General features: G+C 45.7%; 1 protein-coding gene and 1 pseudogene across 1 annotated transcript; both read right to left on the bottom strand.

Moving 5' to 3' along the window:
• Positions 1–39225: 39225 nt before the first annotated feature.
• Positions 39226–39364, bottom strand: LOC125517754 (annotated as a pseudogene).
• A 4091-nt stretch (positions 39365–43455) lies between these two features.
• Positions 43456–47593, bottom strand: LOC125517599 (glycosyltransferase family 92 protein Os08g0121900-like). Its single transcript, XM_048682808.1, has one exon. It carries the CDS (start codon positions 47433–47435, stop codon positions 45693–45695), a length of 1743 nt encoding a protein of 580 aa, XP_048538765.1. The 5' UTR covers positions 47436–47593; the 3' UTR covers positions 43456–45692.
• Between the last annotated feature and the right edge of the window lie 24496 nt (positions 47594–72089).

Genomic DNA, 72089 nt, shown 5'->3' with positions numbered 1-72089 from the left:
AATTAGGAAAGACCAAGATTGAAAGAATAAATTCAAATTTCTTTGAATTTAATTCAAAAGGTTTGAACTAGGATAGGTTTTAGGAGTGCCCAAAAATGTTGAGAATTTTGGTATAGCTCCGGAAAAAAGATAAAAGAATTACCGACAAAGTTTGAGAGTCGAAAATCGGAAGAAGGAAAGGTCAAGGATTTAACATGCAAGTGGGTTGCGGATAATTCCAAATTAATGGAATACTTTAAAATAGCTTTCTAAATATTGGGAGGGTATGTTTTAAAGAGAAACCACCATGTGAGTTCCCTCGATTTAAATAGATCAACGATCTATGCAATTTATTTAGTTGAGTTTTAAAACGGGTTGCATGATGACATGATGCAATGCACATGATGCAAAGATGAATGCAACAGACGAAACAAATCACACAATGAATCTCGGAAACCCTGGAAGGCATCTGAAGCTCCGGTCTTGGGGCGTCACAACACTCCACCACTACGAGAGGATCTCGTCCCGAGATCTAGAATGTCACCGGAGGGAAAAATGGAAGAGAAAGAGAAGAGGTAAAACTAAGTTGCTTCTTTGACAACCGAGTGAAACCAAAGAACCTTGGAAGGTTGAACAAATTGAAAGAAAGAATGCAACGGAGATGAACAAAGTTGATAACTCTCCGTTAGAAAAGAGGAACAAGGGAGAACCAATTTGGGCAACATTCTAGTTGAAAAGAGATGCAAGACTTGATAGGATGAGAAGGACTTGAGCAAAGGACACAACACTCCGGATAAATGGATAAGCACGAAGAGAACATAGTCCTCACAATTCGAGATGATGAGTGAGGAGAGCAACATCACGAAGCCTCCGGAAGAAAGAATAGAAGATAGATCGTCGGAATAAGAGAACGGAGAAGGAATGGCAACTTGTGCCACAATTGATCTTGGAAAGCACCCTTCCAAGAAATATACAACGAAGTTGTTGGAAAACCAACAACGAAACGAATAAACTTATAGTCGGCTTATGGAAAACATCTCAAAACTATGAGGTGAAATTCTGCCACTAACAAAAAATAATAGATTGGATTGATATGAACAAGGAGACGAGAAACTTATTTCGCCGGGAGGATAGATGAAGAACTTGGATCATAGATAATCACCACAAAGAGCTACATTCCCAATGGAAGGCTTTAGGTGAAAACTATACCAAGATAACTCCATGGAAGAAAGTGATGGGTTTAACTACCTCATTCTTGTGAATGAAGAATGATATATTACCACCTCAAAAGATAAGAGAGAACAATTGCACTCCGGATTGCAAGATGAATAAAAATTGAGCTCCTCTGAAAAGAATCTCAATGAACACTTCGAGAAGGAATTAAATCCTTGATGAACCATCATGTAGAGCCTCCATGAAGAAGTCCGGTAAAAGAATGATCAAACGAAAGGGAAAGTTGAAAAGGACTCCAGGAGAAGCCTTGCAGTGATAAGAAGAAGCTTTGAAATGATATAACCAAGAAAACTTGGCACTCCGGAAGGAAATATGAATAATTGAGATCAAGAATTTTGATGAACCTCCAGAATAAGGGATTGAATTCACTTGATGAAACAAGAATAAGAATTACATTATGCTTATCCTTCACCAATTAAATTGATGACAAGCAACGGATTGCATACAACTTAATCTCGTAGAAAGGATTAAGATAGATATGGAGCGAACTTGAGAAGGTCTTCAACGAACCACCAGTAGGATTGGAAAGAACGAGTGAATTGATATAATAACATATAAAGAAGGATCTTGAACGAACCACTGTAAGAATTGGAACTGAACGTAGCAAAGGCACAATTCACCGGGAAGAATTGGAAAACGACTGAAGATACTTGAGGGAATAAAAATATATGAGAACAAAGAGATCACAATCTGATTAGAGTATATTTGAATGATGCACCGGTAAGATTTGGAGAACAATAGCTGAAAGCTGAGAATGAATAATCCCGAAATGATGGCCTTCGGAGAATCAAACTGAAAAGACTCTTGAATTGCTCCGGATGGGTGAAAAGGATTCTCGCAATCGCAAACAATTATGAGAGGATGGTAAACAATCTAGAACCATGAATCTTGACAGATGGATAAGATTGAGGAGAAACTCTTCTTCGGTCTTCAAGTGTTGAGAATGACAAAGAGAAACACCACCCTGAACAGTTGCGATACTCCGTGATGACGAATAGAAAGGTTGAACCAACGATGAAAAGAATATGGAGGATCTTGGAGAAGGCATTTGGCTGATGGTAATTCATTCTTACGTCAATCTTTGAATGAATTTGACAATAACTCCGGAAAGCATTAGAAGAGTCAGGTAAGATCCTAGAAAAAGACCTGTGGGTTAGGGTCCACTGAAAGATACACCGTTGAACGATTTAAAAGAAAGATTGCACCGGTTGAATTAAATGGCTTGAATGAGATACCAATCTCGAAAGAGCTTGAACGAAAGCAGAGTGGAAACATGAGTCTTCAAGATATCTTGAACACTCCGGAACAATTGAATAGCGAGAAATGGATGATTAAGAGGTGTACCGGCATGAGAAAGCATTTTAAACGAGGAGAGGATATGCTCTACAAAGCTTGAATTGGATCCACCGGAGAAGAAAGAGAACGAAGAATGATGAACTTGTAGCTTCCTTAGCATCTTCATGAGAATCACTGGATAAGAACATAGACGGAAAAGAATGGAGAGACTTCTCATCAATAACATGATAGTTGATTAAGAAATCTGAGTCCTTGAATAAAAAGGGTGGGAGGGCAGGAAAACAAAAGCAATTTGGAATGGATGAAATGAACACCGTTGAGAAGGCTTGAGTTGATCTTGCGGATGTTGAAAATGATCGGATCCACTTGAAGAGAAACACGTCGGTTGAAAAAGAATTGGCATGACCATCTCGGTGATCGAAAAGGATTAGTATCCACATAGAAGTATGAGAACACCACTTAGGAAAGGTATGGAATGAACACTTGACATTGAAGCAACTCGAATACCACAACTCAAAACAAAACAAAGGATTGGCTTGCAAAATAAGCCAGAACAAACATATGATAGAGATTTCGTCCGAAGTTTTCGTGGTGGGGCCCACACGGGCTCGATCGTACAACACCATCATGTACAAGGCAGTGCACATGACATACGAAGTGTCCCCGAGTCAGCATACCCAAGGACTCTATAAGACACAACGAGACCACTGTAAAACCAACCGTGGATAGGCGGACCACTAGACGTCGAACCCCAATTTCATATCATACATCTGTCGGAAAGATATCCTAGGAGCTACTTGAATTCCCACTTATAAACTCCCGAAACTTTCCGGTTATGCAATCAGGTGTTGGGGACACAGGGGAAGCATAATATCTCACCCAAAACTAGCAAATCCTACATCCAGCTGTATCCATCCTTCAACACATAACCAAGAAACCTTCGGAAATCATTTACCTCAACCTTCAAAAATCATCCGTTATACGAGTTACGGCAATACTCCCTAAATGTCAGGAGGCACCAAGAACAATGTTCTCGTCACAAAACCATCAGAACGATTCCAAGATACCCGCGTGATCCTAAAAAATATTTTTAGTGAAATTTGAGAAGAGAAGAGTCAAAACTCTACGTCAGGAGGCCTCACCAGAGCGACGAAGGGACCGAGGAGTAAAAGAATCCTACTCTCCGATATATATAATCCTAAAAGACTCAATTTTTTTTCTAGACTCAACAACACCAACGATTCGATCAAGCAGGGGGCTCCTAAGTTGGGGAAGGCTCTGATACCAACTTGTAACACCCACGATGCGGCTATATCTCCCACGTGTCGGAGCACGACTTAGAGGCATAACCGCATTGTAGGCAATGTCGCAAGAGGGGTAATCTTTACACATCCCATGTACTGAATAAGAAAAGAGGTACATAGTTGGCTTACAATCGCCACGTCACACAATAGCATAAATATATCATTACAATCATCCAGATACAATCAAGGTCTGACTACGAAACCAAAATAAGGACAACCCCAAATGCATAATGTCCCCAATCGCCCCAACTGGGCTCCACAACTGATCGTCTGGAAAGGAAATGTAGTATCGTCCTGAGTCCTCATCGAGCTCCCACTTGAGTTTAGTCGCATCTCCTGGAACGGTATCATCGGTCCCTGCATCTGGTTTTTGAAGTAATTTGTGAGTCACGGGGACTCAGCAATCTCACACCCTCGCGATTAATACTATTTAAGCTTATGGGTAGGTAAAAGGTATGAGAGGTGGAGCTGCAGCAAGCACTAGCATATATGATGGCTAACTTACGCAAATGAGAGCGAGAAGAGAAAGCAAGGCACGGTCGTGAACTAGAAGTGATCAAGAAGTGATCCTAAAACTACTTACGTTCAAGCATAACTCCAACACCGTGTTCACTTCCCGGACCCTGCCGAGAAGAGACCATCACGGCTACACACGTGGTTGATGCATTTTAATTAAGTTAAGTGTCAAGTTTTCTACAACCGGACATTAACAAATTCCCATCTTCCCATAACCGCGGGCACGGCTTTCGAAAGTTCAAAACCCTGCAGGGGTGTCCCAACTTAGCCCATCACAAGCTCTCACAGTCAACGAAGGATATTCCTTCTCCCAGGAAGACCCGATCAGACTCGTAATCCCGGTTACAAGACATCTCGACAATGGTAAAACAAGACCAGCAAAGACACTCGAATGTGCCGACAAATCCCGATAGGAGCTGCACATATCTCGTTCTCAGGGCACACCGGATTGTCCAAGGTTCTGGTAGGCCAGCCCAGAGTTGCCCCTGGTGGCCACCGGCAGCTGACAGGTTGGACCAACACTCAAAGGAGCACTGGCCCGGGGGGGGGGGGGTTAAAATAAAGATGACCCTCAGACTCTGAAAACCCAAGGGAAAAAAGCTAGGTGGCAAATGGTAAAACCAAGGTTGGGCCTTGCTGGAGGAGTTTTATTCAAAGCGAACTGTCAAGGGGTTCCCATTGTAACCCAACCGCGTAAGGAACGCAAAATCAAGGAACATAACACCGGTATGACGGAAACTAGGGCAGCAAGAGTGGAACAAAACACCAGGCATAAGGCCAAGCCTTCCACCCTTTACCAAGTGTATAGATGCATTAATATAAATAAGAGATATTGTGATATCCCAACAATAAACATGTTCCAACAAGGAACAAACTCCAATCTTCACCTGCAACTAGCAACGCTATAAGAGGGGCTGAGCAAAGCGGTAACATAGCCAAACAACGGTTTGCTAGGACAAGGTGGGTTAGAGGTTTGACATGGAAATATGGTAGGCATGGTAAAGCATGTGGTAGGTATCGTAGCATAGGCATAGCAATAGAGCGAGCAACTAGCAAGCAAAGATAGAAGTGCTTTCGAGGATATGGTCATCTTGCCTGAGATTCCGCAAGGAAGAAGAACGAGTCCATGAAGAAGACAAACGGACGTAGTCGAACGGATCCTCACAAACGCGACGTTATCGGAACTAACCCGAAGAAGCACACCGGAAAGAAGCAAACAACATAGTAAACAACTACCACATAGACATGGCATGATGCACAAACAATTATGATGCATGTCCGGTTTAATGAAGCATGGCATGGCAAAGTGCACAAACAACACTACAAGTTAAGTGGAGCTCAATATGCAAGGAGTTGCATATTGATGGAACACCACATCAATTATTTAGTTCTCTCGTTTATGTACTCAACAATATTAAATGTTGGTTAACATGGCAAGAGGTGGAGCATAACAAAACTATACTATCTAAACAATTTAAATGGGGCCGGATATAACAAACAACAAATCCGGTAAATCCCCATATGCAATTATCAATTTGGTGCAACAACAATTTTAAACACCTAAATGTTATTATCATGATGCGAATGACATGTGCAAGTTTTATGCAGTATTTATGAAAATGTTGACATGGTAAGATATGAGGCATTTGTCATCGTGGCGGAAACGAAAGGGTGCCACGGTGACGAATCCGAAAATGATGCCACGGCAACATATCGGTTATCTGGTAGCCCACGGGGATACCGGTGCAAAAGGAAGTTGGTGTGAGTGTGACATGCAAGATGATGGGTGCTCCCGAATACCGGGTTCCCACATGTCGACGGCAAGGCAACGAGGAGCTCGCAAAGAACAACTCGGACACGGTGCAACCACGAGCATCTCATACATCACTCAACATTCGTTCACGACCGTCGTCTCGGTGGTTATACCTTCCAAGGGAGCATTCTCGAGCGGTTCGAGTTCGTAGAGGAAGTAGTTGTTCTCGTGACGGTAGTGGAAGTAGGGGGTACACGAGGACGGTAGAGGTACTCGCGACGGTAGTGGTACACGTTTTCGTAGAAACACTTGACGAATCCGAGTCACTTGGGGTCAACGGTAGTCGTTCACGTTTCGAGGAGGAAGTAGAGGTTCTCGCGATCTCGGCGACGGTAGTTGTTCACGGCGCTTGTGACTCGCGGTTTTTCGGGCAACGGTAGTCATACGCGTCCATAGATGTTCGGGGTCGCGACATGGAACTTGATGTCCACGGGGTCTTCGAGGGTCGACGGTAGTGGTACTCGGGTCGTCGACGACAGTAGTTGTTCTATGCATCGGGCATCAAGGTACTTGTCGTTCTTAGCGATTCCGAAGACGGCGGTAGTGGTACACTTTCGAAAAGGGACTTGACACATCAAAGGTCTTCGGTGTCACGGTACTTGTCGGTCCGGGTCTTGACGCATCCAAAATGGTCGTCGGTGGTGGAACTTGGCGCTGTTGTGGTGGACGTTCGGGCACCGTACGTTGTGGTACTTGGCGTTCCAAAGGGTACTTGGTCTTCGGTCGGAGGTACTTGACGGTTTTTTTGCTACCCGGGTCTTCGGCGACGGTCATGGCAAAGAGGCGATGGTAGTTGGAGAAGCAGGGAGCAGCAGCTCGAGTCGCGGCAGCAGCAACTGTCACGGGCGGAGGTCAGGGCCGGAGCAGAGCAAGGTTCCCGCGGGCAGCCAAGAGGCCGTCCCTCGCGAGGTGGCGCAGGGCTGCGATGGTGTTGGTGTTCTGTGGCGGGGCATCCCGGCGACCTGGAGGTAGGGACGATTCCGGGGATGCAGGGCCTCGCCGGAACTGGGGAAGACGACAATGAACAGCACAGGGCGGCGGTAGGAGACTGGCCGGAGTGGCGACGTGGTCCTCGCGGAGCTCGCGGTAGGAGACTGGCCGGGGTGGCCTGGCCATGGCCTTGCGGGCGAAGGGCGCAGGTGGAGATGGCCATTCGGTGGTGGCGCGGGAGGAAGGAGAGGCCAGCGTCGAGGATGTCCGGGAGCAGGGCATGGTGATGGCCCCTGGGGCACCGACGGCAGCGCCGGTCGTCGAACAGCGAGGCGAGATCGCGGCATAAGGATGGTTCAGGCGCGGCGGCGTGGTCCGTACGTTGATGGAAGCAGAGGCGAAGCGAGGTAGGGGCGTAGGAGTTGGGTGCTTGAGGGGCTTCGCTGCGGGATCGGGATCACTCTCCTGCGCGTGGGCGGCGGCGCGAGATGAGGAGAGGGAGACGAGCGAGAGGAGTAGGAACGAGCGTCGGGCGTGGGCTTCTGGAGACGCTAGGAGGAGGGATGAATGGAGAGATGGAGAGGGAGTGGTCGGGCCTAGGGTTAGGTTAGGTTAGGTGGGCTTTGGCCTTGGGCCGGCCCAGTAGAGAGGGAGGGGCTACCCTAGAGAGGCCGGCGGCTGGATGTAACACCCCGAATGTAATTTACCTTATTTGTATTCCAACTCTTGCCGTTTCCGGCACTAAGTTATGTCATTTCCTCGTTGTCGAGTTTTTGCCTTCGTGTGCTTTTGTCTTTGTCATGCTTCTCATATCATGTCATCATGTGCATTGCATTTGCATACGTGTTCGTCTCATGCATCCGAGCATTTTCCCTGTTGTCCGTTTTGCATTCCGGCGCTCCTATGTCCTCCGGTGTCCCTTTCTACCTCTTTTCGTGTGTGTGTGTGTTAAACTTTTTCGGATTGGACCGAGACTTGTCATGCGGCCTTGGTTTACTACCGGTAGACCGCTTGTCAAATTTCGTGCCATTTGGACTTCGTTTGATACTCCAACGCTTAACCGAGGGACCGAAAAGGCCTCGTGTGTGTTGCAGCCCAACACCCCTCCAAAGTGGCCCAAAACCCACCCTAGGCCGTTCGATCATGATCGTGTGGCCGCAAACCGCACCTCTCTTGGAGCTTCCTAGCTCCCTCTACCTCTATAAATAGACCTCCCCTGAAAATTTCGGATCTCTCCCTCCTCAAAACTCTAGAAATCCGCTCTCCGCGCGCCGGACGTGTCCGCTAGCGCCGGACACATTGCCGCCACCGCCCGCGCCAATCAGCCCCCGCCACGTGGCGCACCAGCGCGCGCCGCCGCCGCGGCCCGGGAAGCCCGATTCGGGCCCCCGAGCCCGTTCCCCCGCGCCGCCGCCCTACGCCTCGTCTCCGCCGCCTGGGGAGCCGCCGCCCGACTCCGCTCCTCACCGCGCCACCTCTCCCTCCACCGCGCCGCCACCTGCGCCGGCCGGAGCTGCTCACCGGCCGAGGCGCCTCCCGCCATCTCGCCGGCACCGCCAAGTCCTTCGTCGCCCGCGCCACCTCGCCGTCCCTCCTCGCCGGCGACGACCCTCTCCGGCGCCCCCCTCCAAGTCCGGCGACGTCCCACCTTCGAACTCCGGCGAATTGCTACAGTAACCATCAGATCCGATCTGGATCTAGATCTCTCGGTTGACTTTTCGTCCCAAACCCTAAATATTTTGCAATCTTTGACGCATCATAACTTCCTCATCGTGGCTCCGATTCGTACGTGTAGCATATCAAAATGTTCGTCTCGACGAGTACATCATTTCACCTCATTGCGTCATTTTCTTTTGAGCTCATCTTGATGCCCGAAATGCTATTGGAAGAGGGCTATGTGGTGATAGTTTCAGATCTGTTTCAGCAAATGCACTTTTGTCATTTTGCCACGATTAATGTGTGCATGCTATGATCATGAGCTCTACATGTGTTTTGATGTATGCCATGCCATCTTTATAGGGGTGTATGCCATGTATTTTTGTGATCTTCGTGGTGACTAGCACAAGCATGCAAAGTAGCTTACTCAATGATGCTGATTTCAGGGACTTAGAATTTCACTAAGTCCTTGCCCTGTCCTTATTTTTATGCCATATGTTCATGTTGTTTCCTAGTGATCCGTGTCTCTTCTGAGCATGATCAGTTAGGATGTTTTGTAGATATTGTTGAGCTCTATCCATACATGTCTTTGTTTGCAATTATGGAGCACCCTAGCTTGAGTCAATCGAGCTCTACTTTTGCTATAAAATGTTCCTGGCAAATTGTTAACATGTTTTGCAATTTTGCTAAGCTTGTTGTTGATCCGTGCATGCTATGGTGTTGTTCTTGCCATGTATAGCTTCTATGCCATGTCTACTTGCTGGGTGTATGCTTATATTATCATGTAATGCCTCGTAGTGAGTGCATCGAGGTCGTAAACATGTCCACTCGTTGACTGTTTTGCCATGCTCCAGTTTTTCACTAAGTCTGAATCTGTTTATGTTTTTGCTATGTTCACATGCTTGCAATTGTATTTTCTGATCCCTTTTGGCTTATGGTCACTAAGGGACTTTTGTTATATGCTTTGAGTAGCTTCATGCCATGTCTTGATTTGCCATGATATGTTCCTGTAGCATGTAGTTATCATGCTCTAAACATTGCTTCCTGATGTTAAATTCCTGATATGCTGTTAATTTCACCAAGTCTGAAACCTGTTATCTTTTGCACTTTTGCCATGCTTGTTTGAACCTGTTAATGAGTGATTTAGCCGTAGCTCAGTGTTCATATTTTGTCAAGAATCATGAGTGGATCCCTGCCATGTATTTTGTTTCTATCTTTGAGTGTTGTAGCATATTTATCTTGATGCATTTAGATGGCTACTTGCTGATTATCGCAGACCGGTGCCATATTTGTTTTGCTTGCCATTTTCAAACCATGCATCCGATTCCGGTGATCTTTATATCGATTTCGACCGAAATCATCTCCTCTATCTAGTGGCACTCTTGGATTTCCAAGTTGAGGCCAGGTTCAATCATTCCTTTCCAAATCATTCATATGCATTACATACCGCATCCCGCATATCATACCATGTTTGCATCATGTTGTTTGTGCATTGCACGTGGTTGATTGTGTTCCTTTTGCTTGTTGTTCTTGCTTGGGTAGAGCCGGGAGACGAGTACGTGATCGAGGAGCCCATTGAGTACGCTTACGAGGATCAAGTCAACTCTGAGAACTTTGCAGGCAAGATGACTATACCCTCGAAATCACTTCTATCTTTGCTTGCTAGATACTCGCTCTTTTGCTATGCCTATGCTACGATACTTACCACTTGCTTATCATGCCTCCCATATTGCCATGTCAAACATCTAACCCACCATGTCCTAGCAAACCGTTGTTTGACTATGTTACCGCTTTGCTCAGCCCCTCTTATAGCGTTGCTAGTTGCAGGTGAAGATTGGAGATCGTTCCTTGTTGGAACTTGTTTATTGTTGGGATATCACCATATTATCTTGTTTATCTTAATGCACCTATATACTTGGTAAAGGATGGAAGGCTCGGCCTTATGCCTGGTGCTCTGTTCCACTCTTGCCGCCCTAGTTTTCCGTCATACCGGTGTTATGTTCCTCGATTTTGCGTTCCTTATGCGGTTGGGTTATAATGGGAACCCCTTGACAGTTCGCCTTGAATAAAACTCCTCCAGCAATGCCCAACCTTGGTTTTACCATTTGCCACCTAGCCTCTTTTTCCCTTGGGTTTCTGGAGCCCGAGGGTCATCTTTATTTAAACCCCCCCTGGGCCAGTGCTCCTCTGAGTGTTGGTCCGACCAAGTAGACTACGGGGCAACTTGAGGGTTGGTTTTACTCGTAGGATGTTTCATCTGAGTGTGCCCTGAGAACGAGATATGTGCAGCTCCTATCGGGATTTGTCGGCACATTCGGGCGGTGTTGCTGGACTTGTTTTACCACTGTCGAGATGTCTTGTAACCGGGATGCCGAGTCTGATCAGATTGTCTTGGGAGAAGGAATATCCTTCGTTGGCCGTGAGAGCTTGTGATGGGCTAAGTTGGGACTCCCCTGCAGGGATTTGAATTTTCGAAAGCCGTGCCCGCGGTTATGGGCAGATGGGAATTTGTTAATGTCCGGTTGTACATAACCTGAAACTTAACTTATTTAAAATGCATCAACTGCGTGTGTAACCGTGATGGTCTCTTCTCGGCGGAGTCCGGGAAGTGAACACGGTGTTGGAGTAATGCTTGACGTAGGTTGTTCTAGGATCACTTTTTGATCATAGTTGTTCGACCGTGCCTGTGCCTTCTCTTCTCGCTCTCATTTGCATATGTTGGCCACCATTTATGCTAGTCGCTTGCTGCAGCTCCACATCATACCTTTACCTTACCCCTAAGCTTAAATAGTCTTGATCGCGAGGGTGTGAGATTGCTGAGTCCCCATGACTCACAGATTCCTTCCAAAACCAGATGCAGGGACCGATGATACCATTCCAGGTGATTCGACAGAGCTCAAGTGGGAGTTCGATGAGGACTCAGGACGATACTACGTGTCTTTCCCAGATAATCAGTAGTGGTGCCCAGTTGGGGCGATCGGGGACTTTGTCGCATTTGGAGGTGGATCTTTATTTTGGTTCCGTAGTCGGACCTTGAGTGTATTGGATGAATGTAATGACTTATTTATGTATTTGTGTGACGTGGCGAGTGTAAGCCAACTATGTACCTTTCCCCTTTATTTATTTACATGGGTTGTTGTGAAGATTACCTCACTTGCGACATTGCTTTCAATGCGGTTATGCCTCTAAGTCATGCTTCGACACGTGGGAGATATAGCCGCATCGAGGGCGTTATACTGGACCTTAGGCGGACTTCTGCTAGGAGGCCCAAGTGGCCAGAGGCCTGGTTGGGCTCCTCTCTCCTTCCCTCTTCTCTTTACCATGAAGAGAAAAGAAAAAAAAGATAGAAGAAAAAAATAAAAAGAGGGTTAGTGAACGAATTTGAGCAAGAGGTTAAATTTCTTGGACTCACACAAAAATGTGTTGATCGAAGAAATTAGGAAAGACCAAGATTGAAAGAATAAATTCAAATTTCTTTGAATTTAATTCAAAAGGTTTGAACTAGGATAGGTTTTAGGAGTGCCCAAAAATGTTGAGAATTTTGGTAGAGCTCCGGAAAAAAGGTAAAATAATTACCGACAAAGTTTGAGAGTCGAAAATCGGAAGAAGGAAAGGTCAAGGATTTAACATGCAAGTGGGTTGCGGATAATTCCAAATTAATGGAATACTTTAAAATAGCTTTCTAAATATTGGGAGGGTATGTTTTAAAGAGAAACCACCATGTGAGTTCTCTCGATTTAAATAGATCAACGATCTATGCAATTTATTTAGTTGAGTTTTAAAACGGGTTGCATGATGACATGATGCAATGCACATGATGCAAATATGAATGCAACAGACGAAACAAATCACACAACGAATCTCGGAAACCCTGGAAGGCATCTGAAGCTCCGGTCTTGGGGCGTCACAAATGGGTAGTTTGATGCAGTGCTAAAACATTAGATGCTATGATGAATTTAATATTGAACCCCAATAACACGCTGACGTTCCCTCGGGAAGGTCAGAACTATCATTCTCCCGGCTAGGTAGGAACGAATGAACGTTTTTGTTTAGTAAAAAAACATTCGCAACGAACACTTCAAAATCGTCATGTGAGAACAGATAAATTTGTCATGTTGCCCTATAATGATTTACCACGTTGTATACAAAAATTGTTAAGAAAATGCCATGTAATTGCCATGCGTTCTTAGGAATTTGTCATGGTTGTAACATGGAGAATTGCCGCCTAAAAAAATGAACTTCGCCATGGTGTCTGAAGGGAATTGACATGCCACATCAACGAAAACCGATAAAAATTTGCCATGCTCTAAAAACCAAAATTGTCATCCCAAAATATGTTCACTCGGATTGTCATCCTGAGCAAATCATTTAGTGTCGTCAGCTCGTAGTTCGCTCGTAGTTCGCTCAAGGGGTGCGTAGGAGAGAATGCTTTAGAATTCGTGCACGAGATGCGATGTGGGAAGGAGTTTGCTCGAAAACGCTAAGCACTTAGCTTTAATACGTTGTCGGCAAAGGAGTTGGGCCTTTTGTAATTTACTTTTAGTAGTGGTCAACACTTTGGCAGATTGCTTTCATCCTCTCAAAAAGAGAAAGCAGGTGTGCTTGCCTAGATTGTAAGGTGGTACCTAAAGAGAGTGTTGTCCCTCAGCATAAGCTTGTGGTGGTTGACTACTGCTTTCGGATCCGAGTACAGCGGGATAAGCATGCCAAAGTCGTTAGAACGAAGTGGCGGAATCTCAAGGGGGAGGTAGCTCAGGCGTTCAAGGAGAGGGTCAGTAAGGAGGGGCCTTGGGAGGAAGGAGGTGATGCAGACAATATATAGATGAAGATAGCGACTTGCATTCGTAAAGTGGCCTCAGTGGAGTTTGGAGTGTTCAGGAAAGTAGATGCGAAGCTAAAAATACCTTATGATGGAACAATGATGTCCAGAAAGCTATTAAGGAAAAAAATATTGTTTCAGGCGCCTTTACTATGATAGGAATAAAGATGATACAACCCTCGTAAAATCTATGAAGAATTTTATTTCAGCTGATACAGATAGTTATTTGGCCATGAAGTCCGACCGAGGAAAGGAAAATGGTGTCATGGATGATTTAGCACGTGAGGTACAAGAGCAAGCTATGCATGATCTAAATGGTGGAATCAAGGATCCCATACCAGAAGCTATTAAACCTACCTTTCGTACACCTCCTGGCCGGTTAAAAATCGGATCAGTAGAAATACGTATTCTGTGAGATTATTGTTAGGAGTAGACCTCATCGTAGAAGGAAAGTACTAGTTGTCTATCTAGGAGTATTACATAGTCGCTTTTGAGTACAGGCTGGTTTCCTAGGTGATTAAGGTGTCCGGTACTTAATTAAAGATATACTCCCTCCGTACACTAATACAAAAATATTTAGATCACTATTTTAGTAATTTAAACATTTTTATATTAGTTTACAAAGGAAATACATTTGATTAGTTTAAACATGAGAGAGAGAGTTCATATCTAATAGGTTTATTTGCTAGTCGGTTGAGAAACGGAAGGTTCATGTCGCCTATAAAAGAGGCTGGCTACGGCCATTGTAAGAGAGTTGATTTTGTTATAATAAAACGACCAGAAAACACCCATGTCGGGGTGACCAAATACCATGCATGGTTTTCAGTTTTTCCCATCTAGGATTTGTGTGTGTTGGTGCAAGCTAGGGGAGTATCTGTGAGAAAGGCTGGGAACGTCGTGCCTTTGCTAGGGCCGACGGCTTTATGTTTATAAGCAGGATCGCGACCTCCCTGATAGCGTACAAGTTGTTGGGATTACAAACTTGGAGAACAAGGGATAGACTAAGAGATAGATATCTAGTTTAACAGGAAAATAAACCATAACAGATTCCTAGTCTATCCTATACTAGAAGCTTCGGTTGTTAATCCCGCGCATACGATGAGGGCTGTCACGTTGTTTAACACCCTTCCTTAATCACAACTTTGCAAGTTGAGATTACGCTTGAACTCTTCAAGATTTCTTGTGGGTAAAGCCTTGATGAAGCCATCTGCAACCTGGTCCTTTGAATGCACAAAACAAATTTCCAATTGTTTGTTAGCAACACGTTCTCTTACAAAATGGAAATCTATCTCAATGTGTTTTGTCCTTGCATGAAAGACCGGATTAGCAGACAAATAGGTGGCACCAAGATTGTCACACCATAAACAAGGAGCCTGAATGTGTTTTATACCAAGTTCTCTTAACATGAACTGAACCCAGATGATCTCTGCTGTGGCATTTGCCAGTGCCTTATATTCAGCCTCTGTACTCGACCTTGATACAGTTGCCTGTTTCCTTGCACACCATGATATAAGGTTGGGTCCAAAAAATACTGCAAACCCACCAGTAGAGCGTCTGTCATCTAGACAGCCTGCCCAGTCTGAGTCAGAAAAAGCACTGACAAGTGTAGATGAGGACTTGCTGAATGTGAGACCAAGATTCATAGTATGCTTTACATATCTCACAATACGCTTTGCAGTAGTCCAATGAACTGTGGTAGGTGCATGAAGAAACTGGCATACTTTGTTAACGGCAAAGGAAATATCAGGTCTTGTCAGAGTAAGATATTGAAGTGCTCCTACTAAACTTCTATACCTGGTACTGTCTTCTTGATTCAAAAGATCTCCTTCTGTAAGAGACAATTTTTCTGTGCTAGACAAGGGAGTTGGAATAGGCTTACACCCTTGCAAACCAACCCTCCTTACCAAATCATTAGCATATTTTTCTTGGGAGAGATGAAGACCATCCTCAAGTTTTCTTACTTCAATTCCTAGGAAGAAGTGCAAGTCACCCAAATCCTTGAGAGCAAACTCAGCACTCAGATCCTTCAACAATCCTGCCACTGCCTCATCAGATGAACTAGTGACAATAATATCATCAACATAGATAAGCACAAATATAGATGTATTTGCCTTTGTATAAATAAATAGTGAGGTATCTGATTTTGATGGAACAAAGCCAAGTGCCTGTAACTTTTGACTGAGACGTGAGTACCATGCTCGGGGTGCCTGCTTCAGTCCATAAAGAGCTTTATCAAGTTTACAAACATGAAAAGGTGAGTTTTTATCGACGAACCCGGGAGGTTGTTTCATGTATACTTCATCTTCTAGAACACCATGAAGGAACGCGTTCTGTACATCTAGTTGTCTGAGACTCCAGCCCCTGGAAACAGCAATAGATAGCACAAGATGAATAGTAGCAGCCTTGACAACATGGCTAAAGGTATCTTCATAGTCGACGCCATATCGCTGTTTGTAACCCTTAGCCACAAGTCTGGCCTTATACCGATCAATGGTTCCATCAGTCTTCCTTTTAATTCTGTAGACCCACTTATAGTCAATTAAATTTTTACCTCGTGGTGGGGGAACCAAATGCCACGTTTTGTTCCTCTGAAATGCCACATGTTCTTCTTCCATAGCTTTCCTCCACCGTGCATCTCCTAGGGCCTCATCCAGGGTGCGTGGTTCACCTGTGTAGCATGCAAGACCAAACTTGGTTTTATAATTTATAGGTTGAATCACTCCCTTTTGTAGACACGTGCGTGGAAGGCGTGGAGAAGAAACGGGCACAGAAGATCCAGGCGAATCTGCATCAGCCGATCCCGAGGCGGATTCTTCTGGTGTTGCAGCCGCATCGGTTTCGGTGGGATTTTCTGCGGCTGCTGTAGATGACGGAGCGGGCGCTGGAGGCACAGAAGATATCGCACCAGCTCCTATGGCCGCGACAGAATCGGCCTTGGATCACGCGCCTGGGCCCCTGACCGAATCAGCGCCGAGTCCTGTGCTGATTTGCTGGCGGCGAGCGTAGCAGTGAGGCCCACTCGCTGGCCAGCGGCCCCCGGCCTGCCGCGTGGGGGAGCCAGGTTGGCGCGGGCCTGGCGGAGCGTCTGGGACGGTCAGTGGCGACCACGTGGCGGCTGCGGAGTCGTCGCTGCGGCCCCTGGTAGGTGCGCATGCGGGCGACACGTTTTCTGGGTTGCCGCCGCCCTGCTGCCGCACGGATCCCGGGGCGGATCCGCTGCCAAACTGCTGCTGCGCCGATCCCGAGGAGGATATGTCCCCCCAGGGTTTGTGTAACACCCCGGATGTAACTTTCCCAATTTATACTCCAACTCTTGCCGTTTCCGGCGTTAAGTTATTTTATTTTCCCGGGTTCGGGTCTTTGTCTCTGTGTGTTGTTGTCGTTGTCATGCATCTCATATCATGTCATCACGTGCATTGCATTTGCATACGTGTTCATCTCATGCATTTGAGCATTTTCCCCGTTGTCCGTTTTGCATTCCGACGCTTCGTTCTCCTCCGGTGGTCATTTCTACCTTTCTTTCATGTGTGGGGATTAAACATTTCCGGATTGGACCGAGACTTGCCAAGCGGTCTTGGTTTACTACCGGTAGATTGCCTGTCAAGTTTCGTATCATTTGGACTTCGTTTGATACTCCAACGGTTAACCGAGGGACCGAAAAGGCCTCGTGTGTGTTGCAGCCCAACACCCCTTCAATTTAGCCCAAAACCCACCTAAACCCTCTCCATCATCTAGAGCGTTCGATCACGATCGCGTGGCCGAAAACCGCACCTCATTTGGACTCTCCTAGCTCCCTCTACCTATAAATATAGCCTCCTCCCTGAAAATTTCGGATCAAGTCGACCATAACCCTAGCTCCCCGCTCCTCTCCACGCGCCGGACGTGTCCGCCGGTGCCGGACAACGTCCGCCGCCGCTCGCGCCCTCTCAGCGATCGCCACGTGGCGCGCCGCCGCCTCCCACCGCGGCCCTCCCGGCCCGAGTCCCCGCGCCGCTTCGGCCGCCTCCCCGCCGCCCGAGCGCTGCCTCCGCCTCGTCGCCGGGACCCCGCCACCACCGTGCGCCGCCACCTCGCCGGCGCTGCGTCCCGCCGCCCGCCGCCGTCAACGCCGGCCGACTCCGGCGCCGCAGGCCGCCGCCCCGCCACTCGCCGCCTCGGCGCCGTCTGCCGCCTCCCGGAGCCAGATCCGGCCGCCCCCGCCGGAGTCCGGCCGCTCCCCGGCCTCCCTCGCCGTGTTCGGACCTCGCCGTCGCCGGAGAAGACGGATCCGGCCTCGACCCATCGGAGTTGACTTTTTCTGCGAGGTGGTTTTTTTCTTCTAAGTCCCAGAAATCCCAGATCCATGTGCTCATGTTCATAGCCTCGACGCCACCCAGTACTGGGGCGGGAGTTCGGGAGTATCGCCATAACTTGTATAACGGATGCTTTTCGAAGGTTGAGGTAGATGTTTTCCGAAGGTTTCTTGGTTATGTGTTGAAGGATGGATACAACTGGATGTAGGATTTGCTAGTTTGGGTGAGATATTATGCTTCCCCTGTATCCCCAACACCTGATTGCATAACCGGAAAGGTTCGGGAGTTTCATAGGTGGGAATTCTAGTAGCTCTAGTTCTTCTTCCACGGATATTGGTTTGAGATTGGGATTTCTTACCGATTATTCGTTCTTGATCCGTACCTTGTTGATTTATTTCTCTACCTTAATTCTAAGTGGCTTCTCAATTTATGGATATGTGACCATTTCAAGAGGAATGCATTCGTTCATTTTGTTCGGATGTGAAGACTATATGTTGCAATTTTCATTCCGTTGGATTCAGCTTCAATATTTATCTGTTAATGTGCTAATGGTGGTCAACCTCTTCAGGATGGCTCCTCCAACGCGCATGACTCCGAATCCTAATCCGCCACCACCTCCACCTCCTCCAGAGGCATGGCAAGCTGTGATGGCCGCAACCAATGCAAACACACAGTTGATCATGCAAATTCTCCAAGAGCGCAATCAAGGCAACCAAGGGAACCAAGGCAACAATCAGAATCACTTTGCTTCACTCAACCAGTTCCTTGCTAACGGGCCAAAGACTTTCAGCAATTGTGTTGAGGCAACCGATGCTGACGATTGGCTAGTGGATCTGTGCAAGCATTTCGAGTGCAGTAACGTCAGGCATGAGGACTTTGTTAAGTTCGCTTCCTTCCAACTCAAAGATCAAGCTGCAGATTGGTTCCAGCAATACAAGGATTCCAGAGGTGGACGTGTTATCACCTGGGATGAATTCCGTCGAGATTTCCGAGCTCATCATATCCCTTAGAGCATGGTTGAAAGAAAGCGTGAGGAATTCCGCAACCTGAAGCAAGGCTCTTTGTCTGTCTATGACTACAACAAGTTGTTTCAGAAGCTCGCCCGCTTTGCCAAGCAGGACGTCCCTGATGAGAAGAGCATGATATACCAGTTCAGGGGTGGTCTCAGAGAAGAAATTCAGCTAGCTCTTGTTCTCTTTGAGCCCTTGAGGTACGATGAGTTCTACAACATGGCATTGAAGCAAGAGGCCGCTCAATTGAGGTGTGATGCTTCCAAGAAGCGAGTCAGAGATGTTACTCCTTCTTCCTCTACTCAAGTGGCCAAGCAGCAGAAGTATTGGCTTCCTCCTCCTCCGTTCCGTCAGCCGTATCAGCAGAAGAGCAAAGGTGGCAGTGGATCTTCCCACCCACCCAACCCTGGCTTTCAGAACAAGACTTCGTCTCAAGCTCCAAGATCGAGTGCTCTGTATCACCGTCCGCTTTCAGAGGTCACATGCAACAAGTGCCAACAGAAGGGTCACTATGCCAACAAGTGTTTCAACCAGAGGCGTCTTCCTCCTCCTCCTGTCAGATCGGCAAGTACAGCTGTGGTCAAGCATAACCCCAAGCACGCCAAGGTCAATTTGATGAATGCAGCCCAGGCAGAGGACTCGTCAGATGTGATCATGGGTAACCTTCCTATTAACGATGTTCCTGCAAAAGTTCTTTTTGACACTGGTGCATCGCATTGTTTCATCTTGAAGCCTTTTGCATCTAAGCATGAGTTGACTTCCCAAGTTATGCATAAACCGTTAGCAGTTGTCTCTCCGGGTAAATGTTTGCTCGCTAACCACGAAATTCCGGATATTTCTATCATGATGGGTGATTTCAAGTTTCTGGCTTCTCTAATGGTTCTTGGTAACTCGGATATTGATTTTATTCTCGGAATGGATTGGCTTTCTAAGCACAAGGCTCAGCTTGATTGTGCTGCCAGGGAGATTCAATTGACTCATTCGTCTGAGGATGTAATTGTCTTTGCCGCTCGGGATAATACCATCCGTCTGTTTTCTCTCAATGAGAAGGGTGAACTGGATGCTATCTCGCAAATTCCAGTCGTTTGCGAATATCAAGACGTCTTTCCAGAAGAGCTTCCAGGAATGCCTCCGCACCGGCCAGTTGAATTCGTTATTGATCTTGAGCCTGGCACGGAACCTGTGTGCAAACGTCCTTACAATATCGGACCTGAAGAGTTGAAGGAGCTGAAGAAGAAACTCGATATTCAAGAGAAAATGGGTCTCATCCGGCCTAGTTCTTCTCCGTGGGGTTGTGGTGTTCTTTTTGTGAAGAAGAAGGATGGAACGGACCGACTTTGTGTTGATTACCGTCCATTGAACAAGAAGACCATCAAGAACAAATATCCACTTCCTAACATCAATGAGCTGTTCGAACAACTCAAAGGTGCTCAAGTATTCTCCAAGCTTGATCTCCGTATGGGTTATCATCAGATTCGAATCCGTGAGCAAGATATTTCCAAGACGGCTTTCAAGACAAGCTATGGTTCATATGAATACACTGTCATGTCTTTTGGTCTCGTCAACGCTCCTCCGACGTTCTCTCGTATGATGAACTTCATCTTCAACGTCTACACCAATGACTTCGTTTTGGTCTATCTCGACGACATTCTGGTTTTCTCGAAGAACAAGGAAGATCATGCCAAGCACTTGCGTTTGGTACTCGATAAGCTCAGGGAACATCAGTTCTACGCCAAGTTCTCCAAGTGCGAATTTTGGCTCGATAAGGTTCTTTATCTTGGTCATATCATCTCTGCCAAGGGCATTGCCGTGAATCCTGAGAAGGTGTCTGCAATTGTGAATTGGGAACCTCCTCAGAACGTGAAGCAACTCCGTAGCTTCCTCGGTCTCGCAAGCTATTGCCGAAGATTCATTGAAAACTTTTCTAAGATCGCGAAGCCTCTCTCTAATCTTCTCTAGAAGCACGTCAAGTACGTTTGGTCTTCGGAGTGTGACATTGCTTTCAACACTTTGAAAGAGAAATTGATCACTGCTCCAGTTCTGACTCCGCCTGATGAATCAAAGCCGTACGAGGTCTTTTGTGATGCCTCTCTCCAAGGTCTTGGCGCAGTATTGATGCAAGAGAAGAAAGTTGTTGCTTATACCTCTCGCCAGTTGAAGCCTAATGAGAAGAACTACCACACTCATGATCTCGAGTTGGCGGCAGTTGTGCATGCTCTTTTGACTTGGAGACATCTTCTATTGGGAAGAAAAGTGGACATTTTCACTGATCACAAGAGTCTCAAGTACATCTTCACTCAGCCTAATCTCAACCTCAGGCAAACTCAATGGGTCGAAATGATTCAAGAGTATAATCCGAGTATCGAGTATACTCCAGGCAAGGCCAATGTGATTGCTGACGCATTGAGCAGGAAAGCTTATTGTAACAGTCTGATTCTCAAGCCTCATCAACCCGAGCTTTGTGAAGCTTTCCGCAAACTTAATCTGCAAGTTGTTCCTCAAGGTTTCCTCGCCAACCTTCAAGTCTCTCCTACCTTCGAAGACCAGATTCGCCAAGCCCAGCTTCTTGATGCTATGGTGAAAAAGGTGAAGATTGGGATTGCCAAGAGTCAACCCAAGTACAAGTGCTACCGCCTTGATGACAAGGATACTCTCTTCTTCGAGGATCGTATTGTTGTACCCAAAGGTGAACTTCATAAAGTGATCATGAACGAGGCTCACAATTCTCTCCTGTCCATTCACCTTGGGAGCACGAAGATGTATCAGGACCTCAAGCAAGCTTATTGGTGGACTCGAATGAAGCGCGAGATTGCTCAATTCGTGAATGAATGTGATGTCTGCAGAAGAGTGAAGGCAGAACACCAAAGGCCAGCTGGTCTCCTCCAACCTCTTGCCATTCCAGAATGGAAGTTTGACCACATTAAAATGGACTTCGTGACTGGGTTTCCAAAGTCCAAGCATGGCAATGATGCTATATTCGTTGTCATCGACAAACTCACTAAAGTGGCTCACTTTCTGCCTATCAAAGAGTCAATCACTGCAGCTTAATTGGCGGAACTCTATACCTCTCGGATTGTCTCTCTGCACGGTATTCCACAAGTGATCTCTTCAGACCGTGGAAGCATCTTTACGTCCAAGTTTTGGGATTCTTTTCAGAAGGCCATGGGCACTAACATCCGCTTCAGCACAACTTTCCATCCTCAAACTAGTGGTCAAGTCAAGCGTGTCAACCAGATTCTTGAAGATATGCTCAGGGCTTGTGTGATCTCCTTCGGCATGAAGTGGGAGGATTGTCTTCCTTATGCCGAATTCTCCTACAACAACAGTTTTCAAGCAAGTTCGGGCAAGGCCCCATTTGAAATTCTGTATGGCAGGAAGTGTCGTACCCCTCTCAACTGGTCTGAAACCGGCGAACGTCAGCTTTTGGGTAATGACTTAATCACAGAGGCAGAGGAAATGTGCAAAGTCATTCGTGATAACCTCAAAGCAGCCCAATCCCGCCAGAAGAGCTACTATGATAGTAAGCACCGTGATTTGGCTTTCGAGATCGGAGATCATGTTTACCTCCGCGTCTCTCCTATGAAAGGTACTCGTCGCTTCGGTATCAAAGGGAAGCTTGCCCCTAGATACGTGGGACCTTTCAAGATTGTCAACAAGAGAGGCGACCTTGCCTATCAACTCAAGCTTCCTTCAAACTTTGCAAATGTTCATGATGTGGTCCATGTCTCTCAGCTCCGAAAGTGCTTCAAGACTCCTGACCGCACCGTCAACTTCGAGGACATTGAGCTCTAAGAAGATCTCTCTTATCGTGAGCACCCAGTTGCTATTCTTGAAGAAACTGAACGCAAGACTCGCAATAAGTCAATCAAATTCCTCAAAGTCAAGTGGTCACACCATTCCGACCGTGAAGCTACCTGGGAACGCAAGGATCACCTCCGTTCTGAGTACCCGGCATTCTTTTAGTCCTAGATCTCGGGACGAGATCCTTTCGTAGTGGTGGAGGGTTGTAACACCCCAGATGTAACTTTCCCAATTTGTACTCAAACTCTTGCCGTTTCCGGCGTTAAGTTATTTTATTTTCTCGGGTTCGGGTCTTTGTCTCCGTGTGTTGTTGTCATTGTCATGCATCTCATATCATGTCATCACGTGCATTGCATTTGCATACGTGTTCATCTCATGCATTCGAGCATTTTCCCCGTTGTCCGTTTTGCATTCCGGCGCTTCGTTCTCCTCCGGTGGTCATTTCTACCTTTCTTTCGTGTGTGGGGATTAAACATTTCCGGATTGGACCGAGACTTGCCAAGCAGTCTTGGTTTACTACCGGTAGACCGCCTGTCAAGTTTCGTATCATTTGGACTTCGTTTGATACTCCAACGGTTAACCGAGGGACCGAAAAGGTCTCGTGTGTGTTGCAGCCCAACACCCCTCCAATTTGCCCCAAAACCCACCTAAACCCTCTCCATCATCTAGAGCGTTCGATCACGATCGCGTGGCCGAAAACCGCACCTCATTTGAACTCTCCTAGCTCCCTCTACCTATAAATATAGCCTCCTCCCCGAAAATTTCGGATCAAGTCGACCCTAACCCTAGCTCCCCGCTCCTCTCCGCGCGCCGGACATGTCCGCCAGCGCCGGACAACGTCCGCCGCCGCCCGCGCCCTCTCAGCGATCGCCACGTGGCACGCCGCCGCTTCCCACCGCGCCGGCCCGCGGGGCCCGACCGCGGCCCTCCCGGCCCGAGTCCCCGCGCCGCTTCACCCGCCTCCCCGCCGCCCGAGCGCCGCCCGCGCTGCGCCGCCTCCGCCTCGTCGCCGGGACCCCGACGCCACCGTGCGCCGCCACCTCTCTGGCGCTGCGTCCCCCCGCCCGCCGCCGTCAACGCCGGCCGACTCCGGTGCCGCAAGCCGCCGCCCCGCCACTCGCCGCCTCGGCGCCGTCTGCCGCCTCCCGGAGCCAGATCCGGCCGCTCCTCGGCCTCCCTCGCCGCGTTCGGACCTCGCCTCGCCGGAGAAGACGGATCCGGCCTCGACCCGTCGGAGTTGACTTTTTCCGCGAGGTGGTTTTTTTCTTCTAAGTCCCAGAAATCCCAGATCCATGTGCTCATGTTCATAGCCTCGTAACTCCTCATCCGTAACTCCGTTTTGGGCATATAGCATATTAAAATGTTCATCTTAGAGAGTACATCATTTCATTCCATTGCATCATTTTCATTTGAGTTCATGTTGATGCCCGAAATGCTGTTAGAAGAGGGCTACTTGAGATATTTGTCAGATCTGCTACTCCATTTAGATATTTGTCATTTTTGCCATGATTATTATGTGCATGATATGCCCTGATGCTCTACATATGTTTTGTTAAGGGTTTTGCCATCTTTCCAGAGGTGCAACCCATGTATTTTTTGTGATGTGTATGGTGACTAGCACAAGCTTGCAAGTGGTGCACTTGGTAATTCTGATTTCAGGGACTTAGCATCTCCACTAAGTCCCTGATCTGTTTATCTCATGTGGCCATATGTTCATGTTGTTTCCTTGAGATACGTGCCTCTTTTGAGGATGATCAGTAAGGATGTTTTGTTAATATTTTAGTGCTCTATCCATCCATGTCTTTGTTTGCAATTATGGAGCACCCTAGCTTGAGTCAATCGAGCTCTACTTTTGCTACTTTGTGAATCTGGGCAGATTGTCAACTTGTTTGCAATTTTGCCGATGATGTTGTAGTTGATCCATGCATGCTATGCTATTGTTCTTGCCATATCTAGCTTGCATTTTGTGTATATTTGATGGGTGTATGCTTATCTTGTCATGACTTGCACCGTAGTGAGTGCATCGAGCTCGTAAACATGCCTACTTGAGATATGTTTCAGCATGCTCCAGTTTGCACTAAGTCTGTGATCTGATTATGTTTTTGCTATGTTCACATGCTTGCAATTGTATTTTCTGATCCCTTTTGGCTCAAGGTCACTAAGGGACTTTTGTTAAGCTCTTTGAGTAGCTCCATGCCATGCTTTACTTTGTCATGTTTGGGTCCTGTAGCATGTAGTTTTGTTGCTCCGAAGAGTGCTACCTGATCTGAAATTTTCTAGACAAGTGTTAATTTCACTAAGTCTGAGATCTGTTTGCCATATGCATTTTTGCCATGCTTGTTTGAACCTATTAATGGATGAATTGGCCGCAGCTCAGTGCTAGACTTTTGTTAAGAATCTTGAATGCATCCCGGCCATGTATTTTGTTGTCTTGTTTGGGTGCTGTAGCATGTTCATCTCATTGCATTTAGATGGCTACTTGCTGTAAATCGCAGACCAGTGTCATATTTGAATCGCTTGCCATTTCCAAACCGTAACTCCGATTCTGGCGTTCTTTATATCGTTTTCAAGCAATTTCATCTCATATTTCCAGTGGCACACTTGGATTTCCAAGCTGAGGCCAGGTTCTTGCATTTCCTGTCATGTCTTGCATATGCATCCCGCATCGCATCCCGCATAGCATACCATCCTTGCATCATATTGTTGAGTCTTGCACGTGGTTGATTGTGTCCTTGTTGCTTGTTTGTCTTGTTTGGGTAGAGCCGGGAGACGATTTCGCTAACGAGGAGCCCGTTGAATTTGCTTTCGAGGATCCAGTCAACTCTGACAACTGTGCAGGCAAGATGATCATACCCTCGAAATCACTACTATCTTTGCTATGCTAGATTGCTCGCTCTTTTGCTATGCCAATGCTACGATGCCTATCACTTGCTTTCAAGCCTCCCAAATTTCCAATTTCAAACCTCTAACCCACCATTGTCCTATTAAACTGTTGATTGGCTATGTTACCGCTTTGCTCAGCCCCTCTTATAGCGTTGCTAGTTGCAGGTGAAGATTGGAGGCCGTTCCTTGTTGGAACATTTATTTACTTGTTGGGATATCATTATATTATCATGTTATCTTAATGCATCTATATACTTGGTAAAGGGTGGAAGGCTCGGCCTCTCACCTAGTGTTTTGTTCCACTCTTGCCGCCCTAGTTTCCGTCATATCGGTATTATGTTCCTGAATTTTGCGTTCCTTACGCGGTTGGGTTATAATGGGAACCCCTTGATAGTTCGCCTTGATTAAAGCTTTTCCAGCAATGCCCAACCTTGGTTTTACCATTTGCCACCTAGCCCTTTTTCCCTTGGGGTTTCCGGAGCCCGAGGGTCATCTTATTTTAACCCCCCCCCCCCCGGGCCAGTGCTCCTCTGAGTGTTGGTCCACCTCGTCAGCCGCCGGTGGCCACCAGGGGCAACTCTAGGCTGGCCTACCGGAAGTTTGGACAATCTGTGTGTGCCCTGAGAACGAGATATGTGCAGCTCCTATCGGGATTTGTCGGCACATTCGGGCGGTGTTGCTGGTCTTGTTTTAACCTGTCGAAGTGTCTTGAAGAACCGAGATAGAGTCTGATCGGAACGTCTTGGGAGGAGGTCTATTCCTTTGTTGACTATGAGAGCTTGTCATGGGCTAAGTTGGGACTCCCCTGCAGGGATTTGAACTTTCGAAAGCCGTGCCCGCGGTTATGGGCAGACGGGAATTTGTTAATGTCCGGTTGTAGATAACTTGAACCTTAACTTATTTAAAATGAATCAACCGAGTGTGTTACCGTGATGGCCTCTTCTCGGCGGAGTCCGGGAAGTGGACACGGTGTTGGAGTAATGTTTGCGCAGGTTGCTCTCTAGTTTCTCGCTCGCGCTTTGCCTCCTCTTCTCGCTCTCTTTTGCGAATAAGTTAGTCACCATATTTTTCTAGTCGCTTGCTGCAGCTCCACATATTTACCTTGCCTTACCTATAAGCTTAAATAGTCTTGATCGCGAGGGTGTGAGATTGCTGAGTCCCTGTGGCTCACAGATTACTATTACACCAGATGCAGGGCCCGATGATTCTGCTCCAGGAGACGCGCTTGAGCTCAAGTGGGAGTTCGACGAAGACTCTCAACGTTACTATGTTTCCTTTCCTGATGATCAGTAGTGGTGCCCAGTTGGGGGTGATCGGGACCGTGTCGCATGTTGGGTTATCTTTTATTTTGGTGCCGTAGTCGGGCCATGAGTGTTTGGATGATGTAATGTTATTTATGTACCTTGATTGACGTGGCGAGTGTAAGCCAACTATGTTATCTCCCCTTTATTATTTATATTACATGGGATGTTGTGAAGATTGCCTTACTTGCGACATATGCCTTCAATGCGATTATGCCTCTAAGTCGTGCCTCGACACGTGGGAGATATAGTCGCATCGAGGGTGTTACAGTTTGACACATAAAATGTCGTCTGTTTGGATTGATTTCTGCATCATTTTCGACAATTTCTTCACTATTTTCTTCATCTGCTGTTGTATCTGCATCATCATAGGACTCATGCACCGGGTTATGAGGATTAGTCAATGTATGATCATCACAATTATTCCCCCCCCCTTGATCAATACCAGAGAGATGCGATGGAAGAAGGAGAATTTCTTTCCTAAGAAGTGCACCGACATTGGGATGAAGATCAGCAAAAGGAAATTTGGTTTCATCAAACACGACATCGCGTGAGATGTAGACACGGCCGGTGGAGACATCAAGGCACTTGACTCCTTTGTGGTGTGCACTGTATCCGATGAAAACACATTGTTTAGATCGATACATGAGCTTGCGGTTGTTGTATGGTCTAAGATTAGGCCAACAAGCGCAGTCAAACACACGAAGAGAATTGTAGTCTGGCTTGACATGGAGGAGTCTTTCAGTGGGGGTGTCATTATTAATGACACGACTAGGCAACATGTTTATAAGGTGAACTGCCGTAAGGAACGCTTCGTCCCAAAACTTAAGCGGCATGGATGCTCTTGCCAGAAGAGCGAGGCCAACTTCTACGATGTGCCTGTGTTTGCGTTCGGCTGACCTATTTTGTTGATGGGCATGTGGACACGACACATGATGAGAGATGCCAAGGTTTTGGAAAAATGAGTTTAGCTTCTCATATTCGCCTCCCCAATCAGATTGGAGGGCGATGATTTTGGTGTCAAATTTTCGTTCAACGAGAGCTTGGAAGTTAAGAAAAACTGGAAACACGTCGGATCTTTTCTTGAGAAGATAGATCCAAGAGAATTTGCTAAAATCATCGATGAAACTCGCGTAATATGTATGTCTACCAACAGAAGTAGAGGCAGGTCCCCAAACATCAGAAAAAATGAGTTGTAGTGGTTTGGTAGAAATACTAGTAGAAATTGGATACGGTAACTGATGACTTTTAGCTTTCTGACATGAATCACAAATTGTTTCGACATCACGCTCTCCAACATATGAGAGTTTATTCTTCCTAAGCAAACGTTCAACTAAAGGAAAAGTTTCATGCCCTAATTGATCGTGCCACCGTGTTGAAGATAGCTTGGTGGCACTAAAAACTTGTTTATTGAATCTTCTAATCTCCGGAATCAAAGGGTAGAGCCCACGAATGCATCTACCTCGATAGAGCACTTTCTTCGTTGCTTGATCCTTGATCAAAAAATAAAAGGGGTGAAACTCAAGGAAGACATGATTATCGATAGCAATACAATGAACGGAGAGAAGATTTTTGTTAGCACTAGGAACATGTAAAATTTTCCGAAGATGAATTTTCCTATGAGGGGTATTAATGATCGTGTGACCAACGTGACGAATCTCCATACCTTCTCCACTGGCAGTGTGGATGTGGTCCTTGCCGCGGTACTTCTCATGCATGGTCACCTTCTTGAGTTCACCGGTGATGTGGTTGGTTGCACCGCTGTCCACTGTAGCGACCAGACCTCAAACAGTCTGATCTCTGTGCTCCGGTGTCATCCCTGGATCAGTAATGCTGACACCACACAGTACTCGGAGGATTTATAGCATATTAGCAATCACACACTTATTACATCGAGTGTCTCATAAGAGAACTTATTACAATAAATATGGCTTAAGGCCATCTAATAACGATAACAGCGGAAGGCTTGGAAGATAAGTGAGTCCATCAACTCCAACGGCATCACTGAGTATAGAACCACGACCTAAAACTCCTTAATCGTCGTCTGAAAAGTCTGCAACATTAACGTTGCAGCCTGAAAACGGGTCAGCACATGGAATATGCTGGCAAGGTAACACATAGAGAGTAATGGAATGGAACAGCTATACTATATGCATATTTGGCTGGTGCAAAGCTATATGGTTACAGTTTTGCGTAAAGCCAATTTTTCCCTACTTTAAAGGAATAAATTATTTAACTATCATGGTAGTTGTTAAACATTGAGAATGGTTGACAGCATCCTCAATCCCAATTAAGCATCATCATTAAACATAACCCAACAAAATTAATTTAGAGTAACATGTTGAGATTCACATGAAAATCCAAGTACTAGATACTCAAGATGTCCATAACCGGGGACACGGCTAACCATGATTAGTTTGTTACACTCTGCAGAGGTTTGTGCACTTTTCCCCACAAGACTCGATCGTCTCCGTTTGGTTTCTCGCACTACAGGGTGTTTGAGAAGACGGATGACCGAGACATAGTCTTTCAGAAGCGCTAGCACCTTACGATCGGGTAGACCGTACTACCTACATCCCCTACATCTGCTAGTCTACCACTGTAAGAGTTCGCACAACTTAGTCAACTATGCTAGAGCCCATAATAGCTTATGGCTGCACACGGAAGTTTCTAGTATGAATAGTCTCATGATCCCTTTGAGCCTGGGTGGCGGTCCAAAAGAAAACAGGCAAGTCCTGGAATACCCAGGTGCCTCAATCCACCCAGATGTATGTTTAAGTTGCCACCTTAGATAAACCATTAATTAACAATCTCACATCTGTCATGGATATCACTCACCCAATCCACGTCTACTAGCATAGCATGGCATAATAAGCAAACGTAGAAGTAACTCCCAAAGGTTTGATAATAACAGGTAATAGGTACTACCTCAACTACTTCCCATCCCACAATTTAATTAGATCATAATCATGCAATGTGTGAGGATTGATCTAATGCAATAAAACTGGGTAGTAGAAAAGGTATGATCAAAGTGTTACTTGCCTTACTGATGATCCGCGAAACCTAATGATTCGAAGTAACAGGTGGCGCACTCCGGGTATTCTATCGCAGACAAACAAACAAGCATACAATAAGTACTCATCTAATGCACAGGTAAAACTCAAATAAAAGATCTAACTAGAAGGTTCAACTTAAGAACTCCGGTTGGCAAAAAGAATCAAATCGAACGAAGCAATGAAAATCAAACGGCGAAAGAAAACAACTTCGTTCTAGTAATCTGGATCTAGGGAAAATTTTATAGTAGCAAAATCTTGTTTAAGTTGGTTAAACGGATAGAGGGTTTCGAGACGAATCACTAGGCGCTTGAATCGCCTGATTCCGATAAACGAGCGAAAAGTTATACTAAAACGAAAATCGGATCAGGAATCGCGATCAGAAAAATCACGGATTTAATCCGAGAAAAAGAAAAACGACGAACGCCGATTTTTTCTCTTTTTTCGGCACGGAAATCGAGGCGCGACGAACCTCGGCGGCGGAATCCGGCGGCGGCGGCAGCGGCGGCGGCGGCGGCGCTGGCTAGGGTTTCCCTCGGGGTGGGCTGCCCCGGCTTATAAAGGCCTCCCGGGTCGGTGTCCAGGTCGGACACGGCCCGTTAAGTCGGTTCGTTTTTTTTAAATTATTCCGCTCGGAAGAAAAATAAAAAGAAATACTAAACGGACTCCAAAAATTTCGAAATAAATTTTCACGGACTTCTAAAATCAAGCCGCACAAGGTGAACATTTATTTGGGACCTAAATGAAATTTTGAAAAATGCACTTTTTTCCTAAATTCAAATAAAAACAGAAAAACTCCGAAATAAAAATCTTATTTGATTTTATTATTAAATCCTCAATATTTCTTTATTCTGGGAAAGTCATTTTATTCCCTCTCTCATATTTTTGTATTAGAAATAATTGACGATAAAATAATTAAAATCAAATGATCCTATTCTCAAAATTTGAGAAAACTCAAATATGAAAATAACGAAATCCCCAACTCTCTCCGTGGGTCATTGAGTTGCATAGAATTTCTAGGATCAACCAAAAAGCAAAATAAAATATGATATGCATTGATGATCTAATGTATAACATTCCAAATTGAAAATTTGGGATGTTACAAACCTACCCCCCTTAAGATGAATCTCGCCCTCGAGATTCGGGTTGGCTAGAAAATAGGTGAGGGTGGTCTTTGAGCAAATCTTCCTCTCGCTCCCAGGTGGCTTCATCCTCCGTGTGGTGGCTCCACTGAACTTTGCAAAACTTGATAACCTCGTTGCGAGTAACTCGGCCGGCAAATTCGAGGATCTTAATTGGTTTCTCCTCGTAGGTCAAATCATTATCCAACTGAATAGTTTCCAAATGCACTGTATCTCTCAACGGTATGTCAGCCATCTCCGCGTGACACTTCTTCAACTGGGAAACGTGGAACACATCATGTACTCCTGACAATCCTTCGGGAAATTCCAACTTGTAGGCCACTTCTCGCATACGCTCCAAAACTCGATATGGTCCTACAAATCGTGGCGCTAACTTCCCTTTAACTCCAAAACGCTTTGTTCCCCGAAGCGGTGATACTCGAAGATAAGCTCTATCTCTAACTTCGTAAACTGTCTCCTTGCGTTTAGAATCCGCATAACTCTTCTATCTGGACTGGGCTACCTTGAGCCTTTTGCGAATCAACTTCACCTTCTGTTCAGACTCTTTAATCAAGTCAGGTCCAAACAACTGGCGGTCTCCAACTTCGTCCCATGACAACGGTGTCCTACACCTCCTTCCGTACAAAGCTTCGAAAGGGGCCATCTTCAAACTGGTTTGGTAACTGTTGTTGTAAGAGAACTCTGCATATGGCAAATTATCGTCCCTACTAGATTCGTAATCTAGCGCACAAGCTCTCAGCATATCCTCCAAAATCTGATTGACTCTCTCGGTCTGTTCATCTGTCTGTGGATGAAAAGCTGTACTGAATTCTAGCCTGGTACCCAAAGTTTCATGTAACTGCTTCCAGAACTTTGAGGTAAACTGGGTTCCTCTATCTGATACGATACTCCTCGGAACTCCATGCAGACATACGATCCTGGTCATGTATATCTTTGCCAACTTAGCACTGGTGTAAGTGGTCTTTACTGGGATGAAATGAGCTACTTTCGTCAATCGATCAACTACAACCCAAATCGAGTCATAGCCTGAACGAGTCCTAGGCAATCCCATGATAAAATCCATGCCTAGCTTATCCCACTTCCATTTGGGTATCGGCAATGGTTGTAACAATCCTGCTGGCTTCTGATGCTCTGCCTTTACTCTCTGACATACATCACAAACTGCTACATACTCCGCAATATCCTTCTTCATTCAGGTCCACCAGAAAATATCCTTCAAATCCAGATACATCTTGGTATTTTCTGGGTGAATTGAATACGTTGAGTCGTGTGCCTCTTGCAAAATCAACTTCCTGATCTCCGGGTCATTGGGCACGTAAACACGGTCTTCAAACCATAGGGTGTCGTGCTCATCCTCAGGAAATCCTTTAGCTTTTCCTTTGCTCAGTTTCTCCTTTATAGCGGCAATCTCTTTGTCAGCTTTCTGAGCTTCCCTGATTCTATCCATCAAAGTTGACTGAATCTCCAATGCTGCTACATAACCTCTCGGAACTATTTCCAAACATAGTTCACGAAGATTTTCTGCTAACTCCTTGGTATTTCTCCCATCATTAACGTGTTGACATGGCTCTTACGGCTTAATGCGTCAGCTACTACATTAGCCTTTCCAGGATGATAATGCAATTTCATATCATAATCCTTGATAAGCTCCAACCATCTCCTTTGTCTAAGATTTAACTCCGTCTGGGTGAAAATGTACTTCAAACTCTTATGATCCGTGTACACCTCACAATGATTTCCAATGAGAAAATGTCTCCATGTCTTCAATGCATGCACTACGGCTGCTAACTCCAAATCATGCGTAGCATAATTCAACTCATGAGGCTTCAGTTGTCTTGAGGCATATGAAACAACTCTCCCTTCCTGCATAAGCACTGCTCCAAGTCCTCGACGTGAAGCGTCACAATACACCTCATAATCCTTGGTCTGGTCTGGCAAGATCAATACTGGTGAGGTAACTAAGCGTTTCTTCGACTCCTGGAAACTAGCCTCACATTCCTCTGTCCATATGAACTTGGTATCCTTCTTCAACAACTCAGTCATAGGCTTCGCAATCTTTGAGAAATTCTCAATAAATCTCCGGTAGTATCCTGCGAGTCCAAGAAAACTCCGGATCTCTCCAACTGTTGTTGGGGCTTCCCACTTGGTCACAGTTTCAACTTTAGCGGGATCTACTGCTATACCTTCTCCAGATATAACATGTCCGAGGAATCCTACTTCCTTCAACCAAAACTCACATTTGCTGAACTTGGCATATAATTGATGTTCTCTAAGCTTTCCAAGTACCAAACGCAAATGCTCCTTATGTTCCTCTTCATTCTTCGAATAAACCAGGATATCATCAATGAACACTACGACGAACTTATCCAAAAACTCCATAAACACTTTGTTCATCATGTTCATAAAATAGGCAGGTGCGTTAGTCAGACCAAATGACATAACGGTATACTCGTACAACCCATATCTGGTGGTAAAAGCTGTCTTTGGAATATCCTGTTCTCGAATCTTCAACTGGTGGTATCCTGATCGCAGATCGATCTTGGAAAATACCTTAACTCCTTGCAATCGATCAAACAGATCGTTGATCATTGGTAGTGGGTACTTGTTCTTGATAGTTACTTCATTCAATCCTCGATAATCAACAACCATCCTTAACGATCCATCTTTCTTCTCCACTAGAAGTACTGGCGATCCCCAAGGCGAAGAACTTGGGCGAATATATCCTTTATCCAGTAATTCCTTAATCTGCTTCTTAATTTCCACCAAATCCTTTGCTGGCATCCTATATGGTCTCTTTGATATTGGCCCTGTGCCTGGCAATAGCTCAATCAAAAACTCAATATCTCTATCCGGTGGCATGCCTGGCAACTCCTCTGGAAATACATCAGGGAAATCCCTTACCACTGGTACTTCCTCCTGCACAACTCCTGTTAAGCAATTTACTTGAGTCCTCTTTGGCACATGCCGGGATACATACTTGATCCTTCTCCCTTCTGGTGTGGTAAGCAAAATTGACTTACTAGCACATTCAATATTCCCTCCATACTTTGATAACCAATCCATGCCTAATATCACATCCAATCCTTGAGATTCCAATACTATTAGGTCTGAGGGAAAAACATAGTTACCAATCCTTAATGGTAACTGATCACACCATAGACTAGCCACATACTCTGCTCCGGGCGAGGTTACTAACATGGGTGACCTAAGGGCTTGGGTTGGTAGGTTATACTTATCCACAAATCCCCTTGAGATGTATGAATGCGATGCGCCAGTATCAAAAAGAACGAGTGCAGTAAATGACTTAACCAAAAACTTACCTATTACTGCATCGGGCTGAGCTTCAACCTCCTCCACGCTAACGTGGTTCACCTGTCCCCTGTTAAAAGGGTTCGGCTTCTTTCCAGAACTTCCATTGCTATTTCCATTTTGCAATTCAGGACATTCATTTGCATAATGTCCTGTCTTCGAACACTTAAAGCAAGTGACTTGGTTTAAGTCCTTCTTGGCTGGGGTTGATGGGTTGGTGCGATTCTGGCCGTTGCTTCCTCCATTGCCATTACCATTCTTGATGCCATTGTGATTGTGCGAGCTACCTCCTCCATGGGTATGCTGAAAATGTCCTCCCGGTCTAGGGGTAAAACGTGGCTTCTGCTGAGCTCCTGAATTGTACTTTCCTTGTCCATACTTCCTTTTGCGATTCTCAATTTGCTGTTGCTTCCCTTCAATCATAAGAGCACGATCTACCAACTCCTGGTAGTTGTTGAAGGTTGCTACCATCAACTGCATGCTCAACTCATCATTCAGTCCTTCCAAAAACTTCTCCTGCTTAGCTGCATCCGTAGCGACGTCATCTAGGGCATAACGTGCTAGCTTACTAAATTCCTCCACGTACTGGCCAACTGTCCTTCCTCCTTGGCGCAAGTTCCGAAACTCACGCTTCTTCATGGCCATAGCTCCTGCTGAAACATGGGCAGTATGAAAAGCCTGCTGAAACTGGTCCCATATGACAGTGTCTACAGGGGAAGTGGCTGTGAAATTCTCCCACCATGATGCTGCGGGTCCTTCTAGCTGATGTGCGGCAAACTTCACCTTCTCCGCATCTGTGCATCCTGCTGTGGTCAACTCCCTAGCTGTCTTGCGGAGCCAATCATCTGCTACTATTGGCTCGGTGCTACTGGAAAACACCGGCGGATTCAGCCTAAGAAAACGGGCTAAGTGGTCAACAAGTGGTGGTGGTGGTGGGTTGTTGTTGTTCCCCTGGTTCTGATTCTGGACTAGCAACTGCATCAATGTGTTCTGCTGCTGGATCAACTGGGTGAGCTCCAGTGGAAAGGCAAATCCAGGGTCACGTCTCGGAGGCATCTGAGGGTTTAGAAAAGATGAGATATAAGAATAGAGGGGGGTCTAAAGAGAAAACACTACCCATATGCACATGAGGCAAAAGCAAACAATTCACTTCAATCAATCAAACAAGGACATATAATCGATCTACCAATCGCAAAAGTGCTCGGACTACTATATTTACATGGTGGACTACTACTACTAATGAGGTGATCTACTAGAAATATTCTTCGGTTGCAGACTCCATGATATCTACTCCAGCTTCATCAACATAGTCATCATCGCTACTATCCGCTTCTGAGTCGGTGCCGTCGATGATGATGTAGTCTTCTGGGCTAATCTCCTTGGGTTCTTCGCCTTCATCTACTGGCGTAGGGCCTCCCATAAATATTCCAATCTTCTTGATTAGGTCGTCATTCTTCTCCACCAATACTTCAATTTCTTCTTCATAATCTTCACGTGTAGCCTTGAGTTCTTCCTCCAGTTCCTTAATTCTAGTCTTTGCCTTCTTCAGGTCTATCATGTCGGCGCACATCTGGTTCTCCTGTCGTCGAATGTGCTGGTTTAGCTCCTGGATAAAAGCTGCAATTGATCTATCCTTCCTGGTGCTGATCATCTCCTAGTGTTCATCTCGGTGCCCACAAATCTGGTAGATAGTATCCTTGAGATCCTTGCGGTAGACTTCTCCAATGCGTCCCATGGCGATGTGAGCTGCCATGCTCTTTCCTAGACTCCAAGTTGGTGCATCAAAAGAAAACTCTATGGGCTCAGTGACTGGCATGAACGTCCTTCCTGGAACTTGAACTTGAATCATCTAGCGCTCTTCTTCAGGTAAAGTGGCGTTGTAGGTTCCGGTGAAACTTGGTACTCCTATGTTCAGGTATCTAGTGACTTCCTTCAAGTGTCGTCCAAAGGGTGTATCTTCATCTGGTTGTGTGAACTTGTTCCTTGCATCTGCCATCCTAAAGAGTAGAAAAGATGAGAGGTCAGAAGAGAAGAGAGTGAATAGTGATCTATGTCTCTAACTTAGTGGTCATGTCCTACAGTCAGCGTGTGCTCTGATACCATCTCTGTAGCGACCAGACCTCAAACAGTCTGATCTCTGTGCTCCGGTGTCATCCCTGGATCAGTAATGCTGACACCACACAGTACTCGGAGGATTTATAGCAGAGTAGCAATCACACACTTATTACATCGAGTGTCTCATAAGAGAACTTATTACAATAAATATGGCTTAAGGCCATCTAATAACGATAACAGCGGAAGGCTTGGAAGATAAGTGAGTCCATCAACTCCAACGGCATCACTGAGTATAGAACCACGACCTAAAACTCCTTAATCGTCATCTGAAAAGTCTGCAACATTAACGTTGCAGCCCGAAAACGGGTCAGCACATGGAATATGCTGGCAAGGTAACACATAGAGAGTAATGAAATGGAACAGCTATACTATATGCATATTTGGCTGATGGAAAGCTCTATGGTTACAGTTTTGCATAAAGCCAATTTTTCCCTACTTCAAAGGAATAAATTATTTAACTATCATGGTAGTTGTTAAACATTGAGAATGGTTGACAGCATCCTCAATCCCAATTAAGGATCATCATTAAACATAACCCAACAAAATTAATTTAGAGTAACATGTTGAGATTCACATGAAAATCCAAGTACTAGATACTCAAGATGTCCATAACCGGGGACATGGCTAACCATGATTAGTTTGTTACACTCTGCAGAGGTTTGCACACTTTTCCCCACAAGACTCGATCGCCTCCGTTTGGTTTCTCGCACTACAGGGTGTTTGAGAAGACGGATGACCGAGACATAGTCTTTCAGAAGCGCTAGCACCTTACGATCGGGTAGACCGTACTACCTACATCCCTACATCTGCTAGTCTACCATTGTAAGAGTTCGCACAACTTAGTCAACTATGCTAGAGCCCATAATAGCTTGTGGCTGCACACGGAAGTTTCTAGTATGAATAGTCTCATGATCCCTTTGAGCCTGGGTGGCGGTCCAAAAGAAAACAGGCAAGTCCTGAAATACCCAGGTGCCTCAATCCACCCAGATATGTATTTAAGTTGCCACCTTAGATAAACCATTAATTAACAATCTCACATCTGTCATGGATATCACTCACCCAATCCACGTCTACTAGCATAGCATGGCATAATAAGCAAACGTAGAAGTAACTCCCAAAGGTTTGATAATAACAGGTAATAGGTACTACCTCAACTACTTCCCATCCCACAATTTAATTAGATCATAATCATGCAATGTGTGAGGATTGATCTAATGCAATAAAACTGGGTAGTAAAAAAGGTATGATCAAAGTGTTACTTGCCTTGCTGATGATCCGCGAAACCCAACGATTCGAAGTAACAGGCGACGCACTCCGGGTATTCTATCGCAGACAAACAAACAAGCATACAATAAGTACTCATCTAATGCACAGGTAAAACTCAAATAAAAGATCTAACCAGAAGGTTCAACTTAAGAACTCCGGTTGGCAAAAAGAATCAAATCGAACGAAGCAACGAAAATCAAACGGCGAAAGAAAACAACTTCGTTCTAGTAATCTGGATCTAGGGCAAATTTTACAGTAGCAAAATCTTGTTTAAGTTGGTTAAACGGATAGAGGGTTTCGAGACGAATCCCTAGGCGCTTGAATCGCCTGATTCCGATAAACGAGTGAAAAATTATACTAAAACGAAAATCGGATCAGGAATCGCGATAAGAAAAATCACGGATTTAATCCGAGAAAAAGAAAAACGACGAACGCCGAATTTTTTTTCTCTTTTTTTTCCGGCACGGAGATCGAGGCGTGACGAACCTCGGCGGCGGAATCCGGCGGCGGCGGCGGCGCTGGCTAGGGTTTCCCTTGGGGTGGGCTGCCTCGGCTTATAAAGGCCTCCCGGGTCGGTGTCCAGGTCGGACACGGCCCGTTAAGTCGGTTCGTTTTTTTTAAATTATTCCGCTCGGAAGAAAAATAAAAAGAAATACTAAACGGACTCCAAAAATTCCAAAATAAATTTTCACGGGCTTCTAAAATCAAGCCGCACAAGGTGAACATTTATTTGGGACCTAAACGAAATTTTGAAAAACGCACTTTTTTCCTAAATTCAAATAAAACACCGAAAAACTCCGAAATAAAAATCTTATTTGATTTTATTATTAAATCCTCAATATTTCTTTATTTTGGGAAAGTCATTTTATTCCCTCTCTCATATTTTTGTATTAGAAATAATTGACGATAAAATAATTAAAATCAAATGATCCTATTCTTAAAATTTGAGAAAACTCAAATATGAAAATAACGAAATCCCCAACTCTCTCCGTGGGTCATTGAGTTGCATAGAATTTCTAGGATCAACCAAAAAGCAAAATAAAATACGATATGCATTGATGATCTAATGTATAACATTCCAAATTAAAATTTTGGGATGTTACATCCACATACCAGTTTGTGTCCACTCCATATGAGCCATCAGCAGCCCCGGCCACCTTCTCATCTGAGGATGAGTCACCGTCATCATCATACCTGTACCAGCAGCCTTTCGCTGTGTGGCCAGGTTTACCACAGATCTGGCAACATGTGGCGTCGGGACGCTTGTTGGAGGAGTTACGGCGGTCGCCCCTATTGTTGGTGTAGGAGGGCCGGTCACCATTGCCGCGAGAGTCGTCGCGGTCACCGCGATCACCGCGGTCGCTACAGGTGTTGTTGTTGTTGTTCCCCTTGCCGTGGGTTGGCCCGCGGTAGCGTGAGCCCCCACCTCGGCCGCGCATGGCGGCGTTGGCGGAGGACTTGAAGCCGCCACCACCTGAGTTTGTGCCCTGGAACAGTGCCACCCTTTGATCGAAGTTGCCCATCTGAGCATACAGTTCATCAAGGGTGACAGGCTGAGTGCGGGCGTCGAGGGCGGAGATGAGGGGTTGATACTCCATGTCGAGGCCGGCCGTGATGTAGGAGATGAGCTCGTCGTCGTCGAGTGGCTTGCCTGCAGCAGCAAGCTCGTCGGCGAGGGAGCGCATGTGCGCGAAGAAGGCCGCTACCGACTGGTTCCCCTTCTGTGCGTTCGCAAGTGCGACGCGGATGTTGTTGATGCGGGACAGTGACTGAGACAAAAACATGTTCGCCAGCACTGTCCAGAGCTCGTGTGCATGGCAGATCGAGGTCACCTGCACGAGTACCTCCTTGGAAAGATTGTTCAGAAGATAACCAAGTACCTGCTGATCTTCCCGGAACCAGATCGGATGAAGGGGGTTTGGTGTGGTCGTCTCCTTCCCATCCTTGTCCTTGGTGACGACGGTCTTGGCTGGTTCCGGCGTGGTGCCGTCAACATAGCCATAGACGCCCGCGCCTCTGAGCTGCGGAGTGATTTGTGTGCACCAGAGGATGAAGTTTGTGCGGGTGAGCTTCTCGGTAATTTGGCCGGTGAGGGTGGAGTTGGATGAGCTGGAGGATGCCATGGCGGAAGCTAGTGCAATGGAGGGCTAGGGCTAGATGAATGGAAGAGTTAGGCTCTGATTACCATGTGAGAAAGGCTGGGAACGTCGTGCCTTTGCCAAGGCCACGGCTTCATGTTTATAAGCAGGGTCACGACCTCCCTAATAGCCTACAAGTTGTTGGGATTACAAACTTGGAGAACAAGGGATAGACTAAGAGATAGATATCTAGTTTAACATGAAAATAAACCATAACAGATTCCTAGTCTATCCTTCGCTAGAAGCTTCGGATGTTAATCCCTTGGCGCATACGATGAGGGCTGTCACGTTGTTTAACAACATCATCTCCTGGAATTTGCCCATGGAACCTATACAGTTCACTCTTGTCGGACGCCGGTGATCTAACTTGATACCGGGCTGCGGGATTTGGCAGCTTCGACTTTCTCAACTTTTGTGGAGAAAGAGTTGCACTAGTTGAAAGAATTAACCTGCTATTGGATGTACCATGAAAGGTCGGGCCAACGAATGACTCGTCATCTAGTCGAGTCTCTATCAACAGAAAACATAGACAACTACAAGATGGCAAAGAAGGACGCGAAGCGAGCTGTGAGTGAAGCAAGGGGTTGGGCGTATGAGGACCTTTACCGGTGCTTAGACACGAAGAAAGGCGAAAGGGACATATATAAGGTGGCCAAGATCTAAGAGGGGAAGACGAGGGATGTTGACCAAGTCAAATGCATCAAAGACGGAACATGCCAGCTCCCGATGAAGGACGAGGAGACTAAGCATAGATGGCGGGAGTACTTCAACAAGCTGTTCAATGGGGAGAATGAGAGCTCTACCATTTAACTAGATGACTCCTTCGATGATACCAGCAAGCATTTTGTGCAGTGAATCAAGGACTCTGAGATCCAGAAGGCTTTAAAAAGTATGAAAGGAGGCAAGACGATGTGCCCTGATTGTATCCCCATTGAAGTGTGGATAGACCTCAGAGGCATAGCGATAATATGGCTAACTAAGCTTTTCAACCTCATTTTTCGGGCAAACAAGATGCCAAAATAATGGAGACGGAGTATATTGGTACCAATCTTCAAGAACAAGGGGATGTTCAGAGTTGTACTAATCATCATGGAATTAAGCTGATGAGCCATACAATGAAGCTATGAGGGAGAGAGTCATTGAGCACTGCTTAAGAAGAATGACAAGAATGACCAAAAATTAGTTTGGTTTCATGCCTGGAGGTCAACCATGTAAGCCATTTTCTTGGTATGACAACTTATGGAGTACAAGGAGCAAAAGGAGGACCTCCATATGGTGTTCATTGACTTAGAGAAGGCCTAAGATAAGATACCGCAGAATTTCATGTGGTGGACCTTGGAGAAACACAAAATCCCAATAAATTACATTACCCTCATCAAGGATATGCACAGTAATATTGTGACAAGTGTTCGAACAAGTGATGGCGACACTGATGAATTTTCGATTAAAATAGGACTGCACCAAAGGTCAGCTTTGAGCCCTTATCTTTTTTGCTTTGGTGATGGATGAGGTCACAAGGAATATACAAGGAAATATACCATGGTGTATGCTCTTTGCGGATGATGTGGTGCTAGTCGATGATAGTCGGACGGGGTTAATAGGAAGTTAGAGCTATGGAGACAAACCTTGGAATCGAAAGGTTTTAGACTTAGTAGAATTAAAACCGAGTAAATGAGGTGCAGTTTTGGTACTACTAGGCACGAGGAGGAGGAGGTTAGCCTTGATGCGCAGGTGGTGCCTCAGAAGGACACCTTTCGATATTTGAGGTCAATGATGCAGAAGGATGGAGATATCGATGAAGATGTGAACCATCGAATCAAAGCCGGATGGATGAAGTGGCGCCAAGCTACTGGCGTTCTCTGTAAAAAGAGTGTCACAATAGCTAAAAAACAGGTTCTATAGGACGGTGATTTGACACACAATATTGTAGGACGTTGAGTGTTAGCCAACTAAAAGGCGGCATGTTTAACAGTTAGGTGTAGTGGATATGTGTATGTTGAAATGGATGTGTAGCCAGACAAGGAAGGACCGGGTCCAAAATGATGCTATACGGGATAGTGTTGTGGTAGCACCAATAGACCAGAATGCTACCTCGGTACAGTTTGATCATATGGGTGGCTTTCTGCGTGCGAGGGTTGCTGTTGATGTTTCCAAACCCCTTAGGTGGTGGATCATAATTGACTCAGCAAGAAGGAAGAAGCAAGATTTATATGACATACAGTATGAGAACGTACCTCACTTTTGCTTCATCTGTGGCCGGCTTGGGCACTCTGAAATTGTATTGCCCAGCTCCAGGACAGCGTGACAAGAACGGAGATCTGCCGTTTGGACCGAAGTTGAGGGCACCTGATGATAGAAAGAGGGCATCCTCGGGTGAGAACTCAAGCAAGGAACAGTTTTCAGCAAACAGCAGCAAGAAAGAATCTAAGAACTCGAGCAATGCTGCAGCAGCAAGGTCTTCTGCTACTATTAACCCCCAAAGGAGGAAGGAGTGCAGAAAGATCAAAACTTGTTGAGCTTGAGCAACATTATTATAACCAATCATGTGATTGTAAATCAGGATCAAGAAGCTCTGACTTGTACAGAGTATCGACAAATCAGAAACAAATGGATGGCAAATTGGCATGATACGAGGCCAACAAGTCATAGGCTATACCAATGTTCTAAATCCGAAACAGGCAGCCATGCATGCCCACCTTGTGCTCCGCCTGGTAACTGATTACCCAGGTAATTGCTTGGTTTTTCAGTTTATCCTGTTAATTACTCATTTTTTGCTATCTTACTTGCTGAGTAAACCGAGTTTTAGAAGATTGTTGCCTGTTATATTCCAGCAAAAGAGAAAGCTTACGTTAGGGGCATGGCCAATCTTGACTGTCGTCCTCATTTTGCAGCATCCTCACCTGAATCAACTGAACAGAAATAGCTTTCTGGCAAGCTGCATACAAACAGCCTCGGATAAAACATTAGCATAATGTGCCTAATTGCATCACACAACACAACATAGAAATACCTTTCTGGCAATAATAAAGCTTGACTGTTTGTAATCCTGCATTCTCATGGTCGAAGGATATGTACCAGTCAAATGACTCATGAAAGGATAATAAAATTTCGACTTCAGAATTTGGAATTGCATTTAGCTAGGAAATTTTGTTCCCCTTACGAACTTTCTTATATATACAACCATTGCTATCACCGCAGAATATGTTCAGCTATTTTATGAAATGCAGATGATTGCTAAAACTAAGAGGCTAATTAAAAGAAGATGTTCAGCCATTTTTCAAACATGTTTCCAGCTAATTCAAACAAGTCGAAACTGGAACATAACCATATAAGCCAAACCTTAACTGCGTCATTAAAGATAAGTTCCAAGTAAAGTCATAGAAAACCAGGATTCATTTCCTAAAGGGAAGTGCAGACCAACATCTCACCAAAATCACGACATCACGAGAAATGAACTAGTTTCAGAACAGAAGACAAACAACCAAGGATCAACCAATAGATATTTAAGAAATGAACCTTAGTTAACAAATAAGATTTGAAATCATTTGGGTGAAGATTTCATGAATTATTGGTCCAGCCCACACAAACCAAAAAGAAAATAAAACTAAAAGGCTTCATATAGTGCTTTATTGATTGATCGGGGCTTATCCCGTGTAGCGCATACATTTTTCTGTTACAGCCGTTGTTGCCAAGGAAAGAATAAAGAGGTAAGAAAAGCAACAGTGAAAAGTAAATAAGCTAGAGGTAGACGGTGAGTGAATGCAAGCCGTCCGATCTTCTCCATCGTCAATCCCCAGCCATTCATTATCTGAACCGGTACAGTTAACTGAAGACTAGAACACCTTGCAAGTTCAGTCTGACAATGCCCCCTTGCGAGCGCGATCTTGCCTTCAAGAAGCTGAAGGTTGACGACACCATCCTTCGACTGTCTTCCTGAAAAAGGCTGAGAATGTATGCTTCATGAAATCCACGGCTTCCCAAGTTGCATCATCCAGTGGAAAATTCTCCCGTTGTACAAGCCATTGGACAACCGGTAGATTGTTGCGAGGGATCTGTTGGGTCTGAAGTACGATAACAGGTTCAGTTCTGGTACACCGTTCAGGATCACCTAGAGGTAAATCAGCACAGGGAACTACATTGGGTCCAATTTGTTCCTTCAGCTAGCTGATGTGGAACACTGGGTGGATACCCACGCTTGCAGCTGCAGGTGATATGCCACATTGCCCACATGATACAGTACTCGAAATGGTCCGTAAAACTTCCTTTGCAGCTTGATGTGAGAACGAAGGCCGAAAGCATTCAGACGATATGTCTGAAGCTTCAAGTAAACCATGTCACCTACTGCAAGAGTCCTTCCAACTCGCTTGCGATCTGCATATTTCTTCATGAGTTGCTGGGCAATTAAGAGATTGTGCTTCAGTGTTGACAGCAGTTGTTGTCTGTGCCTCACTGTCAGTAGTGCCTACCGTTGAGAACTCACTGATTTGTGGCTGTGGATATCCATATAAGGCCTCGAAAGGAGTCTCTTGGAGAGAAGAATGAAAAGAACTGTTGTACCAGTATTCAGCCATGGGTAAATGCTGAACCCGTTTCTTCGGATCAGTAGAAACCAGGCAGCAAGGTAATTTTCAATACACTCGTTCACATGTTCAACTTGCAAGGTCAGTTTGACAATGTCGCATTCTCCATTGGAGATGCATTTTGATGTATGAGTTCCATATCAAGAAAGACTTTCCAAAGATGTTTCCAGCTAATTAAAACAAGTCAAAACTGGAACAAAACCATATAAGCCAAAGCTTAACTGCATCATAAACCAAGATTCATTTTTTATAGAAAAGCCAACAAAGTGTAGACCAGCATCTCAATCCAATAGTTTCAGAATAGAAGCCATACAACCATAAGGATCAGCCAATAGATACTTAAGAAATGTACCTCAATCAACAAACAAGATTTGAAATCATTTGTGTGAAGCTTTCACTGATTAGTAATCCAGCCCACACAGGTCCAAAAATAAAATAAAATAAAGAGGCTTCATGTCGTGCTCCAGCTAAGCATTACAAATTCAACTGATCTAAGCCCAACTGTTAAGCCAAAATCATTCAAGGAAAAAAAGTCATCCAATTTTAGCAAAAGAACCGATATTAAAGCACCGTGTCACGTGCTGAGTATCAAGGCAAATTGAACATAAATCTGTTCTTAACAGTTCAAGATGGAAAAAGAAGGACAGCAAGAGCTTGAATAGCGAAAACAAACTGCTAACTATCGATAGGGAAAATGCTCTCAGGTTATTATTATACTCCCTCTTCTAGTTCTGGAAAAGTTGTTGGTTTAGGCATGGGTTTAATTAACTTTTTCCAAACTTTGACTCACTATATTTCATAATATTTTTGGATTGGATATGTGAAAACAATGTGTAGGTTTATCTCATAAAGTATTTTCAAAACAATATTGTCTTGAAGAGCTTTACAGTAATAATGTATAGTTAAAATAAAGGTTATCTCTCATAAAGTATTTTAAATAAGTACTGTATAATTTTGAAGAGTTTTATAGTTAACGAAAATAAGAAGTAAAAGTTGCATTTTGGGGGCTTTTTCAGAACTAGACTAGAGGGAGTATGTTCATCATTGAGCAACACACACGTACTGTGGTGCTTCCCCATCAACCTAAAGCCTATTTAAAAGGTGTATACCATCCAATTTAAGAGATAATTTCTAATTCTGGAAAACTTAGTGGTTTTGATTTACGTTTTGTTAGTGTAAATAAACAGAAATTACTATGTAAAAGAGGGGGAGGGGTGGTAGATCTTACCCGTGTGTGTTACCTGATCTGACTGGAGCTAATGAGGGTTCCCAAATCCGACACCGAACCATCTTGCAGTCAACAGCTTAAGGATATTGTCTTTAACCTCGCAGTATTTTTGGGCCCAGCCTTCTGGTTCGACGTCATTAACTCCTAAGCCAGGAGCCCGGTCCTTTGAGTCGAGGTTGATCGGATCTTTCCAATCTGCCACGTAAGCGGACACACGCCTCTTGAACTTGACTTTGAACTCCGGCCAAGCTTGGTATTTGTAGTGGTTAACACGTGCGAACGCAGTCCAGATGCTTTTGAAAGCAGGCTTGAGCTTAAAATGATGGACCACATTCATGAAGGATGGTTCCACGGCGTCGAGACGGACCAAGGATTTGTGCCGCTGCGGGCTCTTCAACCGGCAAGTGTAGCCCTGGCAGACCCCCTCCGGTGGATGTGCTGTTTGGCCCGAGGGGGCAAAATCATAACAAGCAAGGTATATTTGGCCAACGCTATCATCAACAGAAATAACGGGCTCTAGCAAAGATTTTGATGGCTTCTCTAATCCTGCCCAGCTTGTTGAGAAGATGAATTCATCGACATCTATGACAGCCATCCATTGGCACGAAGCTTGCTGTGTGGCCGCGCAATGAGACAGACCAGCTTCTTGGACCTTGGTCCAAGGCCATGGCACGGTTGTGATGTTGAGCCCGGAGGATATGAGCTGCGCCACTAGGCCTGCCAAGTTGTCCTCGCTGCCATTATCATAGATAAAGAACTGATCCACCCCAATCGCACTATGGTAGAGTGCCCACTCCCTGAGAAACTTGGAGATGTTGCGTCCCATTGTGCAGGCGCAAATTGAACTCTTTTGAGGAGTCACCAAAGAAGATTCAGCTTGCTGTCGACGAAAGGTTGCAACGGAGGGCATGGGATCCTCGCCGGTGACCCCTAGTGTGACAAGAACCTTGGTGCTTCCTCCTGACTTGACAGGTGTCGGCGGCGAGGGGCAGCGAGTAACTTGCTGTACTGAGGTGATTGCCGGTGTAGTTGCCAGCATGGTATCGGCGCCGTCGCTGTAGCGATACAGGCACTGAAGGCCTTGGCGGCGGCTGATTCCCTTAGCGAAGACGAGCAAGTCGCCTCCGTCCAGAAGAGCCGAGTCAAACACTATCGGGTCGCTGCTCCAGTTAAGCAATGCGCGGCCCGGAGAAGGAGAAGGGGAATCTGGAGCAGCTGCGGCGACCGAGGAGGTGGAGGAGTGGAGTAAGAGCGGCGCTTGGAGCTGCTGGAAGCTCTGCGCTGGGTCGGGAAGGCGGCAGACGTATGCGTGAAGTCCGGACGCCGGCAGCCTCCCGAGCGGTCTCGCCGGGGAGGAAGCCCCGCCCTGGAAGGCGCAGATGGCGTCGCCGGTAGGCTCAGCGTCGTCCAGGATCAGGACCTCCTGGTCGGGAAGGAGGACCGCATCCGCGTCCTGCTGCGGCGGCGATTGGCTGGCGCGGAGGCGGAGGGGCAGAAGGCGCCGCGCGAGGCTGTCATCGCTGAGGCGGAAGGGCGAGTGTTGGGATTGCGGGGACGGCGACGGAGAAAAGTCGGCAGCGAACGGGAAGGGCGGGGGCGCCGGACTGTCGGCGACGAGCGGGAAGGGGGCGCCGAGGCCGAGGGGCAGCGAGAAGACCGGGCGGCCCGAGTAGGCGTTGTGGCCTCCGCTTCCGGCTAACAGCAGGAGAGCTCCGACTGAGACGCCGCCGACGATGCGGCGCAGCCGGCTGCAGCGGCGGTGTCGCGGCATATTGGATTCGGCGGGAGCAGGGCGGGAGCTCGATTTCGCGGGAGCAGGAGCGTGATTTGGCGGGAGCTCGACGGCGAAAGATTGAGATTTCGCGGGGGCAGGGAGCAGAGCTTCGATTGCTGGCTTGCGACCGAGAAGACGGTCTCGAACTCTCGATCGATCGATCTGGGTTTAGGGTTTTCGACCCGACCCGAACACGGATTGGTTTTTTTTTCGAGTCAGTCTGGCGTTTAGGGTTTTCGACCCGACCCGAACACGGACTGGTTTTTTTTTCCCGAGTCAGGCTGGCGGGCCGCTCGGTCGGTTCCACTTCCCGCGTCGGCAGGCTATTTTTTACGATGCGAAACGTGCTGTCTTCTTTTTTTGTTCTCCTTTTTTGGCATGAGTGGTAAGCTAGTATATCAAAAACGTGTTTTTTAACCAATATATCAAAAACGTGTTGCCTTCTCTATTACTACGTAGGACTACCTTCTAACTCCAAGAACCTCATCACGGTGGACGAGCGGTTAGGGTTAGCCAGGCGAGCGGGTCCCTTTGTGTGCCATCGGCGCTGTCGCTGGTTCCATCTCCCTCCGCCGGCCTCTCCGATGGCGGGACGGAGGTGTAACCTCGGATCTGCGCTTCGGATGGGTTCTCAGTAGCGTTAGAATTGAGAGAGTTCCTGCCGACACTGTTGCAACAGCGTGGCGTCTGAATAAGTTTCTCTAGGCTCCATTCGCGGTCAGACGGGCTCTTGCCTTCATCTAGGAGCCAGCAGGGCAGGGGATCCCCGAATGTCGTCGAGGTCATGGGCTATGGTGTTTGGAGGTTGACCCACACTGGTCAGGTTGGTCCTCAGATGGACTCGAAGAACACCCATCTCTTTCGAAATGATGTCCAATCAGGTGGCCTCACTGTTAGGAAAAAAGACTTCACCCTTTGGTCCTTTATTAGATTCAAATATCCAAGGTCTTCACCACCTTGTCTCGGTGTCAATGCCTCTCCCTGTGCTCAAATTTTCGGGTGTTTGAAAGCAATCTCTTCCACCGGAAAATCACCTCCGGGTAGCTCATGCCCCAGCTGCGAGGATGTGCTATACATGTTCATCCAATGCCCACATGATACTCGTGTTTGGCAAGAGTTGGGCCTTTTGAAGCCCGCCACACGGACCTCATCTGGGACGTCCACCCGCTCTCCTGTTGGCCTCGTCAATGACATTTGGCGGTCTCTCCATTCTATGTAAAATTTGGGATTCGAGGAACACTTGTGTCTTCCTCAACGAAGACCAACTCGTTGGCCTCACTTCACTCTTGGTCCTTAAGACTCAAAGATCCCGCTTGGAAAGGCCGCCGCCTTGTCTCGGCATCAATACCTCTCCTAGCGGTCTAGCGCACCCTTGTGAAGGCTTGTCGTGTTTCGTACCTTTTAGGAATATATCCACCGCACATCCCCCTCCTCTTGATTGTTCAAAAATATGAAAGCGGTTGCAAAGAACGTTGGCAGAAAATGGCAATTTTTACATCGCAAGCCCCCCAAAACAAAATCTCCCCTACCTCGCTCCGACCCTGCGCCACCATAAGTAATGGTAAGGTAAGATCACACAGAGAAAAAACGAGAACAAAACTTCTGCACTTAGATGTGCTAGATGCTTATGTTTTTACCGTTAGTACTATTTCTGGTCTATTATGTGAACAGAATATAGAAGTTACCACATGTCCGGCTTCAACCTTTCCTCGGTTCTGAACATTCTCCACCAAAATGGCATGCTTCCTTGCAGCGTAAACAAATGAAGTCGGACAAATCCAGGGGCTTCCTGCTACCTCCTTGGGTTATTTGCTTCTTTTCTGGGCAATTACTGGCATAATGTCCTGTATTCTTGCACTCAAAACAGGTAATATGGCTCTTATCCTTCTTTGTGAAATCTGGGTTGTTTGGGAGATTCATTCTCTTTCTCTTCTTGGACTTCTTCATTCCGATCAATCCTTCTATTTCCTGTGGACCAATCTCCACTTCTTCTGTCGGGAAGTCTCTCAGATACTCTTGGCTTTCCTTCATGCAATACTGTAAAACATTCCTTCTTCACCACATGAATAGTAGGCATAGGCGAAAAATCTGTTTAGGCTTTCTCCATCGGGGTCTTCAACAACTTCTCTCATCCCAGGTTCTTCAAAATTTTCCTTGAGGGCTTCTTTCTTGGCTTCCTTCCGCTGATTGGAAATTTCTTGTACCTTGGGGTAAATTTGGCATTGAGCTGGGTAATGAGTAGTTCCTTCACACAAGAAACAAGTGACCTGCCTAGTGATAACCCACAAGTATAGGGGATCGCAACAGTATTCGAGGGTAGAGTATTCAGCCCAAATTTATAGATTCGACACAAGGGGAGCCAAAGAATATTTGAAGGTATTAGCAGTTGAGTTGTCAATTCAACCACACCTGGAGATTAATTATCTGCAGCAAAGTGATCAGTACAAAGTAATATGATAGTTTTGATAATAGTAGCAGTGGCAATGGTAACGGTAACAGTGATAGCAGTAGTTTTGTAACAAGTGCAACATTAACGATAGCAATAGTAACCTAGCAAGAACAATATAGGATAAATTCGTAGGCATTGGACCGGTGACTTGTTGGATGATATTCATCATGAGACAATTATAACCTAGGGCGATACAACACTAGCTCCAGTTCATCAATATAATGTAGGCATGTATTCCGTAAATAGTCATACGTGCTTATGGAAAGAACTTGCATGACATCTTTTGTCCTACCCTCCCGTGGCAATGGGGTCCTATTGGAAACCAAGGGATATTAAGGCATCCTTTTAATAGAGAACTGGAACAAAGCATTAACACACGGTGAATACATGAACTCCTCAAACTACGATCATCACCGGGAGTGGTCCCGATGTTGGGGATCGTAGCAATAATTCAAAAAATTTCCTACGCATCACCAAGATCAATCTATGGAGTCATCTAGCAACGAGAGAGAGGGAGTGCATCTTCATACCCTTGAAGATCGCTAAGCGGAAGCGTTCAAGAGAACGGTGTTGATGGAGTCGTACTCGTCGTGATCCAAATCACCGATGATCCTAGCGCCGAACGGACGGCACCTCCGCGTTCAACACACGTACGGAGCGGAGACGTCTCCTCCTTCTTGATCCAACAAGGGGGGAGGAGAAGTTGATGGAGATCCAGCAGCACGACGGCGTGGTGGTGGAAGTAGCGGGATCCCGACAGGGCTTCACCAAGCACAAACGGGGAGGAAGAGGTGTCACGGGAGGGAGGGAGGTGCCAGGGCTTCAGGTGCGGCTGCCCTCCCTCCCCTACACTATATATAGGGGCCCAGGGGGGGCGCCGACCCCTTGTAGATCCCATCTAGGGAGGGGGCGGCAGCCCTAGGGGTGGCTTGGCCTCCAAGCCAAGTGGAGGCGCCCCCACCCCTTAGGGTTTCCAACCCTAGGCGCATGGGAGGCCCAAGGGGGGGCGCACCATCCCACCAGGGGCTGGTTCCCACGCCCCTTCATCCCATGGGGCCCTCCGGGATAGGTGGCCCCACCCGGTGGACCCCCGGGACCCTTCCGGTGGTCCCGGTACAATACCGATGACTCCCGAAACTCTCCCGGTGGCCGAAACTGGACTTCCTATATGTAAATCTTTACCTCCGGACCATTCTGGAACTCCTCGTGACATCCGGGATCTCATCCGGGATTCCGAACAACTTTCGGTTAACCACATACTAATATCTCTACAACTCTAGCGTCACCGAACCTTAAGTGTGTAGACCCTACGGGTTCGGGAGACATGCAGACATGACCGAGACAACTCTCCGGTCAATAACCAACAGCGAGATCTGGATACCCATGTTGGCTCCCACATGCTCCACGATGATCTCATCAGATGAACCACGATGTCGAGGATTCAATCAATCCCGTATTCAATTCCCTTTGTCTATCGGTACGATACTTGCCCGAGATTCGATCGTCGGTATCCCGATACTCGTTCAATCTCGTTACCGGCAAGTCTCTTTACTCGTTTCGTAACACATCATCCCGTGATCAACTCCTTGGTCACATTGTGCACATTATGATGATGTCCTACCGAGTGGGCCCAGAGATACCTCTCCGTTACACGGAGTGACAAATCCCAGTCTCGATTCGTGCCAACCCAACAGACACTTTCGGAGATACCCGCAGTGCACCTTTATAGCCACCCAGTTACGTTGTGACGTTTGGTACACCCAAAGCATTCCTACGGTATCCGGGAGTTGCACAATCTCATGGTCTAAGGAAATGATACTTGACATTAGAAAAGCTTTAGTAGATGAACTATACGATCTTGTGCTAGGCTTAGGATTGGGTCTTGTCCATCACATCATTCTCCTAATGATGTGATCCCGTTATCAACGACATCCAATGTCCATGGTCAGGAAACTGTAACCATCTATTGATCAACAAGCTAGTCAACTAGAGGCTTACTAGGGACATGGTGTTGTCTATGTATCCACACATGTATCTGAGTTTCCTATCAATACATTTCTAGCATGGATAATAAACGATTATCATGAACAAGGAAATATAATAATAACTAATTTATTATTGCCTCTAGGGCATATTTCCAACACCCGACTATTGTCACTCTAGGGTTGCCGGATCATAACACGTAGTAGGTGACTATAACTTGCAAGATCGGATCTAGAACATGGATATAATGGTGATAACATAAACGGTTCAGATCTGAAATCATGGCACCCAGGCCCAAAGTGACAAGCATTAAGCATGGCAAAGTCATAGCAACATCAATCTTAGAACATAGTGGATACTAGGGATCAAGCCCTAACAAAACTAACTCGATTACATGATAAATCTCATCCAACTCCTCACCGACCAGTGACCCTACGAAGGAATTACCCACTCCCGGTGGGGAGCATCATGGAATTGGCGATGGAGAAGGGTTGGTGATGATGAAGAACAAAGATCCCCCTCTCCGGAGCCCCAAACGGACTCCAGATATGGCCTCCCGATGAAGAACAAGAGGTGATGGCGGCTCCGTCTCGTGGATCGTGATAATTCTTTCTCCCTCATTTTTTTTGGAAAAATAGGATTTTAGAGCGTCGGTTTCAGGGTCCGCGGGGCCACCAGGTGGGGACAACCCACCTGGGTGCGCTAGGAGAGGGGGGCGCGCCCTGGTGGGTTGTGCCCACCCAGGTGGCCTGCTACCTCTTGAGCACTGCATTGGATTTCCTTGAAGAGGAAAGGATGATGCAGCAAAGTAGTGTAAGTATTTCCCTCAGTTTTTGAGAACCAAGGTATCAATCCAGTAGGAGGCTACGTGCGAGTCCCTCGTACCTGCACAAAACAAATAACTCCTCGCAACCAACGCGATAAGGGGTTGTCAATCCCTTCACGGTCACTTACGAGAGTGAGATCTGATAGATATGATAGAATAATATTTTTGGTATTTTTGTGATAAAGATGCAAAGTAAAATAAAAGCAAAGGAAATAACTAAGTATTGGAAGATTAATATGATGAAGATAGACTCGGGGGCCATAGGTTTCACTAGTGGCTTCTCTCAAGAGCATAAGTATTTTACGGTGGGTGAACGAATTACTGTTGAGCAATTGACAGAATTGAGCATAGTTATGAGAATATCTAGGTATGATCATGTGTATAGGCATCACGCCCGAGACAAGTAGACTGACTCCTGCCTCCATCTACTACTATTACTCCACTCATCAACCGCTATCCAGCATGCATCTAGAGTATTAAGTTCATAAGAACGGAGTAACGCTTTAAGCAAGATGACATGATGTAGATGGATAAACTCATGCAATATGATATAAACCCCATCTTTTTATCCTCAATGGCAACAACACAATACGTGCCTTGCTGTCCCTACTGTCACTGGGAAAGGACACCGCAAGATTGAACCCAAAGCTAAGCACTTCTCCCATTGCAAGAAAGATCAATCTAGTAGGCCAAACCAAACTGATAATTCGAAGAGACTTGCAAAGATAACCAATCATACATAAACGAATTCAGAGAAGATTCAAATATTGTTCATAGATAATCTTGATCATAAACCCACAATTCACCGGTCTCAACAAACACACCGCAAAAAGAAGATTACATCGAATAGATCTCCACAAGAGAGGGGGAGAACATTGTATTGAGATCCAAAAAGAGAGAAGAAGCCATCTAGCTAATAACTATGGACCCGAAGGTCTGAGGTAAACTACTCACACTTCATCGGAGAGGCTATGGTGTTGATGTAGAAGCCCTCCATGATGGATGCCCCCTCCGGCGGAGCTCCAGAACAGGCCCCAAGATGGGATCTCGTGGATAAAGAAATTTACAACGGTGGAATTAGGGTTTTGGCTCCGTATCTGATCGTTTGGAGGTACGTAGGTATATATAGGAGGAAGGAGTACGTCGGTGGAGCAACAAGGGGCCCACGAGGGTGGAAGGGCGCGCCTGGGGGGGGGGGGTAGGCGCGCCCCCCCCTACCTCGTGGCCTCCTTGTTGGTTGCTTGACGTAGGGTCCAAGTCTCCTGGGTCTTGCTCGTTCCAAAAATCATGTTCCCGAAGGTTTCATTCTGTTTGGACTCCGTTTGATATTCCTTTCCTTCGAAACCCTAAAATAGGCAAAAACAGCAATTCTGGGATGGGCAAAAACTATATAACTCAAATGATATAAGTGAAGTACTAGAGCAAAAACTATATAACTCAAATGATATAAGCGAAGCACATAGAGTATTCTAACAAATTCCAAATCATGTATGGCTCTCTCAAAAGGTGTGTACAGCAAGGATGATTGTGGTAAACTAAAAAGCAAAGACTCAAATCATACAAGACGCTCCAAGCAAAACACATATCATGTGGTGAATAAAAATATAGCTCCAAGTAAAGTTACCGATAGAAGTAGACGAAAGAGGGGATGCCTTCCGGGGCATCCCCAAGCTTTGGCTTTTAGGTGTCCTTGGATTATCTTGGGGGTGCCATGGGCATCCCCAAGCTTAGGCTCTTGCCACTCCTTGTTCCATAATCCATCAAATCTTTACCCAAAACTTGAAAACTTCACAACACAAAACTTAAAGTAGAAAATATTGTGAGCTCCGTTAGCGAAAGAAAACAAAAGACCACTTCAAGGTACTGTAATGAACTCATTCTTTATTTATATTGGTGTTAAACCTACTTTATTCCAAATTCTCTATGGTTTATAAACTATTTTACTAGCCATAGATTCATCAAAATAAGCAAACAACTCACGAAAAACAGAATCTGTCAAAAACAGAACAGTCTGTAGTAATCTGTAGCTAGCACAAGATCTGGAACCCCAAAAATTCTAAAATAAATTTCTGGACGTGAGTAATTTATCTATTAATAATCTTCAAAAATAATTAAATAAATAGTACTTTCCAAATAAAAATGGCAGCAGCTCTCGTGAGCGCTAAAGTTTCTGTTTTTTACAGCAAGATAATAAGACTTTCCCCAAGTCTTCCCAACGGTTCTACTTGGCACAAACACTAATTGAACACAAAAAACACAACCAAAACAGAGGCTAGGTAAATTATTTATTACTAAACAGGATCAAAAAGCAAGGAATAAAAATAAAATTGGGTTGCCTCCCAACAAGCGCTGTCGTTTAACGCCCCTAGCTAGGCATAAAAAGCAAGGATAGATCTAGGTATTGCCATCTTTGGTAGGCAATCCATAAGTGGCTCTCATAATAGATTCATAAGGTAATTTAATTTTCTTTCTAGGAAAGTGTTCCATGCCTTTCCTTAACGGAAAATGGAATCTAATATTTCCTTCCTTCATATCAATAATTGCACCAATCGTTCTAAGGAAAGGTCTACCAAGAATAATAGGACATGAAGGATTGCAATCTATGTCAAGAACAATAAAATCTACGGGCACATAATTCATATTTGAGACAATAAGAACATCATTGATTATTCCCATTGGTTTCTTAATAGTGGAATCCGCAAGGTGCAAGTTTAAAGAGCAATCATCAAAATCACGGAAACCTAACAAATCACACAAAGTCTTTGGAATCCTGGAAACACTAGCACCCAAATCACATAAAGCATAGAACTCATGATATTTAATCTTAATTTTAATTGTTGGTTCCCACTCATCATAAAGTTTTCTAGGGATAGAAACTTCCAACTCAAGTTTTTCTTCATAAGATTGCATCAAGGCATTAACGATATGTTTAGTAAACGCTTTATTTTGACTATAAGCATGAGGAGAATTTAGCACGGATTGCAACAAGGAAATACAATCAATCAAAGAGCAATTTTCATAATTAAATTCCTTGAAATCCAAAATAGTGGGTTTAGCAACATCTAGGGTTTTAATTTCTTCAATCCCACTTTCATCAAATTTAGCATCAAGATCTAAAAACTCTGAATTTTTGGAACGCCTTCTAGGTAAAGGTGAATCATATTCAGTCCCATCATTATGAATATTCATATTGAAAAACAAATATTTAATAGGGGACACATCAATAACTTTTAGATCTTCATCTTTATTTTCATAGGAACTAGAAGGACACGCTCTTATAAAGGCATCTTTCTTAGCACGCATCCTAGCGGTCCTTTCTTTGCACTCATCAATGGAAATTATCATGGCTTTGAGAGACTCATTGATATCATGCTTAGGAGGAATAGATCTAAGTTTCAAAGAATCAACATCAAGAGAAATTCTATCAACGTTCCTAGCCAACTCATCAATCTTAAGCAATTTTTCTTCAATCAAAGCATTGAAATTCTTTTGCAAAGTAATAAATTCTTTAATATTAGATTCAAAATCAGAGGGCATATTATTATAATTTCCATAAGAATTGTTGTAGGAATTACCATAATTATTAGAGGGATTACTAGGATAAGGCCTAGGATTAAAATTTCCTCTATACGCGTTGTTACCAAAATTGTTCCTACCAACAAAATTCACATCCATAGATTCATTATTATTCTCAATCAAAGTAGACAAGGGCATATCATTAGGATCAGAAGAAACACTCTTATTAGCAAATAATTTCATAAGTTCATCCATATTTCTACTCAAAACATTAATTTCTTCTATCGCATGCACCTTTTTATTAGTAGATCTTTCAGTATGCCATTGAGAATAATTAACCATAATATTATCTAGGAGTTTAGTAGCTTCTCCTAAAGTGATATCCATAAAAGTGCCTCCCGCGGCCGAATCTAAAAGATTTCTAGAAGCAAAATTCAATCCGGCATAAATTTTTGTATAATCATCCACAAATTCAAACCATGAGTAGGGCAATTACGTATCATTAATTTCATCCTCTCCCAAGCTTGTGCAACATGTTCATGATCAAGTTGCTTAAAATTCATAATATCGTTTCTAAGGGAGATGATCTTAGCGGGAGGAAAATACTTAGAGATAAAAGCATCTTTGCACTTGTTCCAAGAATCAATACTATTTTTAGGCAAAGACAAAAACCAAGCTTTAGCATGATCTCTAAGAGAAAAAGGAAATTGCTTCAATTTAACAATATCATTATCCACATCTTTCTTTTTTTGCATATCACACAAATCAACGAAGGTATTTAGATGGGTAGCGGAATCTTCACTTGGAAGGCCGAAAAACGGATCTTTCATGACAAGATTCAGCAAAGCGGCATTAATTTCACAAGATTCAACATCGGTAAGAGGAGCAATCGGAGTGCTAATAAAATCATTGTTGTTGGTATTGGTAAAGTCACACAATTTAGTGTTATCTTGAGCCATCGTGACAAGCAAGCAATCCAACACACAAGCAAACAAAAAGCAAGCGGGCAAAAAGAGGCAAATAGAGAAAGAGAGGGAGGATAGAGAGAGAGGGTGAATAAAACGCCAAGGGTGAAGTGGGGGAGAGGAAAACGAGAGGCAGGGCCGTCTCCAGAAATTCGGGGGCCCGGTGTGAAGTCCGAATGGGGCCCTAAAATCTCAAAGATTTCTATAGCTAAAAGCACACTCTCACTTCTTGAGACAAAAAAACACACTACTACTTAAATTATAGAAGCTTAAATATATGTGTTATTTCATATAATAGCTTGATATATACTCATATGTCGTACTAACTATTCCCCCAAACAGTCCGACCACTGAGCAACGAACATATAGCAATTTGTTAATTAACCGGAGAACTGATGCACATATTCAGTATACACATTAGTCAGTAAATTCTTGGATAGATAAAATAGCCACATAAATCAGCTTTGGAGCACCTGATGGACATGGATAGATGGTCGGCGATGGTAAATTTAATCTCCCGATCGATCTGGCCAGCGTTGGTGCTCAACCAGCGGCTGCTTTCTGCTTTGCTTGGAGGCGTTTGACCCCAGCTAGCCCGGCACTGATTTCTGATCAAATTCATGGGCAAGTTCTGCCGCTTGGCCCTGCCCTCTTGTCCTTGCGATCGCGCCGGCAGCAAGCATGTACGATCAGGTTGGGGAATTCGGGAGGACCCGAAAAGAAGCGACGACCAAATTATCGGGGGCAGGCCCTGATCGGAAGGGATCAAGGGAGTTCGTTCGGAAGAGAATTGGGCTATCGGACCATATTGGCAGGCCCAAAACTTGCAAACAAAGAAAATAGTCTACCGGAAACTAAAACTAGGCCCAAGACGGGGCCCCTGAAATTTGGGGGCCCTGTTCGAGCGCACAGCTCGCACAGGCCCTTGGACGGCCCTAACGAGAGGCAAATGGCAAATAATGTAATGCGGGAGATAAGTGTTGTGATGGGTACTTGGTATGTTGACTTTCGCGTAGAAACAAAGGCCGGAAAAACAAAGGCAACTTGGAGACAGATGAAACAAACACCGTTGAGAAAACCGAGAGGTGATCTTGCGATGTTAAAATGATCGGATCCACTTGAAGAGAAGCACACCGGTCGAAAAGGATTAACATGACAATCTCGATTATCATGAAGGATTAGTATTCACATAGAAATATGAGAACACCGCTTAGGAAAGGGATGGAATCCACATTTGTCTCTGAAGCAACTCGAATACCACAACTCAAAACAAAACAAAGGATTGGCTTGCAGAATAAGCCGGAACAAACATATGATAGAGATTTCGTCCGAAGTTTTCGTGGTGGGGCCTACACGGGCTCAATCGTACATCACCATCATGTACAAGGCAGTGCACATGACATACGAAGCATCCCCAAGTCGGCATAGCCAAGGACTCTTTAAGACACAACGAGACCACTGTAAAACCAACCGTGGATAGGCGGACCACTAGACGTCGAACCCCAATTTCATATCATACATCTGTCGGAAAGATATCCTAAGAGCTACTTGAATTCCCACTTATAAACTCCCGACATTTTCCAGTTATGCAATCAGGTGTTGGGGATACATGGGAAGCATAATATCTCACCCAAAACTAGCAAATCCTACATCCAGCTGTATCCATCCTTCAACACATAACCAAGAAACCTTCGGAAATCATTTACCTCAACCTTCCAAAAGCATCCGTTATACGAGTTATGGCAATACTCCCGAACTCCCGCCCCAATACTGGGTGGCGTCGAGGTTATCTCACCAACAACTGCATAAAAGAGATTTTCGATGTCGGCGAAACTAAACTCAGGTATTCCAGAACTGCAACGATAAAATTGTGACGACAACACCTCGGAACTCAACTCCCCGGGACATTGCCACAACCCCTAAATGTCAGGAGGCACCAAGAACAATGTTCTCGTCACAAAACCATAGGAACGATTCCAAGATACCCGCGTGTTCCTAAATTTTTTTTAGTGAAATTTGAGAAGAGAAGAGTCAAAACTCTACGTCAGGATGCCTCACCAGAGCGATGAAAGGGACTGAGGAGTAAAAAGAATTCCTAACTCTCCGATATATATAATTCCTAAATGACTCAAAACATTTCTAGACTCAATAACGCCAGCGATTCGATCAAGCAGGGGGCTCCTAAGGTTGGGGAAGGCTCTGATTACCAACTTGTAACGCCCTCTATGCGGCTATATCTCCCAAGTGTCGAAGCACGACTTAGAGGCATAACCGCATTGAAAGCAATGTCGCAAGTGAGGTAATCTTCACACAACCCATGTAATACATAAGGGAAAGAGATACATAGTTGGCTTACAATCGCCACTTCACACAATTACATGAATAAAGCATTACATCAAACAGATACAATCAAGGTCCGACTATGGAACCAAAATAAAAGAAGACTACCCCCAAAGCTACACAGATCCCCGATCGACCCCAACCGGGCTATAGTACTGATCGACTAGAACGAAACAACACAAAGGACAAGATCTTCATAGAGCTCCTCCTTGAGCTCGGTTGCGTCACCTGCACGGTTCAACGGCACCTGCAAGCTGGTTTTGGAAGTATCTGTGAGTCACAGGGACTCAGCAATCTTACACCCTCACGATCAAGACTATTTAAACTTATAGGACTGGTAAAAGGTAATATGTGGAGCTGCAGCAAGCGACTTGCATATATGGTGGCTAACCTGTTCGCAAAAGAGAGCGAGAAGAGAAGGCAAAGCACGAACGGAGAACTATGATCAAGAAGTGATCCTAGAACAACCTACGTCAAGCATAACTCCAACACCGTGTTCACTTCCCGGACTCCGCCGGAAAGAGACCATCACGGTAACACACACGGTTGATGTATTTTAGTTAAGGTCAACTTCAGGTTTTCTACAACCGGATATTAACAAATTCCCATGTGCCCATAACCGCGAGCACGACTTTCGAAAGTTCAAATCCCTGCAGGGGTGTCCCAACTTAGCCCATCACAAGCTCTCACGGTCAACGAAGGATATTCCTTCTAGCGGGAAGACCCGATCAGGCTCGGAATCCCGGTTACAAGACATCCTCGACAATGGTAAAACAAGTCCAGCAAGACCACCCGATGCGCTGACATCCCGATAGGAGCTGCACATATCTCATTCTCAGGGCAACACCGGATAAGCAATCCGTACAACTAAAACCAGCCCTCGAGTTTCCCCGAGGTGGCGCTGCAAGGGGCTCTAGTTTGGACCAACACTTAGACAAGCACTGGCCCGGGGGGTTTAAAATAAAGATGACCCTCGGGATGCGCGACTCCCAAGGGAAAAAAGGCTAGGTGGCGAATGGTAAAACCAAGGTTGGGCCTTGCTGGAGGAGTTTTATTCAAGGCGAACTGTAAGGGGTTCCCATTATAACCCAACCGCGTAAGGAACGCAAAATCCGGGAACATAACACCGATATGATGGAAAACTAGGGCGGCAAGAGTGGAACAAAACACCAGGCATAAGGCCGAGCCTTCCACCCTTTACCAAGTATATAGATGCATTAATTAGATAAGATATATTGTGATATCCCAACAAGTAAACATGTTCCAACAAGGAACAACATCTCCATGTTCCAACAAGGAACAAACTTCAATCTTCACCTGCAACTAACAACGCTATAAGAGGGGCTGAGCAAAGCAGTAACATAGCCAAACAACGGTTTGCTAGGACAAGGTGGGTTAGAGTCTTGGTTCAACAATATGGGAGGCATGATAAGCAAGTGGTAGGTATCGCAGCATAGGCATAGCAAAAGAGCGAGCAACTAGCAAGCAAAGATAGAAGTGATTTCGAGGGTATGGTCATCTTGCCTGAGATCCCGCAAGGAAGAAGAACGAGTCCATGAGGAAGACAAACGGACATAGTCGAACGGGTCCTCACAAACGCAACGTTATCGGAACCAACCCGAAGAAGCAACACCGGAAAGAAGCACACAACATAGTAAACAACCACCACATGAACATGGCATGATGCACAACCAAGTATGATGCATGTCCGGTTTAAATGAAGCATGGCATGGCAAAATGCACAAACAATCCTACAAATTAAGTGGAGCTCAACATGCAACCCCATTGCATATTGACGAAACACCACATTCAAGTTATTTAGTTCGATCTCGTTTATGTACCCAACAATATTAAATGTTGTTAAACATGGCAAGAGGGTGAAGCAAAGTAAAACTACCTATCTAGTCAAGTTTAAATGAGGCCGGAACAACAAACAACAAGTCCGGAAAAATCCCCATGTGCAATTTAAGGATTTGGTACTGTTCTGTCCTAAACCATATTTTAGAGTTGTTAAACATGCAAAGTGATGCCACCAAGTTAAACTATGCATTTTTCTACCCCATTTACATATAAAGTTTGTTAGGTTTGGAGCTACGGTTATTTAGTTATGAATTAAAGCATTTTAGCAAGTTATTTAAGCAAATTTAAAAAACAACATTTTAAACATTTTGAACATGGATGGAAATGACATATTATGAAACTGCACAAAATTCTAAGCATCTTTCATATAAAGTTTGTTTTAAAATGATGCACCGTTTGCGAGTTATTATATGCATGTTGTGTAAGGGGTTTTCTGTAAAACTGCAAAACCTGGGATAATAGCTAAATTCGCAGAGCCACAAAAAATAGATACTGGGCCGGATCTGCTGGCCCAACAACAGGAAAAAAAGGGTGGGGCGCCAGGGGTGTTCTCACCATGGGCCAAGCCCAGTCGGTGATGAGAGGGGCTGGCAAGGGAGGCACGGGGCCGGCTGGATCTGGGAAGCCCACTGGCGGTCGCTCGCAGCCACAGTGCAGTCAACGGGTACGAGCGGGCGAAGCAGAGTAGCTCGACAGGGCGCACCGGGCATGGCGGCACGGCGTGAAGCAGAACGACGGCGAGCAGGTGATGGACTCCGGCGCGGCAGGGCTCATCTGCTGAGTGCGCCGGCGATGTGGATGGCCGGACAGAGGCGGTGACGCAGGGCTCCGGGCAGGCGAACAGGGGTGCGGTGACGGGACTTGACGCAGTTCTGGCGGCTCCAGGCGATGGAGGACGAGGCGGACGCAGGCTGGATCCGGCGGCTCTGCTCGGAGAAGTGGCCGGCGACGTTGCATCGTTGAGGGGGGTCCTGGTGGCCTTGGCCACCGGCGACGTGGCTGACGAGGAGGCAGGGGACCGGCTCGAGATGATCGTGCTCTTGGTCAACGGGCGAATGGGAGAAGCCAGGCAACACGACAGGGCCAGCAGGCACGGCGGCGCGACGCAGAGCAGTGCACGAGCTCTGGCGAGCGGGCAAGGCGGAGGGAGAAGGGCGGCTCAGGCCGGCCATCGCTTGAGGCGGATCCTGGCAGAGAAGGCAAACGCATGGAGAGGGAGAAGGATTAGAGAGAGAGCACGAGAGAGAAAAATAAAGGGAAAGGAGGAGGAGAAAAACGAGACGGTGACCTTATGGCGTGCACCGATGAGGCGAAGAGGAGGCTGGGGTCCATCGGGAGGCTTCCATGGTGCTGGTCTCCTGTTCAGGTACGGAGAGATGAGGGATTAGGAAGAGAGATTTGCAGGGACGAGGGAACGGAAAAATAGGGTTGCGAGGATCTGGCCTGGTGGTTCCGGTAGAATTCCGGCGAGGTCGCCGGCCGGTGGTGGCGCGCGGGGTCGAGCGAGGCTCTCGGGCCGAAGCAGTTGGATGGATTGGTGGAGGCTTGATGGGGATCGAGAAGGTGGAGCCTTGGCTGTGCGTGGTTGGATGATGAGATCTGGGAGGATTCCGAGGACAAGTGGCAGCGGCGAAGGGATGGGACAAACCTCCTAGGTTTTAGGGTTAGTCTAGATTAGGTATGAGGTTGGACTATAAATAGAGAAAAGAGGGAAATTTGGATCACCCGATCAAAATTGGACGGTCCCGGATAAATAGGCTAGGGCGCCCAAATAAGAAAACGGAGATATTTTGTAGATTTTTGGGGATGATCCGGACCCAACGGTGGCGACAGTCCGGGTCGGGTTCGGGACAGCTATCGGACGCGTGCGCGAGGAGGACCGCGGGCTGACAAGAGAGCTTAGGTTGGATCTGGCGGTAGGTAGTGGGCTGTGTAGACGGTCTCGAGCTGAGAGAAGAGAAGAGAGGGAGGCCCGATGGCTATTTCCGGAGACCAAAAATGTCCGACGTTAGACCGGCTATATTGCCGCTATATTTAATCGTTGGGCATAAAACAGACTCCGGATGCGATGAAACTTGACAGGCGGTCTACTGACAATAAAACAACACCGCACGCCAACTTTCATCCCATTCCGAGAACATTTTCCGGCCACTTATAAAATACTATTTCGGACATGTCGCGGGTGCGTGCAAGTGTGTCTGGGCTCAGAACGGACAACGGAAGGAACTGGGAGACCCGAACTAATGCAAGTTTTGAAAACATGATGATGCAATGCACAACACGCAAGCAATGACAACGCAACAACAGCGAATAACTGGAGGACACCTGGTACATCGGTCTCGGGGCGTTACAACACTCCACCACTACGAGAGGATCTCGTCCCGAGATCTAGAATGGCACCGGAGGAACAACGGAAAAGAAAGAGAAGAGGTAAAACTAAGTTGCTCCTTTGACAAACGAGTGAGACCAAAGAACCTTGCAAAGGTTGAACAAATTGAAAGAAAGAATGCAACGAGAAAGAGCGAAGTTGAAAGCACTCTGTTAGGAAAAAGGAACAAGGAAGAACAAATTCGAACAACACTCCGGTTGAGAAGGGATGCATGACTTTATAAGATGAAAAGAACTAGAAGAGAAGACACAACACTCCGGTTAGTTGAAATAGCACAGGAAAGAACACGATCCTGACAAAACAGAAGACGGTTGAAGAGAGCAACACCACAATGCCTCCGGGAGAAAGAAATAGAAGATAGATAATTGAAATAAAAGAATGGAGAAGAAAATGCCAACTTCTGCCACCAAAGAGTTTGAAATGCATCCTTAGAAGAAGGGTCGAATGGAGTAGTTGAAAAAACAACAACAACGAAAAGAGCAAGGTTGTAGTGGGCTTATGGAAGCAACTCAACACTGAGGTGAAAATCTGCCACTGACGGAAAACAATAGATTTGATTGATATCAACAAGGAGACGAGAGACTATTCCACCGGGAGGATAAATGAAGAACTTGGGTCATTTATGAGTACCACAATTAGCAACAATCCTTAGGGAAGGCTTTAGGTGAAATATAACCCAAGATAACTCCAACAAAGCGATTGATGGATTGAGAAGAGCTCATGCTCGAAGAAATTGGTGTGTTTAACTATCTCATTCTTGACAATTGTTGTATCATGAAACACGATCCAAAATTGTCACGAATGGAATAACACCACCTCAAATGATAAGGTTGAAAGAATTGCACTTTGAAATGCAAGATAAAGAATACTTGAGCTCCTCTGAAAAGAATCTCAATGAACACTTCGAGAAGGAATTAAATCCTTGATGAACCACCATGTTGAGCCACCATGAAGAACTCCAGAAACAAAAGGATGATCAAACGAAAGGAAAGAGAAGTTGAAAAAACACAAAGTGAAGCCTTATGATGATTTAGATGGATCTCCATGGTGATATAATTGTGGGAGCTTGGAACTCCGGGAAAGAAAGATGAGCACTTGAAACCAAGAATTTAATCATCGTGAACAAACTCCGGAAGAAGGGATTAACATATGGATGAAACAAGAATAAGAATTACATTATGCGTATCCTTCACCAATTAAATTGATGACAAGCAACGGATTTGGCATACTACTTATTCTTGTAGAAAAGATTAAGATAGATATAGCGTAAACTTGAGAAGGTCTTCAACGAACCACCGGAAGGATTGAAACAACGAATAAATTGATATGATAACCAAGGAAGAGAACTCTTGAATGAACCAACGGTAGAATTTGGAAAGCACTAATGCATTGATATGATAAACGAAGGAAGAAGAATCTTGGAAGAAACCACCGTAAGAATAGAAAATGAACAAAGGAAAGATAAAGAAACACTGGGAAGAATTAGCAAATGAACGAAGATGCTTGAGGGAATTTAGATGCAAGTGACCGAAGAGATCCTGATCTTATTAGCGAATACTTGAATGATGCCCCAGTAAGATTTGGGGAAAGAGAGCTGAAAGCTGGAAATGAACAATCTGAAATGATGGCCTTCAGAAAATCAAGCTGAAAAGACTCCTGAATTGCTCCGGAAGGGTGAAAAGAATTCTCACAATCGAAAACAATTATGAGAGGATGGCAACAAGCTAGAACCATGAATCTTGAAGAGAATGGAGCAAGATTGAGAGGAAAATCTTCTTCAGTCCTCAAAGTCCGAGAATGACGACGAGAAACACCACCAAGACTTGTTGAGATACTCCAGGATGACGAATAGAAAGGTTGAGCCAATGGTGAAAAGAATTTCAAAAATCTTGGAGGAAGAAATATGACTGATGACAATTCATTCTTACGTCAAACTTGGAAAAGAATTTGATAATATCTCTGAGAAAAATTAGAAGAGTCAGGTAAGATCCTGGAAAAAAGACCTGTGGGCTAGGGCCCACTGAAAAGATACACCATTGAACGATTTTTTGAAGAGAGATTGCACCGGTTGATTTAAATGGCTTGAATGAGATAACAACCTCGAAATAGGTTGAGCGGATCTTGAATGACAAGACGATCCTTCTGAGATATCTTTAGCACTCCGGAATAATAGAATAGCAAGAGGTGAATGATAAAGAGGTGCACCAGTAAGAAAAGGTATTTGAAATGAGGAAAAAGGATATGATCCACAAAGCTTGACTTGGTTCCACCGGAGAAGAAAAAAGAATGAATAATGGTGAACTAGAAACTCCGTTAAAATCTTCATGAGCATCACCGGGTAAGAACATTGATTGAAAAGAAAGAAGGGGGTTCACATGAATAAGATGGATAGTTGATTAAGAAATCTTAGTCCATGAAGAAAAAGGGTGGGTGGGCGGGAAAAACAAAGGCAACTTGGAGACGGATGAAACAAACACCATTGAGAAAACCAAGAGGTGATCTTGCGATGTTAAAATGACCGGATCCACTTGAAGAGAAGCACACCGGTCGAAAAGGATTAACATGACAATCTCGATTATCATGAAGGATTAGTATTCACATAGAAATATGAGAACACCGCTTAGGAAAGGGATGGAATCCACATTTGTCTCTGAAGCAACTCGAATACCACAACTCAAAACAAAACAAAGGATTGGCTTGCAGAATAAGCCGGAACAAACATATGATAGAGATTTCGTCCGAAGTTTTCATGGTGGGGCCTACACGGGCTCGATCGTAGAGCACCATCATGTACAAGGCAGTGCACATGACATACGAAGCATCCCCAAGTCGGCATAGCCAAGGACTCTTTAAGACACAACGAGACCACTGTAAAACCAACCGTGGATAGGCGGACCGCTAGACGTCGAACCCCAATTTCATATCATACATCTGTCAGAAAGATATCCTAAGAGCTACTTGAATTCCCACTTATAAACTCCCGACATTTTCCAGTTATGCAATCAGGTGTTGGGGATACAGGGGAAGCATAATATCTCACCCAAAACTAGCAAATCCTACATCTAGCTGTATCCATCCTTCAACACATAACCAAGAAACCTTCGGAAATCATTTACCTCAACCTTCCAAAAACATCCGTTATATGAGTTATGGCAATACTCCCGAACTCCCGCCCCAGTACTGGGTGGCGTCGAGGTTATCTCACCAACAACTGCATAAAAGAGATTTTCGATGTCGGCGAAACTAAACTCAGGTATTCCAGAACTGCAACGATAAAATTGTGACGACAACACCTCGGAGCTCAACTCCCCGGGACACTGCCACAACCCCTAAATATCAGGAGGCACCAAGAACAATGTTCTCGTCACAAAACCATCGGAACGATACCAAGATACCCGCGTGATCCTAATTTTTTTAGTGAAATTTGAGAAGAGAAGAGTCAAAACTCTACGTCAGGATGCCTCACCAGAGCGATGAAAGGGACTGAGGAGTAAAAAGAATTCCTAACTCTCCGATATATATAATTCCTAAATGACTCAAAACATTTCTAGACTCAATAACGCCAGCGATTCGATCAAGCAGGGGGCTCCTAAGGTCGGGGAAGGCTCTGATTACCAACTTGTAACGCCCTCGATGCGGCTATATCTCCCACGTGTCGAAGCACGACTTAGAGGCATAACCACATTGAAATCAATGTCGCAAGTGAGGTAATCTTCACACAACCCATGTAATACATAAGGAAAAGAGATACATAGTTGGCTTACAATCGCCACTTCACACAATTACATGAATAAAGCATTACATCAAACAGATACAATCAAGGTCCGACTACGGAACCAAAATAAAAGAAGACTACCCCAAAAGCTACACAGATCCCCGATCGACCCCAACCGGGCTATAGTACTGATCGACTAGAACGAAACAACACAAAGGACAAGATCTTCATAGAGCTCCTCCTTGAGCTCGGTTGCGTCACCTGCACGGTTCAACGGCACCTGCAAGCTGGTTTTGGAAGTATCTGTGAGTTACCGGGACTCAGCAATCTTACACCCTCGCGATCAAGACTATTTAAGCTTATAGGACTGGTAAAAGGTAATATGTGGAGCTGCAGCAAGCGACTAACCGGATATTAATAAATTCCCATCTGCCCATAACCACGGGCACGGCTTTCGGAAGTTCAAATCCCTGCAGGGGTGTCCCAACTTAGCCCATCACAAGCTCTCACGTTCAACGAAGGATATTCCTTCTAGCGGGAAGACCCGATCAGGCTCGGAATCCCAGTTACAAGACATCCTCGACAATGGTAAAACAAGTCCAGCAAGACCACCCGATGCGCTGACATCCCGATAGGAGCTGCGCATATCTCGTTCTCAGGGCAACACCGGATAAGCAATCCATACAACTAAAACCAGCCCTCGAGTTTCCCCGAGGTGGCGCGACAAGGGGCTCTAGTTTGGACCAACACTTAGACAAGCACTGGCCCGGGGGGTTTAAAATAAAGATGACCCTCGGGATGCGCGACTCCCAAGGGAAAAAAGGCTAGGTGGCGAATGGTAAAACCAAGGTTGGTCCTTGCTGGAGGAGTTTTATTCAAGGCGAACTGTAAGGGGTTCCCATTATAACCCAACCGCGTAAGGAACGCAAAATCCGGGAACATAACACCGATATGATGGAAAACTAGGGCGGCAAGAGTGGAACAAAACACCAGGCATAAGGCCGAGCATTCCACCCTTTACCAAGTATATAGATGCATTAATTAGATAAGAGATATTGTGATATCCCAACAAGTAAACATGTTCCAACAAGGAACAACATCTCCATGTTCCAACAAGGAACAAACTTCAATCTTCACCTGCAACTAACAACGCTATAAGAGGGGCTGAGCAAAGTGGTAACATAGCCAAACAACGGTTTGCTAGGACAAGGTGGGTTAGAGTCTTGGTTCAACAATATGGGAGGCATGATAAGCAAGTGGTAGGTATCGCATCATAGGCATAGCAAAAGAGCGAGCAACTAGCAAGCAAAGATAGAAGTGATTTCGAGGGTATGGTCATCTTGCCTGAGATCCCGCAATAAAAAGAATGAGTCCATGAGGAAGACAAACGGACGTAGTCAAACGGGTCCTCACAAACGCGACGTTATCGGAACCAACCCGAAGAAGCAACACCGGAAAGAAGCACACAACATAGTAAACAACCACCACATGAACATGGCATGATGCACAACCAAGTATGATGCATGTCCGGTTTAAATGAAGCATGGCATGGCAAAATGCACAAACAATCCTACAAATTAAGTGGAGCTCAACATGCAACCCCGTTGCATATTGAAGAAACACCACATTCAAGTTATTTAGTTTGATATCGTTTATGTACCCAACAATATTAAATGTTGTTAAACATGGCAAGAGGGTGAAGCAAAGTAAAACTACCTATCTAGTCAAGTTTAAATGAGGCCGGAACAACAAACAACAAGTCCGGAAAAATCCCCATGTGCAATTTAAGGATTTGGTACTGTTCTGTCCTAAACCATATTTTAGAGTTGTTAAACACGCAAAGTGATGCCACCAAGTTAAACTATGCATTTTTCTACCCCATTTACATATAAAGTTTGTTAGGTTTGGAGCTATGGTTATTTAGTTATGAATTAAAGCATTTTAGCAAGTTATTTAAGCAAATTTAAAAAAACAGAATTTTAAACATTTTGATCATGGATGGAAATGACATATTATGAAACTACACAAAATTCTAAGCATCTTTCATATAAAGTTTGTTTTAAAATGATGCACCGTTTGTGAGTTATTATATGCATGTTGTGTAAGGGGTTTTCTGTAAAACTGCAAAACCTGGGATAATAGCTAAATTCGGAGAGCCTCAAAAAATAGATACTGGGCCGGATCTGCTGGCCCAACAACAGGAAAAAAGGGTGGGGCGCCAGGGGTGTTCTCACCATGGGCCAAGCCCAGTCGGTGAGGAGAGGGGCTGGCAAGGGAGGCACTGGGCCGGCTGGATCTGGGAAGCCCACTGGCAGTCGCTCGTAGCCGCAGCGCGGTCAACGGGTACGAGCGGGCGAAGCAGAGTAGCTCGACAGGGCGCACCGGGCATGGCGGCATGACGTGAAGCAGAACAGCGGCGAGCAGGTGATGGACTCCGGCGCGGCAGGGCTCATCTGCTGAGTGCGCCTGCGATGTGGATGGCCGGACAGAGGCGGGGACGGGGGGCTCCGGGCAGGCGAACAGGGGTGCGGCGACGGGACTTTACGCGGTTCTGGCGGCTCCAGGCGATGGAGGACGAGGCGGGCGCAGGCGACGGCTGGATCCGGCGGCTCTGCTCGGAGAAGTGGCCGGCGACGTTGCACCGTTGAGGGGGGGTCCTGGTGGCCTTGGCCACTGGCGACGTGACTGACGAGGAGGCAAGGGACCGGCTCGAGGTGATCGTGCTCTCGGTCAACGGGCGAATGGGAGAAGCCGGGCAGCACGATAGGGCCAGCAGGCACGGCGGCGCGACGCAGAGCAGTGCACGAGCTCCGGCGAGCGGGCAAGGCGGAGGGAGAAGGGCGGCTCAGGCCGGCCATCGCTTGAGGCGGATCCCGGCAGAGAATGCAAACGCATGGAGAGGGAGAAGGATTAGAGAGAGAGCACGAGAGAGAAAAATAAAGGGAAAGGAGGAGGAGAAAAACGAGACGGTGACCTTATGGCGTGCACCGACGAGGCGAAGAGGAGGCCGGGGTCCATCGGGAGGCTTCCATGGCGCTGGTCTCCTGTTCAGGTACAGAGAGATGAGGGATTAGGAAGAGAGATTTGCCGGGACGAGGGAACGGAAAAAGAGGGTCGCGAGGATCTGGCCTGGTGGTTCCGGCAGAACTCCGGCGAGGTCGCCGGCCGGTGGTGGCGCGCGGGGTCGAGCGAGGCTCTCGGGCCGAAGCAGTTGGATGGATTGGTGGAGGCTTGATGGGGATCGAGAAGGTGGAGCCTTGGCTGTGCGTGGTTGGACGATGAGATCTGGGAGGATTCCAAGGAGAAGTGGCGGCGGCGAAGGGATGGGACAAACCTCCTAGGTTTTAGGGTTAGTCTAGATTAGGTATGAGGTTGGACTATAAATAGAGAAAAGAGGGAAATTTGGATCACCCGATCAAAATCGGACGGTCCCGGATAAATAGGCTAGGGCGCCCAAATAAGAAAACGGAGATATTTTGTAGATGTTTGGGGATGATCCGGACCCAACGGTGGCGACAGTTTGGGTCGGGTTCGGGACAGCTATCGGACGCGCGTGCGAGGAGGACCGTGGGCTGACGAGAGAGCTTAGGTTGGATCTGGCGGTAGGTAGTGGGCTGTGTAGACGGTCTCGAGCTGAGAGAAGAGAAGAGAGGGAGGCCCGGCGACTGTTTCCGGAGACCGAAAACGTCCGACGTTTGACCGGCTATATTGCCGCTATATTTAATCGTTGGGCATCAAACGGACTCCGAATGCGATGAAACTTGACAGGCGGTCTACTGACAATAAAACAACACCGCACGCCAACTTTCATCCCATTCCGAAAACATTTTCCGGCCACTTATAAAATACTATTTCGGACAAGCCGCGGGCACGTGCAAGTGTGTCTGGGCTCAGAACGGACAACGGAAGGAACTGGGAGACCCGGACTAATGCAAGTTTTGAAAACATGATGATGCAATGCACAACACGCAAGCAATGACAATGCAACAACAACGAATAACTGGAGGACACCTGGCACATCGGTCTCGGGGCGTTACAGCAAAGTAGCGTAAGTATTTCCCTCAGTTTTTGAGAACCAAGGTATCAATCTAGTAGGAGGCTGCGCGTGAGTCCCTCATACCTGCACAAAACAAATAACTCCTCGCAATCAACGCGATAAGGGGTTGTCAATCACTTCACGGTCACTTACGAGAGTGAGATCTGATAGATATGATAGAATAATATTTTTGGTATTTTTGTGATAAAGATGCAAAGTAAAATAAAAGCAAAGTAAAAAGCAAAGGAAATAACTAAGTATTGGAATATTAATATGATGAAGATACCCCCGGGGGCCATAGGTTTCACTAGTGGCTTCTCTCAAGAGCATAAGTATTTTACGGTGGGTGAACGAATTACTGTTGAGCAATTGACAGAATTGAGCATAGTTATGAGAATATCTAGGTATGATCATGTGTATAGGCATCACGTCCGAGACAAGTAGACTGACTCCTGCCTGCATCTACTACTATTACTCCACTCATCGACCGCTATCCAGCATGCATCTAGAGTATTAAGTTCATGAAAACAGAGTAACGCCTTAAGCAAGATGACATGATGTAGAGGGATAAA

The sequence above is a fragment of the Triticum urartu genome, chromosome 6 (genome assembly GCF_003073215.2).
Source record: "Triticum urartu cultivar G1812 chromosome 6, Tu2.1, whole genome shotgun sequence".
NCBI lineage: Eukaryota > Viridiplantae > Streptophyta > Magnoliopsida > Poales > Poaceae > Triticum > Triticum urartu.
Note: the sequence above shows the minus strand (reverse complement) of the source record. Positions and strands in the feature narration are given on the sequence as shown.

Coding starts and splice junctions, on each gene's coding strand:
- LOC125517599 (XM_048682808.1), bottom strand. CDS start 47,435: ATGCCGCGACACCGCCGCTGCAGCCGGCTGCGCCGCATCGTCGGCGGC.